This window comes from Plectropomus leopardus, chromosome 3 (assembly GCF_008729295.1).
Source record: "Plectropomus leopardus isolate mb chromosome 3, YSFRI_Pleo_2.0, whole genome shotgun sequence".
NCBI lineage: Eukaryota > Metazoa > Chordata > Actinopteri > Perciformes > Serranidae > Plectropomus > Plectropomus leopardus.
Window position 1 is genome coordinate 24,899,373 of NC_056465.1, and position 72,089 is coordinate 24,971,461.

At 39.0% G+C, this 72,089-nt stretch overlaps 2 protein-coding genes and 1 long non-coding RNA gene across 5 annotated transcripts in view; all 3 read right to left on the reverse strand.

Annotated features, from left to right (window-relative positions):
- Nucleotides 1–13,663: 13,663 nt before the first annotated feature.
- Nucleotides 13,664–39,393, reverse strand: plpp2b (phospholipid phosphatase 2b). The gene is made up of 6 exons (XM_042481412.1): nt 38,978–39,393; nt 22,903–23,054; nt 22,128–22,390; nt 21,539–21,596; nt 20,110–20,286; nt 13,664–17,426 (listed from the first exon to the last, which is right to left on the reverse strand). Exons 1-6 carry the CDS (start codon nt 39,033–39,035, stop codon nt 17,268–17,270), a joined length of 867 nt encoding a protein of 288 aa, XP_042337346.1. The 5' UTR covers nt 39,036–39,393; the 3' UTR covers nt 13,664–17,267.
- An 11,058-nt stretch (nt 39,394–50,451) lies between these two features.
- mier2 (mesoderm induction early response 1, family member 2) lies at nt 50,452–65,164 on the reverse strand. 3 transcript variants are annotated; one of them, XM_042512206.1, is made up of 13 exons: nt 65,112–65,164; nt 63,278–63,440; nt 60,751–60,864; nt 60,503–60,614; nt 59,499–59,578; nt 58,710–58,779; nt 57,639–57,790; nt 57,374–57,455; nt 55,388–55,482; nt 55,144–55,274; nt 54,125–54,267; nt 53,084–53,179; nt 50,452–51,963 (listed from the first exon to the last, which is right to left on the reverse strand). In XM_042512206.1, the coding sequence occupies exons 2-13, from the start codon at nt 63,302–63,304 to the stop codon at nt 51,512–51,514; spliced, it is 1,554 nt and encodes a 517-aa protein (XP_042368140.1). In that variant the 5' UTR covers nt 63,305–63,440; nt 65,112–65,164; the 3' UTR covers nt 50,452–51,511. The 3 variants fall into 3 exon arrangements, with proteins under 3 accessions (XP_042368140.1, XP_042368148.1, XP_042368131.1); XM_042512214.1 differs by having other exon boundaries at nt 55,388–55,479; nt 64,617–65,151; XM_042512197.1 differs by having other exon boundaries at nt 64,617–65,149.
- Nucleotides 65,165–71,300: 6,136 nt separating this feature from the next.
- Nucleotides 71,301–72,089, reverse strand: part of LOC121941247 — a 25,206-nt gene continuing 24,417 nt past the window's right edge. Inside the window, exon 3 of the long non-coding RNA XR_006105732.1 lies at nt 71,301–71,363. This is a non-coding gene — a long non-coding RNA (uncharacterized LOC121941247). The remainder of the gene's footprint in view (nt 71,364–72,089) is intronic.

Here is a 72,089-nt window from a genome sequence, read left to right on the forward strand (position 1 = left end):
CACTATATCAGGTTGGATAGTGGGCTGATATTTTATTAGTAATTTCTGGGCGTAATACTTCAATTTAATGAATATGTCATTGATAATCACTGGGCTTATAACTCTATTAGATTTCTTATAAAATGACGAGCTGACTTCAAATGCATTTTCAACAGGAAGTTATCTTACCTGCTTACTTTGCAAAACGTTTCTCAAAACAGGAAATCCTCCGGTGAACAAACATCATACAAATACAGACCAACAGCTCTTCACTTGTGCCTTGACATCATATTTTGTAATTATTTACTACTCGTTTTCGTCTTTGTCAGACGCTTAAAACTTTCTACAGTTGGAGGAAAGCAGTGAGGTAGGGGCTAAGTGCTAAACTGTACAAAGACGCCATTTTTCTGCAGCAGCCTGCAATTATAACTTTACTCCACACGGTGTCGCCATTACACTGTTAACAAAGAGCTGTATTCTGTTTGTGTGTGTTTGTGTGTGTGTGTGTGTGTGTGTGTGTGTGCGTGCGTGTGTAGTAATTTGCATGTATGCTTAGTCAGCACACAGTTTTTTTTTTTCACATGACAGTACTTTCCACAGAGACCTATTCTAACTCACAAGCAATTAAAATGTGGGAATACGATTTCAGCACATCCGCTTTCACAAAAAAGAAGTCCACTGAGGACCGTGGGGGAGATTTGCTAAAATAATCATAATTCTGCAGTTATGGCAGTCAAAACAGATTTAAGTCTTGACTTGCACCATCACTGGTGCTCTTAACCCATATGGTGGTCAGAGTTAAATGTCCTGAATGAATTTTTTTCACCTATAGCATACCACCCAGTCACACACTAATATTTTCCACACATTCACACAAATATTTATAAAGTAATAAAGGCTTACAACTTTGATAAAAAAAAATAATAAAAAAATCAGTGTGTATCAAAGCTGCTCTTTGTGAACTTATAATACAACATGGAAGTTTCCTGTTGATGTTTAGGCTTGGATTTGGTGAATAATCAGGTCCAAAGTGTCTTAATGTCAAAGGTTAGACCAGTCACAGCATCAACCGGGAACAGTCTTCCTCTAACTTTTCCACTGAAACATGGAACTGAATTCAGCAATTATCCCTGAGTTAATTGTTAAATTACAATTGCTTCATGCTTCAGTGAGCTCATTCTTCAGTCTATAGTCAAACCTGTCTTTGTCAGGGCTCAAAACTTAATTATGAATTTCTAGCAAAGTCACTGTTACTGCTGCAAACATTCAATGCAAAGCCATTTTAACTCTTTAGCTTAATCTATGAGTGCATCACTTTTCATTTATCGGATGATCGTAAGTTTGTATCTGAAAGTAGCATCAAACTGAAGTCCAATTTGATATGTTCAGTACTTGAGTAAATATACTTATTTTGCATCAAGGGAAATTATCTAGTCTGGGTCCCAAAATCTCTAAATGAATCTAAAGCATATATATATAAAACTGTTTTTAACTTCCTAAGTGCTCTATCATAGGGTCCCGGACCTTTCAAAGTTGCAGTCCAGTACCTTTAAAGCTGTAATAGTTACCTCATGGCAGTCCAAAAAGCAAAACTATAAATATTTCATGATTCATGAAAACCATCTTTTTATAATGTGATCAGAACCTCAAACTTTCCCTAAGCTTTTGTTTGTCTTTCCTGAACCACTTTACCTTGTTATTACTGAAGTAAATGCAACTTCTGTTGCCCTTTTAATCCTCTACTTTGTTCTTCTTTTCTAGCACTTTCCCCTTCTTCAGAAGATTGTTGAATACGAACCATCTTCTCCTTCTTGGCCGGCAGCTCGCACACTAACATTTTCCCTGCTTTCATTCACTATTCCCTCTCGCTCTGCAGATTTCTGGCACGGGACAGCATCTTGTATTTTCCAGGGGAGACCAGCTGGCTGTTGAGCAGACCCAGGCCTCCCACTTCCCCTTGTGGTCCTTCTCTCTCTGCTGCTGCTGCTGCTGCTACATGGACAACAGCAAAAGAAGAGAAGCCAATTTAATCCCATTGTGGTTTAGATTAAAGCTCAATTACTGGCTGTCTAAAGAGGGGAAAATAAGGTTCAACATGATTTTTAGCAGGAATGCGATCAGTTTCAAGAGTCAGATGTCAGCTTGATTCTGCGTCTTTCTATTTTGCCAAAAGATATAACTTTTAGTCCAAGTAGCATGTAGAAAAAAAGGTTAGCGGCCTGAAACGATTTCCAGCACAGCTAAGGGATTTATCATCGGCAGGAAAACAAGTTATCACAAAGACAGACCACATTTGGAGTAGCTACTGTAAACAGGAGTGTTAAGAGACAAGCTCACACTGATATACAACAGCCTCGTAAACCACTGGGGGGTAAGCGACTGTGTATTCATACAGCTGATTTAGTAACCAGTCAGACGGTTCAGTTTGGTTCCACAAAAATGTCGTTTAAGTGTCATTTAGGGAAAATATGTTTGCCATCTCTAAAGTGTGAAAATGCTGAGTTAGAGGGTTTGAATCGTGTGTGTTGAGCTCGCTGATTGGTTAAATAAACACTCACTTGTATGCAAGGCCGGTATCTCCTCTCAGGCCCCATAAGATAATACATAACTCTGTGCAATCTAAATCTGGAAACCTTAACATAACATAACAGCATTATAAAAACGTCTTGGGTTATATGCTGAAACGTGGCTGTGTGAGAGACACATATCATCCTCACTTGATGAGATGGGTGGTCCCATGCATGAGTGCTTTACAGTTTGTCACTGTATATGTCATTTTCTTGTGTAAACATACGACAGAAACAAATATTCCCTGATCATCGTTTTTGTGCATTAATGACTGCAGCCTGTATTCATCCGCATGCCCTCAACTACACGGTGCTGTTCCTTTTGCAATGACATCATTCCGGCCTGAAACAGGACCTCGGGCTGTTTCCCAACAGAGGCCCTGTCACACACGGCCTCTAGCGACGTGCCCAAGGTTTGTTTACCTCTCCGTGTCGCTACTATTCCACTGTGGCACACGTTTTCCCCTCGACCATAAATCTATAAAGTCTTGCATGACTTGCAGGGTCGAGGCAGAATGACATGAAGCCCCAAGCCGAGGCGAGAGGAATGGCGTGTGTAAATATATAAATATATAAATCCCTGGTCGGGGTCACTGGTGGTAGTGGTGAGGATGGCTCGCAGCCAGATAAGCTGCTTCTGCTCTCCCTCCGGCTCTCCTTCCCTTGGCTGCCCTGAAAGAAATGTGCCATTATCCAGTGAGGCCCCTACAGCCGGGCCCCCGAGCACAGAACTGCTGTCCAAGACAACTTGCAAAGGCCAAGAGACTGGAGACTGGATGCTGGAGACAAGAGAGCTTCACGTACCTCCTCAGACTGTTTACGGCCACCTCGACTACGGCCAAAAGCTGCTGCTGCCCCACTACCTTTCCCTCACTACCTTTTTCTTTCCAGTAGGTCATTGCCAGTGAGAGTAAAACGTCTGCAAAACACACCAGCTGTGTAGGCATTCCCGACTTCAAACTGGATTGATCTCTAGAAAATTAAACAAGTTTCGAGAGTGCACGGCTTCATCATTCCAGCCAGGCATCACCTCCTGCAGTTCAAACTGCAGCTGAATTCAAACTTTGCTCTGAGCTACTAAATTGCAAGAGACATGAATACCATGACGCCTGGCATGACAGAGAAAAATGACACCGAATGGTGAAAAATCTTTGCACCTTTGTCCTGCCTCACTGTTCCTCAGACAATGAACAAGCACTTGAGATATTTCAGATATGAAGATGAAAGCCAAATGCCAATCTACTGTCTGATTTAGATAGTAAATCACACAAAGCCTGACATTTGCAAAATTAATTTATTCAGTAATTTTACTGGTTAAAATCATCTGGTCTGTGGGTTTTGGAGAGGAAGAGACCTTTGCAGATAATTTGGCTTTCATTAAAAATCTGCTGAACAGCTAACAGCCAGTTGACTGCAATCTGCGGTCTGCTGCTGTCCGATGCCAATATCGCTATCATGTTGTTGTACTTAATTGTACTGTAATGATATTTGTTTTGGTTAAATATGTTTGTATATTGTACATAGTGTTCTTTGGATATTTTATTTGTTATTTCTGTTCTCGGATAACCTTTTATCTTTTATCTTATTATTTTCTTATATTCTTGTATTTATATTTTTCGCTGTTCATACTCATTTCATTGTTACGCAACATTCAGAGTAAAAGGCAAAGGAGGAATATTATTGTGCAAAAAAACAAAACAATGCCTTGACATGACTTGACAGGATCTGTTCTGGACCCATTAATGGAACCAAGGTATCGTGCCTGCTGACTAGCGCTTGGAGGCCTCAAGGAGCTGGTCACAGCTCAGCATTAACAATTACCTTATTGGCTCAACACATGCAATGCAAACATAATATTTGACCTGAGAAAGAACTACGCCAGTTGCCACTAAGTCAGCAATAAAAAATATGACTATAAGGTAATTGCATGAAATCAGTATGTTGCTTGCTGAATATCTCCCTCAGTAATGTGCAGGGAAACTGCACTGAGCTGCATACTGGAAGATTTAAAGATTAGATTGTAGCTAATCTCTTGTCGTATCATCACTTTCACTTTATCAGCAGCCGAGGCTGTACTGGATGACAACACCACCATCCGAGAGCTTGGAGCCCTTGGAACAAGCTACTTTTGACCTCTGATTAGCTCTTATCAGGATGAGACCAACATTTGCAACTATAATAAGAAACCGGTTATTGTAAGAAGATTTTAGATAAAACTCCTTCATAATAAGATCTCAGTAGAGTCCACATATCAGCCAGTGGAGATCTTCAAGGTGCATTGGGGTTGCTTCAGTAATGCTGGGGAATTGAAAACAAACTACTTAGTGTTTTTTCTACAATGTCTGCCCTTCAATCTGCGAGGCCCATGTTGCCTGATGGTTCCCGCTGTGGGATCAACACTGCAGCAGCTCGCACAGGGCTATCTCAAGGTAAAAAACTCACAATGTGCCCAGGAGGTGGGCTCCAGCCTACAACATCTGTGCGTTCCAGCTCACTCCATACTACTAAAATATATAATATGCCTGAAAAAGATTTAGTATGTCCAAATACAAAGTACGTCAGATGCAGTATGCCAAAAGTACCAGGATGTTCTACTACATCGGTGCGGATTTTGCAGTATGCAAGCCAGCACAATCCTGGAGGATACATTACATCGACTGAGCCTCAACCTGATAACAGCTGATTGACAGCTGACAAAAGCCACAATGATAGATAACAGCACGTTCAAGTGACTGATTAGAAATGCTGATTATAAGGATATTAACTGATTAAGTGAACAAAACAATCAGAGATCACCAAGAACAAAAAAATGAAAATAACAATGATAGAGAAATGCATATTTAAGCTAATTTTGCTGTCATGAATGTAAAAAACGTTAGAATGCAAAGTAACAACAGTGAAGGTCGATCTCTGTTTATGATGAGCTCCATGAGTGGCATTTTGTTTTATCTCCATGGAAACAGACATATGAGCAAGGGGGTCAAAGTTCAGGGGGCAGTGTTATGCATACTGCACACAACAGTACTTTGTAAGGGAAGCTGCAGTCCCTACTAAAATTAAAAAGAAAAACTTGTGATTTGGAACGTCAGTATCCTAATCATTGTTGTTGTCATCATGCTCGCCAAAGCCAAACGGCCAAATGCCCCCCCCGTCTCAATCTCCCACAGCAGAGTGGTGTAATTATAGCTGCAGTAAACCAACCACTGCTACTAAAGAGGGATATTCTAAAATTAATCAGATTTAGGGTCACTCTGGTCTGTCATCATTGATTATAGGTGCAAAAAAAAAAAAAGTAACAACAATTTGGATAAATGAATGGATCCGCTCCAAAGGCAAACAGCTGCAGGTTAGTGAGCTGGAAAAATTTAAGTAAAAATAAATGCTGTCAGTGAGTTAATTGAAAATGAAAAGGAAAATAGGATGCCGTCCAATAGGAACAAACTTTCTAGTTCATTTCAATGTAAACAGTCTACATAACAACACTGTCATTGTACAAAAATGGTATTTTGAAAGATGCTGGTCCCTCACCATAAACATGTGTACTTTCATAAATAACTGTTGCGGTGATGGTTTCCTGTTAGTGTTAATTCAGGCACAAATTTTTGTGAAAATATCAGAAAGCAGGTATTTTGGTTCAAATCATTGTTAAAATCTGTTGCTTGTAGCAGCTTTATTGAAATGCAACCTATGTCTAAACACACTGAGCCTCAGTAGAGTTTCACAGCACAAATGCTAAAACTGATCGTGAAATAATTCCCTCAGCACATAATAGTTAGAGCAGACAATTCATCAGATTTGAGTCTTATGGGCTTAATTATAAAATAACATATTCATACTGTTATTTCAAATTACACAAGGCCACGACACCGGCTGACGAAGCTGCATTAATAATGTTGGTATGTGTGAGTGTGCCTGAATGTCTGTGTGTGAGAATAGAAAAGGGGTTAATTAGTTTGCCTCTTTGCAGAAGCAATACTTTTGGCTACGGAGTAGGAAGACTAGCTACTGTCTATAATAGTAAGGGAAAAACAACAGAGGCGAGCTGCTCATTTCTGGAGGCATTTTAATTGCTAGAATACAGCGCCAAGCTAAAAATGTCTCCACTGGCCTCCAGCATGAGAAAGGAACAGAAGCTGCTCTCTGTAACACCTCCGAATCAATGCTGCAGAATATTTTTAATCATCGCAGTACTCTGAAATATTACACACTTACAGGGTGTTCACTTAAAGGTCCAGTGTGTAGGATTGAGGGCGATATAGTGGCACAAGTGGTATATAATATAAGCATGTTTATCTTAAGTATATAATCACCTCAAAATACGAATCATTGTGTTTTTGGTACGTTAGAATGAGCCGTTTATATCAACATAGGGAGCCATTTCTTGTCCACAGAGTCCGGCATGTTACAGCACCACTACAGTAGCCCAAAATGGACAAATCTAACATTGGTTCTAGATAGGGCCATTAACGTTTTCACATTGGTACAGACAGGCGGCATCGGAAAAATACAGATATAAAACTGTTTCATTCAATGTTTCTAGTGGTTTAAATCACTTGGCCTGTTTATTTTGGAGAGGAATAGACTTCTGCTTCTGATAACTCGGCTCCAAATAAAAAGCCTCCTAACCGTCTGGATCTTAAGTTATCAGAGAAAAAAGTGTGCACACATTAGCAGATGTTGGGTTGATGGCCCGTCTGCGGTGACCCAAATAGCATCTGAAAAACACTGATATTTTAACATAAAACTGCTGTATTCTGTGTTTTTACCATCATCAGGTGTGTTTGTTTGGAGAGGAATAGATCACTGAGGATAATTTGGCTCAAGGTAAAAACCTCCTGAACGTCTGAATCAGAAATAAGGTTTAACACACATTAGCAGGTGCTGGGCTAGTGGCCTGTCTGCAACGAGCTAAACAGCGTTTGAAAAACACCAATTTGTAGCATTAAACGGCTTTAACAGTTTTACCCATGTCAATCAACTGGTCCGTCCATTATGGAGAGGAAGAGACCTCTGCAGATAACTTGCTGCACGGTAAAAACCTGAACAATGAACACTGCAGGAATTCTAACCAGGAGTTTCAACTGGTTGCAATCTGCAGTCCTCACTGCTAGATGCCTCTAAGCCTCCCCAGTATCTCACATACTGCTCCTCTAATAACAGTGCTGACTTTCTTCCTCTGTCATAAAAGCTACTGTTGTCTGATACTGTGCACATCTAAGTCTAATCTACGAATTCTTCTCGGCCAATTCATCAGACAGAAGAAATAACCACACTGTGGGTTTCAGACTGCTCAGCTCAGCCATGTAAAATCACTACACTGCAATCCCACCGACATTCGCCTGCCCCCTTTTTTTTACGTTTTTCTGAGTCGATGAAAGTATGTCCAGTGAGGGTCAGAAGCACCGGTGGCTCCTGCGGCTGCAACATTGACTGTCTGTGTCACTGCGGGTGTGTGACTGCACAGCACTAAGTGACTTTCTCCGAGGCAGTTTCCCCCTTCGAGCGCTGAAAACAGGATGTAAACAGTTCCAGCTCAATGGAGGCCACAAAATAATAAAGTTAAATCCGACACAGGCTGAAGAACAAGACCGTGCCTGTGCTCCCCATTTATCCACTCCTAATCATGTAAACCAGCTCTCCTCCGTGTCTGTTTCAGTTTTACACCCCCTCCCGCTGAATCCTTTTGCTTCTGATGTCTCTCTTCTTCCGTGTGTTTCTACAGGGACCCCAAGAGGACCCTGTCCTCAGTCTGAGTCTCATTACTAAGTGGCTCCCTCCCTGATTCATCTGACTGTTACACCCACTAATTTCCATCCATCTGATGGTCCAATTTTACCCCAACTAAAATTTAATCTCATTAAACTATTGAACAATTTCCTACCTGATACACACTGTTTAACAGTTACAGTGACATGGCAGAGAGACATGTTTGGGAACAAAATGTTGGAACATGACAAATATGACAGTGTCATTTTATGATATTAGAAGGATTGCTACTGTAGGACCACTTCTGTCTCAAGCTGACACAAAAAAATGAATGCACACCTTTATAATCTCTACTGTAAAGCTGTTGGCTGCCGACAGTTTGCTAATAATGCAGCCAACCGAGTAGTGACAAAGACCAGAGAGAGAGATCATATTTAACTTCTATTTTAAAGGCCGAAGGTGAAGAATTCAGTGGCATCTAGTGGTGAAGTTAGAGACTGCAACCACATTAAACTTTACTTGTGTGCCAAGCAAGTAAGAGAACTACAATGGCCACTGTGAAAATGTGGAATTGGAAAACACGTGAATGAGCCTATGTTGAGTCAGTGTTTGTTTTGTCCATTCTGGGCTACTGTAGAAACAACGTGGCGGACTCTGTGTGAGAGGACCTGGTCCATTATGTAGACATAAGTGACTAATTTTAAAGAAACAAAAACACAACAATTCTTATTTTCAGATGCTTATCCACAAATGAAAACATAGTTTAAAAAATGATTTATCATCCATACACAAAGGACCTTTACTTTAAAATGCTGATGCAGCTGATTTTAAGATTTTCTCAGCAGTTTTTAAATCACAAGTGGCATCTGGCCTATTTCCCCTTAGTTTTAAGTCTTATCCTTGGTCTTTCTATTTTTCTGTTCATTTATTTTATTGATTATTTTATTTAATTTTTTAGTTGTATTCATTTAATTAATAATTTTTAGTCTTGCAAAATTCTGTTTATTGTTGTCTTTTATTTATTGTTTTTTACTTTGTTGCCTGTTCTCATCCTGCTCTGTGAAGCACTTTGGGCTGCATATTTTATGAATAAACATACATAAAATAAAGCTGTTGAGAAAAATCTTTATTTTTAGGATTCAGCTTTCAAAGAGTTGAGATTTCAAGTATACCAGATTTTTCTAGCTGTACCCCTGTCCCACTTTCATTCCTCTCTCCTGTTCCTGGCCCTGAAATTCCTGCTTAAAACCATATGGCCGTCGCCCACAGGGAGACTGACCAAAGTGGGCTGAACGGTCTGGTATATAACATTCAGCATTGTCTACCGCAGCATCAAAACACTGGCAGCTGAGTCTTTTCTGTCATGGCCTACTGCTTCCAATGCTGAGGTTTTCCCAAAACCGCTCATCTCAAGAGCCACTTCTCACCACGCTCTGGGTCATTCACAGAATTCCTTCCCTGTGGACTGAACCATTCATGATTTGTGAGGGTTTCTAAGGAATAACCTATTTTCTGTGTTTGTGTTGACACTTTAACCATCAGATCGGACATTATTTTGGGATAAACCTTTTTGCATGTTGTCTCAAAACAAGGCCTTGTGTCATTTTAAACTATATTTGATGATAGGATATGCTATTATTCCAAATTACCAAAGTCATTCACGTAGCCACATGAATGTATCTATCCACTCCAGGTAGAGTTTCTTTTTTATCTGCCTCTTTAACCCCTCAGGCAGATAGATGTAATGTATGTGTGAGATAATACCTTTCAGATAGGTAGTTTCTTACTTTTTACAATCACAGGCAGATGTGCTGTGTAGCAAGCTCAGAAATGCCCTGGTTACCATAGAGATCATCTCTCATAGTGTAACAAGGTCAATTTACTATTAGGCCTTAAGGATAATATATTCAGCAGGGGTATATTTTGCATCTATGCAGAAATTAATGAGAAAGCTATGAACTCACACATTGTAAATCAACCTGAAAAAGCCGAAGCTAAATGAGTAAATAGTCATGTAAATAAAATACCTCAATGATTTCCATTCCCAGTTGTTTTGACGCCACAGTTAAAAACATAGCTCCTCATATGCACAGCTTTCACAGCGTGCATGTGAATAATATTGTTCTAAATGAGGGATGACAGTGGTTTTCAAGGCCGCTGCCAGCGAAACTCCCACAAATGTCCCCACGGGTCCGGTGTTTATTTCGTTATAAATATATGTGTTTATTTTTGTGGAGCTCTCCATTCTGCAGCCTGGACGCGCTGAGGCAGCAGTGAGCCCTGATTAACCCCTCCTGAATCCTCAGCACTTGGTTTTAATTATTCTTGTTGCAAAAAATGTCAAATGCGCAAGACAGTCAAGTCATGAATCAGTCACTTGACAGCATGTCTCCAGAGGCAAAACTGCAGTGTGCAAGAGCTGACTTTTGTGACTTTTGTCGGAACCTTTAATCCCCGATTCTTTATTGCAAACATTTCTGTGATGGAGCTCGGTTTCCATACAATATTGTCCCCTCTAATTCAGAAGAGATTATCCTAAAATCTATTAAGTGAGGGTTTTTAATTGCAATGGTGCATCATGTATTGCCTTAACCATCGAGTTGCTTCTGAACAGAAAATTTGTCTTCCCTTTATAAAGAAAATACTAGTGCATCTTCCCCCCGAGCAACATAAAATACTGCCTGCTGGAGTGATAGATTGACCATAGAAAAGACATTCTCAAATTTATGATGTTAAAGGGTCAGTACACTCAAATTACAGGAAAAAAAACATGTTCTGTGAATTAACCAGAGTAAAGACCAAACCAAAGAATCGCAATAAATTACCAGCCTTTTACAATGTTACAAAGAAAAGTTGTTCTGAACTGGCCGGCCTCAGCCTGTAAAGTGACTGGCGACTGGTTTTAGAACATAAGGTATATCACCTGTTTCCACAGCCAACTGGCATGTAGCGAGGTCTGCTGGCGAAGTCACTTTCGAACTGTCTGATGATAGTGTCTTTGCCTTTGCTGCATTCTCTGACGACAGCTGTCCGTCTCTGCCGAACCTGGGCAACAAAATTCGCCAAAAAAGCTGGAAATTAGAATAACGGAAGTACAGCGTTGTTGTCATGGAGACGATACACCATCTCCTCTAGTGAAAACTGGCAGGTTTTCAGAACGTTTCACAGCGGCACATTGCAAATACTTGCACGTTTGAGTTCATCTTATTACTACGGGTGTAAATCACTGGTTTCATCATGATAAGATATTTGTATATTACTTTTTTATATCACAAAGTCTACCACGAAACTATTTTGATTCGATTCGATTTAGGGGCTGATATTATCTGCTAATTTAACACAATTGGTTACAGGAGAAGCTGCCACCCCTGTCTTTGCTTTTGGCCAGAAAAGATAAAAACAACTTATACATAATTGGAAATAATTAAAACTGGGTAATTCTGTTTGAAAACTCTTTCTGGAAAAATTTTTTTCATTTTAACTGAAACCATGATCTTTTCTGCTAAAACTTCAGGGCTGTCTGACTTGAACAGAAACTTCTTCCAACATCCCCAAAACATGGATTAACAACAAGATCACTAAATGTAAACTCAACACTAACTGTCCAGGATAATAAATAAAACGACCGTCTTTTGTATGGTATTTTCCCCCACGCATATACAACGTGCTAATGATATTAGCATAAGCCTATGACATTTTACATTGCCGAAATCAGCTTAGCGGCTAGCGGACTTTCCCTCTACCTATAACTTAACCAGTTAACTATTATTTATGCTTTGACTTACTCACCGTTGGTTTAAGTCCCTGCACTTATGGGTAATTTACAGTCTTACATGCACGTTTTTTGAGTCAACATTGCTGAAACAGAGCAGCTAACTTAATGTTAGCAAGAAGTCGGTGAAGTGGCCCGGCAGGTACTTCCTGTTTCCTCACTACGCCTTTTGTTTACATATGACGTGAGCCGTCTGTTGGCTTGCAGTTTCTGTTTCAAAAGGAAAATGTTTCCACACCTTACCGCACTAATGATTCATTTCATGGATGTATTATAAGGAAGTTGTTATCCTCGGCACCTTTCTCTGGGCTGCTCGCCATCAACTGCCGGACGCTGTGTGACGGTGACACAGACTTTCAAAATAAGAGCGCGCCTGAAAGAGGACGATATGCATCTCTGTTTACACTTTGCATTTATGTTATTTGATCGTTGCTCATTTAATTGATATATCTATGTAGATCGATGGATCGTTACACCCCTACTTATCACGAATCTTTTAAAACCTCAGCAGATAAAACAACAACAAAAACGTTGCATATTTTGCAGCATATTTTGAGCACACTGCCCTTTTATCAGGTTTTGGAGAGCAGATACACTTCATAATGGTGGATTCAGTATGAAAAAAAAAATAGTTTTAAGACAAGGGACACTAAGTTAAAACACTAGTTCCCGCAACACTGTCCAACCAAGTGCAAACCTAAGGGGCTGAAAAATGAAGTCAATGCAAAAGTGGCAAAAACTGCAGTTCCTCCAGAGGCCAGTCCATCCCAACAGACAACCATGTAAAAATGCCCAAATTTACGACTGAAATAACCACATTTACAGCCTGATACAATAATCTGCTTTGGTGTTGATAGCTAATTTTAGTGTTCATGACAACTGAACAGGGGTGAATTTAACATAACTCCCCCATTTACATTTTATAAAGGCGAAATTTACACAAATTTAAGGGCGGAGCCTCTTGAGTGACAGCCTGTCTGTGAGGCATCACCACAGTCTATGAGTCAGATCCACTCCTTGCTCTTTCACAGCTCCAGCCTCTCTTCTTAATTTGGTTCCTTCTGACTCCAAGATTAACCTTCTTGGAGTCAGAAGGAACCAAATTAATAATTTGTGATATGCAAACTGACAAACTTGGGGCTTTAATATGAGAGTCCACAAACCAGTGTGTTACCATTAGCTACATCCATTATTTTTACAGTTTATGGGCAAATTGAGTCTTAATCAGGTTTTAGAGAGCAGATGCTACACTTCATCCTGGTGGATTCAAAATGCAATAAATCATTTTCAGATAACAAACTCTAAATGAAAGTAGTGGTGCCCGCCATGTCTTGTTACAACACCCACGTCAAGTGCGCTGACCTTTTAGCTTGTGGGATGAAGAATTTCTGTTTGCATCATTCCAATGAAAAATTTCTTGCAATCAAGATAACATCGAACTCGCCAAGAACATCATGAAATGAAAAGTTTATCATATTTCATTTCTTAAAAAATACAAAGGTTCATCACTATCCATCTACCAAATAATGCCGAGATGAAATCAGTATGCTTCAAATATTTGTATCAACAATTTAAAAAGTGAAATTCCATCATCACATCAGTGACATTAAATGTATACATCCAAACAAAACAACATAACTGAATTTGGATTATATCTTTATTTAAATTTCTCTGGTTTAGAGCCTATAGATATAATCTTTATACAAAAACTAAACATGAATCATACCTACAAGTAGACATATAAACAGGAGATTGGCCGACCAGCACCTACTTTAAGGCACTAATTCAATAAAGCATAATGGTGCATGGAGCCACATGACCAGCTGAGAACTTTTTGGTTTCCATGAAGCTGGAGGGGCATCAAACACCATGACGTTTCTACATCCTCATCCTCATTTGGTCTATTAGTCAGGCTGCAGTAATACACAGATGATTTAGATGTAGGGGAGCAAGGGAGGGGGCTCGCACACCACTTTACCGCAACCACTTCCAGCTGTTTCTTGTTGTAAATCAGTGTTTTAAATGTGTAGCAGTCCCCGGGGACCAAGGTTCACCATGGGATACCCTACACCCCACCCCCTAATATAGTACCCAGCCTCTCTCTAGTCGCAGCTTCGGGGCCTCACAATCACTACCAGGTGAGATTCTCTGTCTTCCTGTCTCCTTCCCCCCTATCAGGTTTGTGGTCTGTCTGATCTGTTGTCAGTCCTCCAGGGGTCTGCATGCTGTATGAGAACTGTACAGGAGACCTTATTCACAAATTAACCTCATCTATCAACACAGGAAGGGTAAAAGGAACACAGATGAATCTTTGAAGTGGGAACGGGGCAGTGTTACTAGCTTCAAAAACACAGTTGGGTATGTAACCCTTTATCATTACAACGGCCCTTTAAAAGCCCTGCCAAGGCATCTGGCTTATGTTTGGACCTGGAATTGGATCCGTTTGTGTGGCAACTCCACCAGCCACCAGCCGGAGAAGGTACGGGCCAAAGCACACTGTGCAGGTGAAATTAAAAATGCATCTACATGTGAAATAAAAACATACAAGCATATATATATACACATCCTTCACGCAACATGAAACATGTCTCATAGCACTAGTATATACAGTATTTGTGGCTCATAGTGGCAAGCGGGGGTGATTGCACAAAAACCTTGACAGCGCTGGCGCTTCCAACCTTGTAGGAGTAAATATCAAACTTCTTGTGTTTCAAATAAATTAAACACCATTTTCAAAATGGTTGTCTCATCCTTCTTTGATTAAAGGTATTTAAGAAGTTAAAAAAACACAATAAAATAAAAAAGAGAAGACAAAAATAGAGGCCAAATTTCTTAACATTTGATTGGCAATATAGTAGTGGTATGATGCGTAAAGTCCGAGAAAAATTAAAGCCATCTGCATCAATGGTTTTTACCTCTGCAGTCCATTTCACACAGGGGAAACATAAATCATTCACAAACTCCACGATTAAATTTATACATTTTTTAAAAGGCATTTGACCCAGTTTGGACATAAGATCTGCCCTTAAAGTTTAAGACTTAGTATATGTCCTGCCATTAAAGGAGCAGTGTGTAGGATTTAGTGGCATATAATGGTGAGGACTGCAGCTTGCAACCTGATGAAACTTCTTCCATGTACCTACCGAGCCTGAACTCCTGGTTACGATTCCTTAAGTGTATATTGTTCAGGAGGTTATTAGTGGGAGCCGAATTATCCACAGAGGTCTTACTCTTCGAAACAAACAGACCCAGTGATTAAAAACAGCAAAATAATAATAAAGTAGTTTCATGTTACAAATCAGTATTTCTCTAACGCTGTTTGGCTCGTTACTGATGGGCAACTAGCCCACCACGCGCTAATGCGAATGAATAATGCAATTTCACATTAAAAATCTGTGTTTTTCCACTGCTATTCAGCTCATCGTGAGTGGCTGCTGGTTGCAGTGGCTGACACAGAAACAAACACAAATGGCCCTATCTAGAGCCGATGTTTGTCCATTCTGGGCTACTGTAGATATGTGGCAGTGCAGCATGGTGATCTTTACAGACCAGGCTCATTCTAAGGTTATGAAAACACAACGCTTTCTATTTTCAAGTTCAATAATGAAAACATCCTTATAATATCCCCCTGAATTCTACACACTGGACCTTTACTACAGATTCAGAATAATTGGCACTGACAAGATGATGCAGCAAGTCAGACACACTTAAGCAGTGATACAACATGATACTAGGAATAATTGCTGGAAGTAGAAATCCACTCACACCCGTGAATCAGAGTTCATCAGTGTAGTGTGAGTTATCGGGCACAACAAGCCTGTATAGTCACTTTTAAAAACATTATATTGTTTGTCAGAGTAGATACCCAGACCTGTTTGGGCAGTTAGCAGAGCTGGCAGAAAGATATCGTAAGCTAATTTTACATCAGAGGATTACCTCTGAACCATGATGATGTTTAAGTCGGTATACGTCTCCTCTCAAAGCAGCTTTGGGGCCTGCACCTGACATTTTTGAGTCTTTTTGCCAACAGGATGACATGATATATGGAGATAATTAGCTCATCTACTGTAAACTGGTTGCCACTCCAATAAATTGTTATAATTTGCAACGCTTTTCTAGAGTGTAGCCTGTTTAAGGTGCACTAAAATCAAGCTAATCAACAAACTGTGCCTTTACCTAAATGTATAAACATTCTTGTCTTTGCTCCTCTAGTTCTTTATATTTCTTTCATCGATGCCAACATATTTGGTTATCTACATACAAAATATAAAAACATACAAAATATGTTAAAGCTACATTAAGCGACACATCTGATTTTGACTTAAAATCAGAGAACTGCGAAGTAAAAAAGTTGCTAGTACTACAAATCCAACTGAGAATCAACACCCAAATCTTCCTATTCCACATCTCTGAAGTTTTCAGGCTGTTTTTGTTCGTCAGTCCGTACAGGTGAAACCCAACCCCTCTCAGTGACCTATTAAATAAAATAGTGGGCAGTTATTTCCTGCAAACACACCGAGAAACAGATTGCACACTCACTGCGAAACGTCGTGCCTAGTAAACAAGTGTATCAAACCAAAGAGAACACATTTTTTCTCAGGAGGTGGAGGCATAAAGGTGAGTAAATATCAGACTTACATTTGTCTGTTTCGCAGGAAAGGACTCTCTTTGGAAAGCCCATGTCCCTTTGTTTCTGCTGCTGTAAATTTGGAGTCTTTCGCTTAATGCGGCTTTAAGCACATACACTTTAACATCAACAATGATGTCTTTAACACAATATGCTCCTCTCTCTCTTACAGGAGAAAAGGAGGTCATTATGATGTCTTTAAAAAAGGGGGCTCGGGCACCTGGGAATGGGATGCAGCCCCCTCAGTCAGTCCAGTGGTTGGGGAGTAGCCGGGGTGTGAGTGGTTGACACAGAAGGAGGAAGCTGGGGGCTCGGAGGCTGCAAGCTACAGACCTGATCCCTAGCTTTACTCCTTTCAAACAGATATACAAAAGGGCTGGTTGCAGGATTCATATAGACACTCGAAAATTTAACATCTCACACTCATGGGACTTCTCACATAGAATCAGGGGTCTGCAGCGGGCAGCCAGCTGAGTCAGGGCTGTGAGTGACCCAGGTTTTTCCCTGAATACATGCTGCTGACTGCACAATAAAGGTTGAAGCCCCAGAGGTTGACCCTATCACACAGGTTTGGGGTCTGCAGGCTGCAGCCTCTGTTCCCTACCATCAGCCCCTATCACACAGGGCCTGGATTGTGGTGATAGTTGTAATGGTTGGTGTGCTCGGAGTCTGCAATCTGCAAGCTGGGTTTCCTCTCTGGCTCTTCGCTATCAGCTGTGTCAGTCCTCATGCAACGTGGAGGACGCTTCTTGAAGAAGTCTGACACATAGCGCACCTGCAGAGGAGAGGAGAGGAGAGGAGAGGAGAGGAGAGGCATGTTAGGCAGGGATACCGAACTTGCTTTGTTTGGGGGCCACCTTTGCAAAACGAAGCCATGGGCCAGTCACAGAAGCCCCATTTATGTGTTTAAGATGTTTCTAGGATTTTAGGTCATTTGAAGTATTTTAGCAAGTTTCTATGATTTTAGGATGTTTGTAGGATTTTTTTGACATTTCAAGAATTTTAGGACATTTCTACTATTTCAGGACGTTTTGAGGAGTTCAGGATATTTCTAGGACTTTAATAAACAAGCCCCTTTTGGATGCTGTTGTATGCAATCTAGAATCTTATGTATACTAAAAAATACAAAAACAATTCCCAGAAGGAATAAATGTATTTTTATCGTGAATTAGAAAATGGTTGGGGGGCCATGCAGCACCCTATCAGGGGCCAGATTTGGCCTGTGGGCTATAAGTTTAGTATCACTGATGTAAGGGATACAGAGGAGGTAAGGGCTGGGCTGGAAACTGTGATTGCATGTGTCTGGACAGGTCTGTGCACAGCTGTTAGGTGAGACACTCACACACATACACACATGTGAGAGGAACACACAGAGAGCAGGCACAACCCCTGAAGGCCATAAAACAGTATGCCCAGGAGGGTCTCTAATTGCGCACAACACTCTGAAGGCCAAAAGCACGGGCTCACTTCCCAATTCATCATACATGGACACACACACTTGCACCAACACACACTCTACCACTCCAGAATTTCCACAAGGCCGTGCTGACAGTGGCTCACTCAAAACAGGGAAGTGGCCAAACAATAAAGAAGCCCAGCTGGATGAGGTGAGCAGAATGAACTTATTGCCTGAGAACCTGCCGGTGCGAGTGTGTGGGTTTCTATCGAGTCACACTTTGCTGCCGTCACACTTCACTCCCCTCATGTTTCCTGTCTATATGGATTTTTACTGCCAGGCTGAAATATGGATTCTTCGGGGGCTGTTTCACTTTGACGGGAGTATCACTAACAGAGAGAATTTTCCATTAAATGTCATTTTTATGGTCTGGACGCACCCATGTTTGCTTTTCCTAAAGGCAGAAACCACATGAGTAAGATTCAAAGTTAAGATGTCATCAGGTCTGAGGCTGGAGCTACTTCACTGGAAATTAAATGTCAAAAATCGTGAGCATGATCTTAATAACAAGTATTATTTTGCTAGCTTACAGCTGATGACATACTTTTTTTCACTATAAAATTTCAAATTTGGCTTCCAATCACAATATAACGACCTTAGCATTGTGATACCAAACTATATTAGAAGCTGTGACTGTCTGATATCATGGAAATATCATGTAGGAATTCTTAAAAGTTCCCCTCGATTAAAAATAATGTGTTTTTCTTCTGTTTATGTCGCCTAAAATGTCTGACTGTGACTATACTGACTTGTATCTGTGCAAAAATTGTCACTAGAGAGTTGTTTTCACATTGCTGAAGCGGGCAATATCTAAACACTTCACTAAAATCTGAGATTTACACGTAACTCTGGCAAGCTAGATTAGGTATGTCACTAATACGACGCCAATCGCTGTCTAATATGGGAAATATTATTCTGTTGGGAAACAGACTTTTAATACAACACTGGCAAGAAAACCTCAAGCTTCCAGTGCAGAGAGGACTTGTCAGTACTGAGAGCAGAGTTTGCATAGTCAAGTGCATCAGCAGGTGAAAGTTTTGATAGCAAACATGGTGGAGTGGACCAATATAAACACTGTGTAACATCATAGAACAAGAATATTCAAATTGCTTTGCGTGGGGGTCACTTTCGCAAAATGACAGGAGGCCAGGAACCAGTAAATATACAAGCATTAATAATATTTAAGAGTATATTAAGTAAATGAATTGCCCGTTTTCACTCTTTTGCTTACTGTCTTTGCTCATCTTTGCCAAAATGCAAATCCAGTCGCAGCAGCCCCACACAGGCCAGATGTGTGCAGGGGCACATTTTATGCACTCTGGCACCTTATTTAGATTCAAAGTACGAAAGCAAAAAATAAAAAATATCTCTGTGTGAATCAATTTGGTTGGGCCACGAAGCACCCTATCACGTGCCAGATTTGGCACATGTGGTAGAAGATATTATTAAATGTTTCACAGCAACTCATGAGTGTCAGCCACTGCCAGTTACAAGCTAACAAGCTTCTGGACAAGAAAAACAATGCTCACTACACTTTCCACTGTGACAAATCTGCTAGTCACCAATTTCGGTGCACAACAAACTCCTCATCTGAATCTGAGTCTGACTGAGGCTCAGACATGTATGGGTGATTCTCTCTTATGCAGGCCATCTTGATGCGAACTGCTCTTTCACGTGTCAATCTAGCACTAGTCACACATAGCCATACCTCTCTCCACACTTTGTTTTAGCGCTGTGCCAGCACTGGAGAAAAGCGGAAAGCGAAACCTACCGCGAGCAGTGGGAATGGGGCGCGAGGCCAGACCCAGAGTTTCTCAATGAGTGAGAAAAAGTAGATCTGCCTCCCGGAGTTTTTAAAAAAAGTTTTTATGAGGGAAAACCACGTTAAACAAAATATTAATCAGAGCAGATTATTTTTACATATTTCATAATGTGTCTAGAGGGGGGAATTTAAATGTTGCAATGTTTGCCCTTGAGAGAAGTCGTTGTCGTGGAGACTCACGTTGAGTACAGCAACAAGTGCTCCCTGCAGCAGCCCCACCAGCACGTCGCTCCAGTGGTGCTTGTAATCAGAGACTCGGGTGTAACCCACATACACCGCAAAGGCCACCAGGAAGAACTGGATGGTGGGCCGGAGAAGTCTGGCCCACTTAGCTACCAGTCTCGCCTGCACGTAGAGCTGGAGGAAGGGGAAGAAGAGTAGAGGGTGGAAGATCATGAGGGAGGTTGAGGGGAGATGAGACAAAAAAGAGAGATCAGGAAAAACTGTCAACTTGCTATATCAATGAAAAAAGATGTCACACATGGTTTTGGTCTCCTTAAAAGGTTATCACACCATAAAAAAAGGTTAGGATAATGCAATGGTGTTTACATCTACATCTTTTTGCACTGACGTGTTATATGTCAGCTCATAAAGCAGTGAAGTAATGAAGCAGTCACATTTCTGTTTTGCAAATTGTGTTCTGTATTTGCTTAAATAGATAGCCTGTTGCACTATAAAGTTCCAGGGTAGATGGTTTCTGACTCCAAACATCATAAAACAAAAAAGTGCTTTTATTTGGAGTTTGTGTCCCTCTAATGCAAAAACAGTGGCTGGTGTGCCTTAAATTGGATTTAACTATAAAAAGGTGCTGAGTTTTCTCTCTAATTTATGTCCACTATGGACTGAAACCCCCCTTTTTTCTTTTCTTTTTTTTTTAAAACTGGAAAACAGCCGACGCCAAAAAATTATGAACCTGGCAACAGTACAGACTTCTCCAGGCTTCTGCTGGGCTGCTGTTGAAGGTGCAAAAATTGGCATCACACTACAGTCCCCCCTCTGTCACACAGCCACACTGAAAACTGTAGGACGCTGGATATCACAGCTCAGCTCGATTAATTTGCAGCATTTGCCCGGCAAAACAGAGAGCCACTGACAGGACTGGATGCTAGCTTGAGATATTTGGTTTTTTCTTTCAAATTTTCTTTGAACTAAGCAATGTTGTTTTGCTTGGCCTCTCACTGTCCAGCACTGGTGCCTGGCTTTTAACACAAAGAGATGAGGGTAATGAACTGGATAGGCCTGGAAGACAGAACACAGCACATGATTTGCCTTCATCATTGCTGGGAAAAAGGCAGCAGAGGCCTCCAGATCACTTCTCTGAGTATCCACATTCTTCCTCTGAACTCTTGCCTTGTCCTTTTATGTGCAAAAGCACAAACCGCCTCTATGAGTCTTTTCTCCTTCTCAACAATTAGCCCTCGAGTACGGATCCAAAGGCTTAAACCTCTTTTCAGATGAGCCCGTCTGGGGATTGCTATGTCTGATTCAAACAGAGATATCTGCATAGAGATCACATGGAGATATTTCCATGTTTACAGTACATAGAGATGTTTATGTACAGTGTTTTAAGACTTTTAGTCGCAGACTGAGGCTAATGTGACGTACTTACCGCTAGGAATAGCATGCAGTACATTCCAAAAGAGGAGTGACCAGAGTAGAAGGACAATCTGGAGAAGAGAAAGAATTAAATCAATGCACCACACAGGATGTTTAAACTGCAGATTCTTGCTGGCATCATTATCATGTGAAATGTGCATCATGATACAAGCAATACCAGTTTTGGGAAGGTCGCATAAAAGTAACATAATTTTAAAAGAATACAAATAAATAATAATTTAAATATGAGGAAGAGGACAAGGGTAGGATGAAACAAGAAATGAGAGGAAGGTGGAATATTTAAATAAATACATGATGGACATGATCTGTTTGGGTTTGATTTAATCACCTTTCTAACAAATGTTTAAAACTGGGCAACAAAGCTGAAAAATATTGTTTAATGCTACATATTAACTTTTTACAAAAAATAATATACAAAGAAGTAAACCCTTGTAACCACCAACATTTTGATTAGTAAATGTAACTTAATTGCAATTTTTTTCACAGTAAGTGTAAATGATTACATTTACATTTATTCTGCATTTCTATTACATATAAACAGCTACTCCCCAACACTCAGTAACACTGAGATCTCCTCCTACCTGGACTCTGTGACGTCCTCAGGCCTGCCAGTGCAGTTGATCACCTGCATGTATCCTGTGCAGACTTTAGGGAGACATACGGCCATGAAGTTGGGCCTCGGGCGGCCGATGGTGAACTTGGCGAGGTCGGTGAGCGACTGGCTAACAGAAGCCCCAAACAAGAAGGTGCCCACTACTTTGTAGAGTGCAGCTACATACTGGTTGAAATCAGAGTTAGAGTAAATCCTCTTGCTGTAGACCAGATAAGCTTCTCCAGAGGAGATCTGAGGGTAGATGGTGAACAGTGAAAAGATTTTAGTTGAGGCTTTGTTTCAGTTTTTTTTCAAGATTCATAACTTTATTGTCATTATGCATAACGAGATTGCAACTGTATCATCATATGGTGCATATTATTAAAAAATAATATCACAGAAATCATACATATACATATAGAAAACACACGAATGTAAGCAATAATAAACATTCAGCACTAAAATCTCACCAAAATAGGACAAAATATAAGATATATATATATATATAAGAAATATATATAAATATATATATATAACAGTACAAGAAGTGTGCAAACACCAGCAGCAGCATCATTACAATTAAATTACTTTTCCTTGTCATAAATCAACACTCTGCCTAGTTCTACATGTAATAATTGAGCAAACAATGCAGAATGCTGCTAAATGAGTGAAGTGTAATTTTTCCATGATTCTGGCTTTACTGAGGCCAGACGTAATAAAGCTCCCTGTGAAAAGAAAGGAGAGCTTGATGAAGTAAAACTTACAATGATGACCGTGCAGGAGATGGTGACAGCCGCCAGCATGCCATGGGTGATGGTGTCTGATCTCACGGGGTACATGATGCTCTCGTCGTCACAGTAAACCCCTCTTACATATGGCTTGAACACAATGGTCATAATGATGAAGGGCAGTGCCGCTGCAGCCAAAACAAAGCAGAACAGTCTGATGAAACGGGTTGGAATATTCACTATATTTGGAGAAGTTGTGCTTTTGGTGAAACGAGATGAATGCATCGGCCACTGCCAAGATTATAACTGGGCACACAGACCAGAAAGGTTGATCCAACTAAATGGAAATCACCATTTGAGAAAACATGTTTTGGAATAACATATTTGCTCCATTTTAGGCAGATTTTCAGACATGACATCATTTCTGAAAAGCGGTAAGTGAAAATGTTTCTATAAGGATAGCTAAATTGTTTTCTCTCTCCCTCTGGACCTCAAGGTCTAAAATCATAATGATGAAAACAACAAGGAGAAAAAAAGCCAGCAAGAAATTGCAAAAATATACAAAATAGTATATACACAGGCAAGTGGACATATGTAAAATCAGACATCACCAACACACCAAATAGACACAAGAGTGCGCACACACACACACGCACACACACACACACACACACACACACACACACACACACACACACACAGGAGTGTACACAAACTACTGCAAACACAACACACACAAGTGCAGCTCATTTGAATGATGTGGCTGTGTGCAAAAACAAGACCAAATATAGAAGCTCAAGACTCCTGAGACACGAGGCTCCACACGAATAATGTCCCTGAGATGTTCAGAAACATCCAACCCAGAGGTACTCACTCACCCTCTTCCTCTCTCACGCACATACACACACTCACTTTACTGCACTTTGTAGATGCCTGTGTATAACAGGTTAAAGACATATGTTACAAAGTTGTACTGGTAAACACATGCTAATGAATACATTATGCTGATGCACTTTTATTTCTTCTCTTTAAAAGTCAAAGTCTTAATTTGGCAGAGACTGCGGGCAGATTTTGGGCAAAGCATGACTGTTTGGAACATGCTGAGGATATAGATGTGCAACAGACGTGGACTTTAGTGCAAGTAGTTTGAGAGGATCTCTTTGATGTTATGAAGCCTTTTTTCCAACAGTATAATTGGAATCCTTTGTGACTGACCATAACCTCTAACATTTACTAGGGATGTTCCTTACGACTAATTTCCCAGACATTTAAACAGAAGTTTATACTTAAACTAGTCCAGCGGTTCTCAACCAGAGGTCTGCTGACCCCAGGGGGGCCTTGAGGGAGTTCCAGTGGTCCACAGAAAAAGGGGGAATATATTATTTTCATTATATAATTTGCTATAGAAGTAAGCCTAATGTCCGGCAGTCATTATTCTGGTCACAGCCTTCACCTCCTCCATGGTTATCTGCTAAACTGTTGCTGACGAGCATATAATTCTGGTCTCAATCATATTTTACAAACAAAATCTTTTCAGATGGAAGTCCCTGATGTGAAATCTTCAAATGAGGTTCTGTTGTTTGTGCGTCTGGGTTTCAAGTGAGGGTCCTCAATTGAAACACAGAAACAAAGAAAACAAAAAGAAAAGAAAACATAAAAAAAACCTGTGAAAATTGGGCATAATTTGATCTAAGGTTAAACATTATTTGAAAAATTTTGGGGAAATTATAAGAGCCCTTTTAAAGTTTTAATCACACTTTTTAATAAGCAAATCTTATTAGAAATGTTGCTGAAATGTGTGGCACTTTGTGTCATGTGCTATGGACATTGCTAATTCAAAAGTGAGGGTATAATAAGCTTAAGCTTCAGCCTACACATTTTCAGTCTACAAATTTTGTTTTCCAATTGTTTTTCCTTTTAATTTAATACCTTGATGTTATTTATTCTTTATTATTTGGAAAATTGTTAACAAAGAACAAAAGAAATTACCACACACTAAAAAAAAATATATATATATATGTTTAACTGACTAGGTTCTGGTGCAGACTAGCAACTTTTAATCGACTAGTTAAAAACCACACACATCCGTGACTTTTTGCTACTATATCTAAGTCTATAATGATAAGCGTTTATTCTAAAAAGAATTTGGGTGGAGTGAACTTAAGTAGAAACAGTATGTCTGAGAAAGACCTTACTTGATTGAAATGTCTAATTAATCATTTTAGTCAAAGTATAATTGAAAAAGTGAAAAGAAAGTCATTCTAAAACACTGACTCTGGTAGTTTGTCTCCCTGATATTTGTCATTGTCTTTGACACTTCACATAAAGTGTAAATGATTCACTGATAGATGAAAAGAAACATAAGTTGCAGCCCTTCTGAGGAATGTTCTCTCCACCCTGATATCCACAAACACTGTCCATAACAGACAGACAGACAGACAGACAGACAGACAGACAAACAGGCTTGGGGCCACTGTGGAAATGCCATACGGCCACATACTAAACGCAAGAAAAACAGCCACAAAAAAAACACTGCACACACTTGAAAAGTGCTCTCACCAATAGTATTGCATTTCTGTGCAAATGAGCAGAGCACCCCTCCCATTCTTTCGAAGAAATGTCTGCAGCTGACATAATTCCAGGAGGACTTCCAGCGAGACTGACTGATGAGAGACCAACAGTCCACATGCTGAAGACTGAGACTAAAGAAAAATATACAACTGGATGGTGGATCAGGATTCAGCTGAGGTGAACACTCTGTAACACCGAGTTTAACTCCACCCTGAAACGAGTACAGAACGTCAGCCTACTGTAAATGTACACACAAAAAAAAGACAAAACTTTCGGCACATTTTTCTCAAATATTAGAGCTGTGGGTAGCTCAAAAAGATGTAAAAAGGGAAGTTTAATATGTGGACGTGACTCTAAAACAGTAGCTCATATGCAGAGATTGTTTTCATTGTGTGAAGAAAAATATAGGTGCATTATTATGACTAAAACTGTCTGTAACAAACCACTAATCAACTAATGAGGCAAAGAAATCCCCTAATATCTCCCATAATTCACAATAAACAACAATACACAGTGACACCTCTACAATAAAACACAGTGTTTCAAACTCGTGTCTGACATCGCATATATATCCACGGTGACATGAGATGAGTACGGACATTGTTTAGTGACACGCCAATTGCACACATGTTCCTTACAGACACTCCGGAGACAAAGAGTCTTATTGGCTCAGTAACGAAGGACAGCAGCAAAATAGGAGCTTTGTGTTGAGAGAATAAACAATAGCGCTCTATAGAATAAACTCATTGCACATGGGCTTCTGGTAATCCGACCTCAGAGGAGCTGGGTTTAGACTAGACAAACGGGGAAGAAAAATAAAACACAAATAAAAGTACCAGTTGACTTTAGTGTGGTATTTATATCCCAAAAAAAGCACCAATCTTATTTTGACATTTAAAAAAGGAGGAATCTCAACTCCCAACTGTAATATTTCAACACAAGATGTTGCAAAATGCACTTTTGTTATCAGCGAGAGTTTAACTCACCAAACAGATATTTTGTTGGCAGGTTTATTATGGGTGAAATGCAAAATAAAATCTGTCTCTGTTACTCTCTGACGGACCCAAGGTAGCTTTTCCACCCTGTTCCAAAACTTTATGCCAGGCTAGGCTAACTGGCTGCTAGCTGTGGCTTCATATGAGTGGTATCAATTTTCTCATCTGACTCTCCAAAAAGTAAATAAGTATATTTAGCCAAAAAAAAAACTACTGCTTTAACCAATCATAGACTTTTGATACTTTTTTTCACATTCCAGGAAGGAGGCACGGTAGCCAAAAGGCAGGAGTTTAGTTACACAACCCGACAATAGTATCCTACGTTAAATTGACGTTAGATTTTGTCCTGATATTGAATTTGGACCACCCAACGTCACAACATAAATTCAGCCAAAAGTCAATGTCTTACAACGTTGGGGCCCATCTGGGTGCCAATAACTACACATCTTTAGTTCCTATAGGTAATTTTCCACCTGTCCAATGCATCTATTCCACCCTCCCCCTCTTGTTTGCACCCTCGTCCTGTGTGAGCAGCAGCTGGAGGACACCTGTCCCTGCATGGCAACTTCCCACTGGCCACCAACTACCAGATGCATGCACGATCCCTGTTATTATCACATCTACCAGCCATGTCAGTAGGTGGTAAACCCGGTGTATTAAGTCTTATTCCACATATTTTTCCTCTCAGCACCAGCAAAATCCTGTTTGTGACAACCGCAGCTCAATGTATGTTCTCTTGTACTCGACCAACATCCTGTCTCAGGCGCCTCAGGGGAGCACCCCGATATGGATTTACTGATGTGGCTTTTGGGTGGCTGCTTCTGCATCTGTATCCTGCATCCTGCTTCCAGCTGGCAAGAAACAGAGCAGAGAGTCAAGAAACAAATGGTTGCCTCTGGTTTACCTTTCCATCTCATCATGCCTGACCTAAAATCCAGCAGAGCCTACTAGATAGAGTTTCATTACACAAGCTATCATTGAGACTCCAAGTTTCTGATATATTCTATAAAAACAGAGAATGCTAGGAAACTTTCTTTTAGTGCCCACCCTGAGCTATGTATCTCCAAAATATTATCTTAAGACCAAACCAGACTCCTCATATATCCAATGTTGAAATTTACACAGCATGTCAAATACCCTAAAACCTTTGAAAACATAATATTATCAGGGTGTTTGCATGACATGAAAACAAATATTTTTCCTTCTTCAGGGTTGGGGGGTTCATTGTGACATTAAATCTGTTTCACACATGTTACGTCAGCCAATATGAACTTTTTACGCAGTCTGTACATTCAGCACAGAGTTAAAAGAAAACTGGAACTGCAAACAAAAGGAGAGACTTGTTTGACTGGATTCTAACACATATAATAGCAAAACAAGTTTGAAGGTTTGTGTAAGACTATGGCTTGACAAAGTCATTAGGAATGTTTATTTTCTCAATACAGCATGGTTAATGTCACTTTAAAATGGCAGAAGGACATAATTATTTCTATATTGCAGTCACATGGTATAGTAACTTCAAACTGTTTTATGAAGCTTTTAACACTTGCCAGAGCAGGGCCATTAATCACAGCCGAGTGGGAGAAAAATTAAGTGAAAAGCTTCAAAGAGAAGTGCCAGCAGCTAATGAAATACACTGACTTCTTCAACCTGACAAGGTCACAAAAGGCTAAATAGCTTTTGCATGTACATTGACATTACATTTATGAATATCGTTTTTATTTATCTTTTTAGCCATACGCCAGTCTTTTTGTGCTTACTAATTCTCCTAAAGTCCAGGTAAAGCAAAATCAGTGATTTCTTTCTTAAATACGTTGCAAATATTAGGAAATACTTGTCGAAAAGATGTGAAAACACTGGAAACTATAAAGTAATGCATCGTGGAGTTAGACTGTTACACAGTTTTTCACTATTTTTGTGTCCAGGATTTTTGGGCAGGCCTTAACGCATGCTTGATGACCCACTGGAGCCATCCTTAACATCATTTATATATATAAATATAAATGAAGAACAAGTGACTTGGAAGCATCAGACTCTTGTTAGCAGCTAACTCAGTAGCACACATATAAATCCTGAGCCGAGGAACGAGAGAGCAGCTACACGGCGTCAGACTCTCATTTAGCAGCTAATAGCAGCTAATGTTAGCACAAAGCTCACGCCCAAAGCATGGAGCAGCGTCTGCTGGCGCGCTAAACTGCTGAAAAGTACATTAGCGATGGATAGTCTGCTTGTTTTATTTTATGTGGCATTTAACAGACTAGTGCATTCAAAGATTTATAAGACTGAAAGAGCTAAGAGGGCTTGTAGAAGGAGGTGAAGGTATCAAGATCCAGGCACTCAAACATTAACGGTGACATAGGCAAAGCTGGCAGCTTTGTTTGTATAACACATTTCATACAAAAGGGCAATTCAAAGTGCTTTATAAAAAAAAGCCAGAATTACAATAAAAGAGTAAAGAGAAATGATCTAAAAAAGTAAAATGAATCACCAAATGATTTACAATTTCAAAAATTAATTACTTAATTGATAGTATAGATATATATATAGATTATATATATATATTATTTTTTTTTTTTAATCACCACTACAAAAGCAAAAGTGCAGACAGGTTTAATTAGTTTCAGCTCATTCAGCAGACACGCCCCCAGCGTCTCAGAGTAGGGAAAACTGCTCAGTTATTTTATAAACTTGGCATTTGATAACTCATATTTGGCTGGGTGGTTAATACATTTTTCTGCTGTGTGACAGACTCATTACACATATTTACTTTTGCTTTGCTCGGACTTTAAACAAACTCGGATTTTGCCACTTTGCCATATATTTCATTGACTGAGTGAAGTCAGGGCACCTGGCCTTATATAACCCTCCCTTGGCTTGTAAAAAAAAGGATGAATTTTTCATTTCGGTTTTAATAAATGAGGCACTAATCCTGCTGACACGACTTTAACTCGTTAGTCATGAATTACAAGTCTGGATGCAAATCAAAGCGCTCAAATAAAATGATGTAAAGAGTTTGGACTGCTGTCATCTGTGGAGCGAATGGAGCATCCTGAGGTGTATGAATGTGTCTGCCTCTGTGGATAATATCTGCAGAAACAAACCAGCCACTCTTGAAATGCAGACACACAAACACAGCTCACAGGCAAAAATAGACCCCTCTGCAGACAAAATAGGTCTCCGGGACACCACAAAACAACCCCACAACCCAAACTGACACTGCTCCAGAGCTGCCTTCACTTAAAAACCAAGCCTCTGACTTGAGCTAAACTCTGATACCTATGGCGGATTTTTCTGTTGAGAAAACACAACAGAACATATACATGGAGGGGAGGAAGAGGAAGGTGGATATTCAGGATACGGGGGAACCTTCTCTCTAGACACCTGCGTCTACGGATGGAGGCTGCCAGTTTGAAATGTAGCCAGGAAGCTAATCTCCAGCTGCCAGTCAGAAATCTCCTGCCCGAGCCCCTAATGGGAGCCCGTTTGAAGTTGCAGGATGCAGGGCTCAGGCTTTCCTGTCTCAGATTACTGAATGCCCATTTTAGAGGCTTTGGTTCCATTTTGGGAAGTTTAACACTTCTCATTTATCTGGCCACAAATTAGTATTCATCCGCAGTGGCACCTCGGTGTCTCACCCTGCTGAGATTGGCATTAGCCCAACAGAGAGATGAGTAATTGATGGGGACCATAAACAGTCGGAAGAGCAACATGGAAAATTTGAATTGATACCACAGACAAACAAAGATGTCAGTGTGAGAGTCTTTCCGTCATTCCTTCCACCACTGCTGATTCACATCCTCCATTCTGCTTTTTTTCTCTCTCTCTCTTTTATTCAAAGTCATTCATTCTTCTCTCTGGAGCTCCGGCTTTCTGCCTGTCATTCTCTTGATCGCAGCATCCTCCCACACACTTCTCCCTCTGTTGTAAATATAGAGGCCTCAATGGGATGGTGCTTTATTTAGCTGGCAGATGTGCAATTACGGAGGACCATTTGGACCACAATCGCACTCTGGGGCTGAGATTCGAGGCTCGTCATGTCCTCTCTCTGCCTGTCAGTTTTTCTCTCTTTGTCCTCGTTCACATTTCCTACTAAAGTCGACGCCTGCACTCAAACTGCCACGATCATCTGGAAGTCGCTCCAGTGGTTTGAGAGTCCCTCACACCTACTTGCCCTGGTTTCTCTGACATAACCTGCTGCACCTGCAAAACCATGTGCACGGACAATTACTCTCCTCAATTTGAAAAACATACAGTCTGGGTTTTCATTATGCTTATTTTCAAGGCATGTAAAATGTGTGTGCGTGTGTGCGTGTGTGTGTGTGTTTGAGGGGTGTTCTCATGCCCCTGGGCTGCCCTGTTTGGTCTGAAACTTTCCTTCAAGGTCACAGCTGGAAAATTTGCTCCTCCTTCTAATTTATTCCACTCGCATTTCTCGTCTTTCCAGCTTGAAGGTCACTCAGTGAGTTTCTTCTTTCTGTATTTCTTTCCTCCGTTTCCAGTCCATCCCTTCCTCCTGTTGATAGCTCTTGTTTCCTGTCACATTAACACCAGTCGTTCTTTATTTTTCACGCCCGTGTCACTCTGTAGTCATTTACTCCATCTGACTGTGTCTCCAACTGTCATCCTCTCCCACTGTGGACAAGGACAGAGGCACTGTAAAACCTGACAAGTTGATCTTACTTAAAATAATACTGGAAACCAACTGCTTTGAAAAGGGAAAGTAAACATCTTAATTCATCTTTACTTTATACCTAATTGCTACTCAAAACTTAGCTGTATTTACTTAATTTTGTGAAGTTATTACAACTTAAAAATTACATCTGAAATTACCTTGTTCAGCTTAAGTGTTAACAACTTTAAAACAAACAAACACGACAGTCAGGCTTAACTTGATCAAGACAAAGATGATTATGCCAATGATGAAGTTAGCAGACTTGTAAGTTCTTTTTGTGAACATGTTTAAGAAAATACAAATATCATTGACTAGGTTGCAACCAGCAGAATACAAATATATAGCACAGTAGACTTGGTTTATTGAAGTTGCTGAAACTTGGATAGATTGATCTAATTAACTAATTTTTAAGTTGCATCAACTTCCAAAACATTAAGTAAATATACCTTAATTTTAAGTAAAGTTAACAATTAGAAATAAAAGCAACATCAATCAATCATCAAAGCAATCGGTTTCCTAGACTTCAAGTAGAATCAACTTGTCAGATTTTACAGTGGGAAGGTTTTTTTCTTTTAGCTGCAGTCAGTGTTTCCACATTTTTTCTTCCCTGCTCTCTTTTGTTTCCTCCCTCCAATTCAAACATGTTGTTAAAATGACAGTAAGAAACCTACAGCACCAAAGCTCTCTCAATAGGTGATGTTACAGTCCTTTACAAGATGGCTTGTGGTAACAAAACAACTCAACGCTCCCTCTTCTGACTGTCTCACCCCAAGCTGGACTGACTAATGTGGAAGGTATGTGCTGAGCCTACAACCTCTGCCGGCGTTGGCCTCTGGAATTCTAATTCACATGAGGAACGCCCAACTTCACCAGTCACACCAAATCCTGCTGCTGCTGCTGCCCATTCTTTATTTTTAATCCTGCTGTTTCGCTCCGTCCATCATTCACGCATGCTTAGGCCCAAGCAGTGCAGAAGGAGACAGGGTGGCAGGCGAGGTTGTAGCAGTGGCGGGAGGGGAGCTAAATCTGGCAATCAAAGAGTCTGGGTTTGGAGGGGATCAAAAAGATGTAGGCCACACAGGTTTAAACTTAAACCATGAAGGTCTGCAGGTCTGCAGGAGGAATTAATGGGTAGGATTATCATGAATGGTGCTGAGCATCTCCAAGGTCACTAAAATTGCTACCATGTTGTCTGTATATCATTGCTAAATATATAGTGATACTTCTGTATATAATTACTGTTTGCAAATACCAGAGGTGCAGACTTGAGTCACAAATCTGATGACTTTAAGGCCCAGACACACCAAACCGATATCCACCATCCGATCTCATGTTGCCGTATCTCGACCAAAAGTTGCACATAACACACCAATCTGACTGCCAATAAGCATGTATGCTCGGTGCCTGCATTACAGGAAATATCCTTCCATACCAGCAGAGAAATGCCGTCTTTAATAGTCGTTCAAAACAGGAAACCTTAAGACCGCCATGATGCTAGTTAGCACATTTACAACACAACCAAATACTGAAAGAACTAAGCTTATTTACAGTGTGCCAGTGAACAACACAACCAATCAGGAAACGTTTCTGTTTAGAGCTCAATGGCTAAAGAAAAACAATCTTTCCTCATATAATAAGTTTCTTTGGACCTCACTCTCTCGCTCTGATTCAACATTCTGAATCAGCAGAAAAAAAGTTGATGAAGGCCAAGGGCGCGGGGCCCACCACAGTGACGATAGTCACAGATGCTCACTGTCGGCCCAATATTGACCGTCGGCAGACAGTCGCCTTGGTTTGTCAAGGCCTTTAGACTTGACTTGACAAAAAAAATGTTTAAAATGTGATACCTTCCCCCAAGCCCAAAGATTATAGCCTATGATATTTAAAAAGTGTACCACAAATCACATAATTTCCTTTCATTATCTGAATCAACTAACATTGAAATTATTTATTCTAAGCATAACTCACCTGATTCACTGAACCACTCCAAAAACCACCTGTAAAATTGCTTATTCAAAAAGAAACAACAAAAAACTGAGCATGCAGTATGCAAAACCTAAAGGTTGAAAATTAAAGGTAGAGACACAACAACTTCCAGCTTCATTCGACATTTGAAGATGCACAAAGAACTATGGTCAAGACGATATTAAGATAGTTAGTGAGCTAATGTTAAGCTACCGTTAGCTTTCAAAGCAATTAAAACCTCTGACAGACGCTCTGTTTAGCTTTTGTCTGATGCCAGTGATATCGTTAGCACTTCTCCAAATTGGGACCACATTTTCCAAAATTCAGGTCACTCACAAAGTGGGCTAAACTCCGCTCAATCTGGCTTCCTTCTATACGAATACGTCTTCTCTCAAACTGTCTGTCTTTATTAGCCTATTTCTTTAAAACAGTAACTATTATAACAAAGGTACATTCACAAATTAAATCGCCCTAAAATTCTAAAATTTTCTACAAGCTCAAAATCAACTTTCTGAACTCGTCTGTGTATTTGACTTTAGTTCTGGGGAATTCGGCCTAAAAGTCTCAAAAGTAATCTGGTTCTGATTTCTTTCAAAAACAACCACCACAAAGGATCTTTATCCCCTTTAAAGTATGACTGATAACCAGATTTGCCAGAAATCCTTGTGCAAATAAGTTAATGAGAAAAACAACAATAAGAAGAAGAAAAGAAGCTCGGCTCATATATCTCAAAGGGACACGTCTGTTTGTTAAAAGGGCTTCAGTTTCCATGACAGAGCTCTCCTGAGGAAAACAATTCCCATCAACCCTCTTTACTGCCTTTCACTGAGAACTGGGAGCGATCCGTCTTCCCAACGCAACCGCATGAGAGGCCGAGCTCCCTGGAGACGCTGCAGCACGGTTTCACCAACAAACAGGCATCCAGCAAGGTCAAAGAACAGAGCATTGGGATATTTACGTGGAACTGCCATCTCATAACATGTGCAAGGAAATGCGTAGCAACTCTGATAGTTTTACAGCTCTTTGGCTTTGGGGGTAAACTCTATTGTATCATGAGATAAATCAGTCAACAACAAGATGCTAATGCAAACTTACATAACTCCACTCTGAGTGCAGACTCCACGCTAACTGTGAGCTCAAATCCACAGGAGCAAAACAAATGAATGAAATACCATAACCTGGTGTCATCTTTCTAGCACTGTTGTGTAAATAAAAAGAGAATCACATGACAGGAAAATTAAACTTTAGCTGCACCCTCTGCAAACAGAAGACATGTGTGTGTGTGTGTGTGTGTGTGTGTGTGAGAGAGAGAGAGAGAGAGAGAGAGAGAGTGTGTGTGAGTGTGTCTGTGTGTGTGTGTAATCGGATGCATAATAGATTTTATAAAAGAACTGTTTTTTCACAACCTACTTCACAGCACGACACGTGGAAAAAACGAAATTATGCTCAAGTGTGTTTTCCACCAATGCCTTGCCCCGAGGACATTTAGTCACACACTACTTACTTGGACTATCAAGCACATTACTCATCATAACACATAGCTCGTTGTCATTTACAATGCCTTCAGCAAGCGCCCGAGTCATGCAGCAATGTGAAATTTGCTCCTCCTCCTCCGCCTGCTGAACAACACACCTGCTGAACTGCTGCAACTACGACTATGAGCTGCAGGCAGAGAGAGGTCAAAGCCCGGCCTTTCCTCTCTTGTGCTCGCAGCCAACACCCACCGTCTATTTGTGCTGAGTGTAGACTTACACAGACAGAGGAGAACAGAGGAAGGGAGGGCTTAAAATGAACAACAAAGTCAAGAGCTGGCAGATATTTTGAAAAGCAAAAACAACTAAATGTTCCTCATGATGCGTCTGACAGATTTCTTAGCTTTAAACTATACATAATACAACAAACTTTGCGTCTAAGGAATCAGAAAACCACTCCTTAGCTCCAAGCAGCCATTCTGGATCAAATATATATATACATTTAGTGATCGTGTTTGACACCATATGAACGTAGAGGGTGGCACGCCATTCACAACAACAGCTGTTAGTTTGACCTGGGCAGGGCAGGGTGTGAAGAACACAGAGCGTGCCAAAAAAATCGCTCTGTGATTGTATCTGCTGCTTTTGCCTTTGAATTTCATAAGAATTGATGATTGGTGAGACACATTGTACACTGTACAAGTAGAGAACAAGAAAATGAATATTTTGAGTCAGATTTGAATACTTAAGAGGAGGGACCAAATACTTGTTTTGCAAGTCACAAGTAAGTACAAAGTCAAGACAGGCAATTTCTGATTCAAGAGTGACGAGTCCCAATTCCTAAACTTTTCTTTTCTTTTCTTTTTAAACAATTAAGTTGCCATTATCATCTCACATGTTTTGCACACTGCAATTTGTTTTTTGTTGACCACCAGCAGTTTCTGTAAGTAAACGATGTTATCTTTGGTATTATTTTCACTAACTGGTAATCAGTCAACAGGTTTTCCACAGTCATGAAAATCCTGGAAAAATTATGAAATTTAAAAAACAGTTATCCAGGCCTGGAAATGGTTTGAAATAGAATGTTTTGGAAATTTGAATATACATTGTTTTGGCTATTGTTAAAATGATATTCATAAAATTCTCAAAACGTGCCTAAAATTATTTGAAATATGTTACGTATAATACGTAAAAAATCTAGTGCTAAAGTAAACATGGCCTTGACGTTTTCAGAAGTACGTGTATGTAATGGTGTTGTCTATTGTTATATGCAGCTAGCTGGCGGCAGGAATGTCTAACTTTCGAGTTAAGATATCAAGAGATAACAGTGTAACTGGACGCCGGCAGATTGGTTCAAAGTGGATCTGTGAAGTTAAGTGTTGATTTGATAGGAATTAATCGTCTTTATGTTAGATGATTCCTAAAATGAATTGATTTGTGGCACACCTTTTCAAAAAAAAATGTTTTATTCTTTGGGCTTAGGGGAGGATAAATCAAGTAAAGTCACAAGTCATTTAAGTCCAAGTCGAGTTGAAAGTCCTTTTTGATTTCGTCAAGTTGAGTCAAGGTAAGTCATCAGATTTGTGACTAGAGTCTGACTCAAGTCAAAGTCATATGACTTGAGTCAACAGCTCTGAAGAGCAGCGAGTAGAAAAGCTAAGGAAGATAATAACAGTTGTTAATCAGAAAGGATAATATTCTGGTAGATTTGCTTGATTTTTTTTTACAATAAGAAATGTAAATAGTCCCCAAATGCAGAGAAAACCCAACTCAAAACTCTGTTTCCATATAGGCTAATGGTTAGTATAATTACAAGCTCTGCCATGTTGTTATTACATGGCTGGGACAACCTCACATAAGCTTGGGGTTGACTTGACGATTATTTGGGTGGCTGACGTGGGTGGCAAAGGGGAAGGGAGAGGCATTAAGGGTGGGATGGAGCTATCCAGACCTGACCAACCAACCAACCCAAGCCAGACGTTAATCCCAGACTTGTGACAGTGAAATGGCGAGGCTTATCAAGTTCAGCAGTCTGTGGATGTTCCCACAGATGGAAAAATACCCCTAAGCTCTGTGAAAAGCCAGAGGGGGAGCTGAAACTGCACAGCAGAGCAGATCTGCACATGCATGAGGCATCATCCTTTTCTGCTCTTCCTTTCAAACTTCCACCACCATCACTGGTGCAGACACAACAGGTCATGACCACGCCGCCAAACACCAGACTATTACGCAAAGCACGTCTGTCAATGGCTTGTGGCATTAATACAGAAAACCAAAGTCCCACCACAGTGGTACATTTCACATACACACACAATCTCTGAGGCTGAAATATGCTTTTTCTGAGGGTTCTGGTGGTGACTTCTCACTTTGGTTGGTTTTTGTGATGTAACTGTTATTATCAGCAGTTTATCCATATTATTAAGGAGGACCAAATGTGTCATGTAAGTGGTTATAAAGCATTCTGATTTTGAAATTCATTTATATATAAATCTTTTTTTAATGATGCATTTATTGATTGTTTCATAATGTTTTCTATAAATACTTTTTTAATTTTACATACTAATTGATGGATTATTATATTTATTTGGAATTTATTTGAATAGTCCCTTTTATTGCATATTCAAATTAATGAAATTATTAATAATTAATGTCTTTATTTATTAATTCATTAAAGAAGTATTTCACTACTGGAAATACGGTCCTTTCACAAAACTGGGCTGTCTATGCAGTAGAAAGACACAAATACATATAAAAATGATGCTACATGACCAGAGAAAACAGAGGAAAATGGCTGTGGTGTTTGGTTTTGCTCACAAGGTATAAAACCTACAACTACCAGAATGCACTGCCATGCACAAGACCAATACATGCTTCAGTTGGTGGGTGATGTAATTTGAGCTTGAACATTTTTGCAAAAAAAAAAAAAAAAGCACCAAAGTAGCAGAATTTTGGTTTGTATTTTATCAGCACTGATTTGTTTTACTGTATGATCTCAGTTTTTCGGCCTCCGTTCTTACAATATTGAAAACTGTACGTTGTGCAAATTCTGTTCACAAATTCTCATATTACAGCCAAACTGTGCACTAAAATATATTCCTGAAGATGTTCAGGGCAAGAAATAGGCAATTCAGAATCATGATCTTGGTTTAAATTTGAGCAGCACTGCATCGTTTTACAGTCTGATCACAGTTTGAGAGCAAGAGTAAGGGGTGTGTTTGTCTATCAATCTGTTTCTTTACTCTTTGTGTCCATGGTGGCGGGCATAGGATAATGCAGATGTACAATCTGTAAGCCAGCAAAAATCTCCTGGATGACATGTTGATTTGAGCTGAGAGATAAGCAGGGAGATATTGTCACTGGTTAGATGAAGGAAAGTTAACCACAATTCATTTACACACACTAGCCACACTGTAATGATATAAAGCTGGTTGAAAATCAGCAGAGTATCTCATTAATTCATTTGTAAAATCTTTTTTTTAATCCCTGTTTTATTGTCTTATTAGATTTAATTCCAATGAATGCTTTACAAGAATTAACATGACACCCTTGGCCCTCTGTGTCTAACACATTCATTTCCATTCATTAAATATTGAATGCAAAAAAAAACTATGTTGACAACTATAACCACATTTCATTATTTGTTCACTATACAGAGGGTGAAGGAATAAAACACATGTACAGTAATGATATGATCCACTGCGGCTATGAAAAACAACAAACTAACCCTAACCTTGAGAAAAACCAAAGTTAAATGCAAAACAATGGCCTGTGGAGCGATGTGGAAGTAACATTTTGAACACAGTATATGTGGGAAATGGGGGAATTCTTGAGAGGATTCCTGGCAGACAAAATATTGAAGAAAATGAGGAATAAACTGGGCACACACGCATATCAAATTTCCATAAACAAACATTGAGCTTCCTGAGGCACTGTAGAGTCCTGCAAGGTTTTTGGGTGCAGTAGTGTGGAGCATGCAGCAGGCCTGTGAGCAGAATGAGATTTCCTCTTGTGTGTCACCATAGTGCTATTTAATGTCACATTTCAGCCTGGATAGTATTGCGGTTGGGATCTGTATAAACAAACCAGATGACAGGCTGTTCTTTTATAGTATTGCACTCGGGCAGTTGCTTCATTTGCCTTTTAAAGAGAGAGTGACATAAAATAGCTTGTGTTGATCACTAAAAACATGTCTTCGTGTCATTTAAACGAAAAAACAAACAAACAAGCACAAACAATGCAAAGTTCCTACTATTGGACGAATTCCCGAGTTGCTGTCATGAGCGCAAAACACAAACACACCGACAAGAAACTGCTGCCGCCTCAAAGATACGATCTTCATGCTATCAGAAATCCTGCTGACAACACTGAAGTGCAATTGCTTAATAAAAGGTGGATTATGCTGACGTATAGTTTTGTACTTAGTGTCCATAACTTACCAACCACAACGCACAGCACGTCCATCACCACGTACAACTTCTTCCTCAGCTCCGTCATCTTCTTTCCGTGAATTTACGCTAAACGCAATAACTACTTTTTAAATGAAGCAAACAAGTCCATCGGGCGCTCGCTCGCTTTGGAATAAAAGTACAGGCTATGCAAACAACCTGGTAACCTGCACTACGAGTTCTTCCGGGATCCTCTTTCCTACCTGTGCTGTCATTGACAGCAAAGGTGTGTTAACTTTCTTAAAACGACAGCGTGCGAAAAACTGAACAGATCCGAGGCGGCTCTGGAGTCTCGCGTCCCTTTGCGCGCATTACTGCTTTGGGTACAAAAGCAGAACTGGAGAGATCATCCGACTTCACAGCGCTGGAGGAGTACGGAGGATCCAGTTTAAACTTTTTCTTCACATATACACACGCACACACACGCGCGCACACACACACACACCACGCCACTGCACTGGTCCCTCCTCCTGACTTCCTCTTCTGGCTCCTCTCTGGCTATCTGATCATCGCCGGGCTCGAAGTTTTTACGCACAGGCGTGGAAAGAGCAAGATATAAAATCTCTCAGCGGTTTGTTTGACTTTTCAGTCCCAGCTTTGCAAATCGACTTTTTTATATCTTGTGAGCGGAGAGAACTCACACACTGTGAGGATCAGGGCAAGAGGAGGTGCCTGACATCAGTATAACTTGCTCTGTCAAGTCAGAAATACTCCCTAGGAATAAATAAAACGAGGGAATAAAGTATTATCCAGACACAAAATGACTGTTGGTACACCTGACCTCATTATCTATCTGTATTTAATCAAGAATAAACATACAGGGGATTTAAAAGCTCTACAATAAGGCTGTGGCTTTAATTGAGGACTAGATCTGTCCCCATTTCTGAAATCCTCCAACAGATGAGAACTACAGGAAAAAAATCCTATCATGATGTAAGATTTTAAAATTCAGGATTTAAGATTTATTTGCACAAAACAACAGAAATACAACAAAAGAAGACAAGGTTGTGCACATGAGATTAAGAAACCCCCAGGGGGTAGAGTAATATTTTACTTTTTTTTTTTTAATTAATAAATGCTTTATGAAATTTGCATTTACCTGCTAAAACCAAGCAGCAACCTCCAAGACTAAAAAAATGAAACCTGCGCATTTGTGCCAAAAGCTGCAATGGATCGACTGGCCACTTGAGGCTGGCTCAAAAACAGAGCAAGTCCCCATGGAAACATGTTTACAGCCTGGAATAACATGGTATTGGTCTCTATAGCTAATTTAAACATTAATCTCACCTTGAACGTTCAACAGGGTTGAATTGTTATATAACTTGCCTGTTTACATTCATTAAGGCCCAAGTTACACATCTTAAGGGCAGGGTAGCCTGAGTGACAGGCTGTGTGAGTCATCACTACAGTCTGTGAGTCAGATCTAACCCCTGATCCTTCACAGCTCCACCCTCTCATTCATATATGGTCACTTATGGCTCCAAAAAAACCAAAGGTGAGGATGGGCGAAATGCTAATCTCGAGGCTTCAAATGTAGTACGAGTTGCAAGTCTTTTTTTGATTTTGTGAAGTCAAGTCTAGTCATCATATTAGTGACTCAAGTCTGACTCGAGCCCACATCTCTGCAAATACTTGAACTGCTCAGTTTAGCTGAGAACTTACCATTTTCCCTGCGATGCACTCTTCTTTCATATACAAGAGATTTATATTGAAGCTGACTAAAAAGCAAACAGGCTCTAAATAAGGTGCAAACATATTAGTCAACACCTCCATGTCACTGGGAGGTGAACTCCCACTGAGCACACTGGGTGGTTGATTAAAAAAATATAGAGGACAAAACTTCCAGCCTAACAAAAGCAGGGAGACTTTAATAAGTCCTGCTGGGACTGTAGCAGAATTTGCATGACTTAACACCAGCATGACTCCAAGCGACGCTGGTTTTTTTTTTGTTGTTGTTTTTTTGCTTCAGGCAGTCAGAATGTTTCCCCACCAGCAGTCAATACCAGCCCACCACTTGCTGGCAACATCCAGCCATGTGTTGAGCGCTTTACAGTCATTTGTGTGTATTAACAGTTAACTCTGTTTGCATGACAAACACCACGTTTACCCCCAAGTCTATTAGTTCAGCTCCCTTGAGTTAAGTAGATAATCTTACATACACCAACTCTGGATTGCAGTTTTATTTGACTTTCTGCAGAACTGCAAATGGTAGAGTTAAATGCACTAAAATAGCATTCTGTTTGGCGCTGTGCAGCTGCCAGGTACAACCTGATAGTGGGCAAATGAAACATCAATAACTTGCAGAAGAATATCTGAGGGAGAAAAGGAGCAGCGTGGAGAGTTTGGAGTAAAAATACAAGGCATACACTTAAAACTGAGATTTCTCTGCCCTCTTCTGGTTGTTTCTAACAGTGACAAGTTCATTTTAGCAGGCACTAACTCTACAGACTGACCTTCTGAAAAATTAACTCTTTGCCTTTCCCCCAAAATTCATCAAATATTCTGCAGGTAAGAGCTTCACAAATATGGTCTCGGTCTGTAAGAGAGTGCCTCTACATTTCATATTTGTTATTTTAGTCTTGAATTTATTAGTTATACTAATGTTTTGTTCCCTCTCTACCTTCAGCAAGACTATATTAGAGTCTTAAAATTATCCTGTTGAAGGTCCAGAGGGACTGAAACATTAGTGTGATCAATAAATTGCAGGATGCAAATAAAATAAAATGCAGGATCTTCTTTTCAAGACTCAGGTGATACTTTCCAACACACCTGCATCTGAGATAGTTTGAAGTGCAAATATCTCCCCTTAAACATATTTGTTATTTTAGCCACCATATTTGGCTTTATGAAATAACATAAAACAATCTTTCAGTAGATGGCTTGTGGAGTAGTCAGTTCAGTGTGTGTATGTGTGTTCAGTGAGTGCACACTAATGTTTAATCCTGAATTTGCTAATGGACAAGACGAGAATGGTCTGTGGTTCATACATTTGAAAATGCTACATCAGTGCTGGTTAATATGTGAATGGGTGCTGACTATTGTAGTTCTAAATGTATTTAGAAAAGAACATCACTTTTGATTCTGCACTTACGACATTTTCATAAACTAATACCAATTTTCCAATTGATATGCATCAATTCTTAATGTATTTAAAGTTCCAGTGTGAAGGATTCAGCGGCATTTAGTGGTGAGGCTGCAGAGCTGAAACTTCTCCCGTGTGCCAAGTGTGCAGAGAGCTACAGTGGCTGATGCAAAAATGGTTCTATCGAGAACCAACGTTTGATTTGTCTCTTCTGAGCTACTGTAGAACAACGTGCTGGGCTCAGTGGAAGAGGAGCCGCTCTGTATGTAGACATAAACGGCTCATTCTGAGATAACGAAAACACAATTCTTATTTTCAGGTGATTATAAACTAATAAAAATATGAATATTATATACTATTTCTGACAATAAATGCTCATTAATCCTACACACTGGATCTTAAATTTGAACATATTTTCCAAAAAATTAGAGCGAATTGGTGTGTCAACCAGAATTTCATTGGTAGCTCTTTCAGCAGCATGATTCATTTCACCTTTTCAATGTCAGGAAAACATCTATAATGTATTACTGTATTACTAAAAAAGAGCAATTAATTTCATTTCAAAAAGCAAATCAGTAATAAAAAACATCATGTTTTCCTTTCAGGATTTACCTATTTCTGTTGTCATGGCCAGAAAACATAAAAGGAACTATCCTGTCACAGAAAATACTGGGTTGCAGAAGCGTTATTACTATGAAATTGCCTGAATTTTCGAAAACTGTCAAGAAATTGTTGCTCTGTGACAACTACATAGAAATTCAAATTACACTGGAGGTATTACTTATGTTTGTGGGTAAATTGTGGACAAAGCGTTCTGCATTTTAAGATACAATGAAAACAACAAATGGTTCACAAAGATTCCCTGCATTCTCTTCTCCAACTATTCATGCTCATCTGTACATTTGTGTTTAATCCATACATTTTAACAAAGGAAAAACACTGAGTTTCAACAGCCGTCTATAACAACGTTCATTAGTTAGTTTAGATGTCGATGATCGTGTCAGACAGAGATCCAGGCGGTCAGACTGCAGAGTGCTGGGTCAGGAACTGGAAGCCCAGTTCAAAAATAATAATAATAATAATAATCTGGGTCAGAATGATCTGGATTTGGAAATGCTCTCCATGATCAGCTAATCCATCTTACTTAACACCAGTTCTTCAAAACAACGATGGATCACACTGATCCAAATACAAACGTTTCAAGATTACCACATTCAAATGACCGGTGCTCTAAATGAGACTAAATATCACAACGCAGGCTAAACAACAGCCACTGTGAGGTCCCTGTGTGTGTTTATTTGAAGAGACTGAAAAACACTTATGCAACTGTTGGAAATGACTTTTGACTGTGTTACTGTAATTTTTATAAAGTGATTAATAAAAGTTAACATTGAATAACTTTTGTTTGTTATTGATAGCTATTTGGGGGATAATTTTATGGGAACAAAATCCTTTTTTTTTTTTACTTTATTGAATTGAAAGGCTTAATAAGTAACTCCCTGTCTATTTCATCTACTTTATCACTAACACAGTTAAATAAATCAAGTGCAAAATATAAATACATGTGTATATATTTTACAAAAGTTTTGTTAAATTTTGTTCCTGAAATCCACCCTTTTGCTGTGATCAGGATAATCCCGTTTTTGGATGAAAGGTGTCTCAATCCTACTTAGAAGTTTCTAACAACATATACTGGAGGTTTGATCCAGATCAAACCCAAAACTTTGAACAACCCATTTTCAAGATTTGATCCGATCAGATTATTCCAGATTACTTATAAACAACTGGACCTAGATTTTCGGCTTCATCCTAGAAAACAAGAGAGAGGGCGGTATGGATATTTTTAATTTTGATCGGCAGGTCAATTATTGCATTGTGACAAAAAAAAGTTTCCACACTTCTTATTGCTAATCTGTGGAACAAATGACCCTCACACTGATAAACTGGAGCCTGTTAGATATTTTCAGTGCAAATGACTTGATTCAGCATTTAAAAACAACAGCGTTATTAATGTTCCCGAGTGATAGTTACTAGTCGCACTTACAGCCCTGTGTTGTTTTATAGGTAACTAAAATGCAAATAAAGAACATTTCTCCTGATGAGAGACGATACAGATTTACATTCTCAGTCCAGCATTCACTGGGGAGAAAACACAGCTTCTATTTTCTGCTCATAATTTGCACTTTTATTAAAATGAAAAGGAAAAAATATCATCCTTGTCATGTAGTACTTCTGCCTTGTACGAAATGCATACTATCTGTTTTCTTCTAACAGATTGCACAATAGTAAAAACACATTAACTTTATTTAGCTGTTCTCCCAGAGGCGTCTCACGTGGCCACTTTGCACTTTTTTATTCTCCTAAAACAAATAGCTGGCGTAATTAGCAGTGTAGCTTCTACTCAGACAGTGAAACGTGTCCTGGAGAGCAGGAGGCCAGATGAGATAGAGAGACAGTTGCAATCACATGACATGAGCGCTTTTTAGTGCACTCCACATGCACTCATTATTCTCTTATATTACCTTTAGATATCAAAAACACTAAATGAACCTGAAAATGCTATTCAGACAAAACTAGCCTCTCTCATTGTCTGCTGTCTCTCTGTTTGGTTCCATGAACCAGCTGGGAACACTTTTTATATACCATTATTGCTAATATGGAATTAAACAGGTGGATTATCTCACCTTTGCAGCAATGCTGATGAGCAAAACAAGGATCAGCAACAAACACGACAGATGAGTTTATGAACATAAATGAGGCACGTTCATCACGTCACTGAAAAAAATCACTTTCTACTCAAAGAGTCCATATGAGCTAAACTGTTGGTTCTTACCTACAGTAACCTGCACAGGTAGACTCACCATGTGAGCGGTTGTGTAGATCTGATAGACTCCAGGTGATCGATAGTGCAGCTTCCCGCCAAACATTGCATGCACTTCACCTGCACCAAAACACAGTGCATTACAAAAAAATCTCAGAGTTTTCTTATCTGGTGTGTACTGTAATTTGTTAGAAAAAAATAGCAAAGATTAGGGTTGCAAATCATAGATACTTTCCTTAAATGATAATTGGTTGAATTAACTCAATTAATCATCCTCATCACTATCAATTAAACTAAGTTAAACTTTAATAACTTTAAATAAAACTTTGCTTATGTAAAACAATGTGTAAAAACAATAACAAATGTGCTTTTCCCTCAATCAAAAATCACAGCAACATATTTTCATATACTTTGACAGCACTGTATCAATTAATCGATTGAATATAACATGTTCGACTGAAATCTTAATGACCGAATATTCGTTGATTAATCGCTAAAATCCCCAACAAAGACACAAAGGCAATATATTATATATTATTTTCATGTGTAATTGAAACATGACAAATATTTTCACGTCACTCTAAATAAATTTAATAAATATTTTTGTGCATTTTGTGTTGCTGAGTATTATTTTCTGTGGGCTGTGTACTCTGTGTGAGGCACATCATACGGTGCAGTGTAACTATCTGCCTTTGTGTTGCGCTTTATTCACCTGTTGAATTGTTCTCCATCTAACAGTAGAGGGCATATTTGGTGATGAAGCTGTGCTGCTCCTCAAAAAGTGGAGCATCCCACATGAGGGTTGCACGGTTGCTCAGTTCCTTCACTTGCAGGCTGGGACCAGCAGAGGGCACCAGAGAGCCGGGCAGAGGAGAGGGGGAGACGGGTGATGAGCTGACAGGAGCTGAGAGAAAAGAGTGAAAAATGATCTCTGAAACTGTTATACACTTTTTTTTTGGCATTGTTCTCACACCAAGAAATTCTAAAATGACATTTGCATATTCATCATGGATCATATCTTTAAAGACTTTACATTATTTGGGGAAAATGTGATGTATGGATTTCTCAATTACCCAAGAAAAGACAAAAGAATTTTTTAGAATAAAATATTAATTTGGTAATGATTTTAGCAAAGTTCTTCATACATAAATGTAACTTTAGCAATTAAAAAAACGAATATTTGACTAACAAAAGTAAATGGAGACACTTGATATTTGTATTTCTTACAATATTTAACTTTAATGTTATATACCCCTGGCTTTTTGTTATTGTTTTGTTTGTATATGTTAAATTGTATACTGGATTTCTGTTACACTCTGTTGTGTAAATGACGAATGAGAAAAGGATGTGCTGCAACACATGAAGTAACCAGAGTCAGATAGCTTCATTGTTATATGAACCACTGACTCAAACTTAATACCAAAAAATGTCAGTACACTGGACACACAGGACACACCTCTTCATATTGGGTTTTAGTGTCTATTCTTTTTATTTATTTATTTATTTATTTTTTAACACACGTATCCTGAATGACTCACAGTAACCTTTGAGAAAGTTTGGAGAATGGTGGGAAATGGACTCCTTCCCGTAGACACATTGTTGAGTACACAACAGTATTTTTGGCAGCACTTCAAACCAATATTAAATTGAATTGCTGGGTGACTGATTTGTTTATTTGGGTCAAAAGAATGAAATACTGGATACTATACTTGGGCATGCAGCAGCTCCACTGTTGTTTTCAGGGAGAAACTTGTAAACAACCGATTCTCAGAGTTTGGGAATCCTGCGGGGAAACTTCGGGAAGTGAGCACTGAAGACTTTCATCTCAGCTTTTAGTGCACTGCCCTTGGGCAAGTCTCCAGAATGCTGTTATTGCCAATAGTGGAAGAGTTGTGGAGAGAAACATCAATGTGATGTCAGGAGGTCAAAAAAAAACTGAGCACATGATCATCTCTGCAGGTAGTTTTTGCTAAATATACATTAGCTCACTGCACATGCAGTCATTTTAAAAAGAGATGCTGACGATAAATATCTTTACAACTTATGAATGTTTTAATATTCATTTAGCAGTAATGATTCACTGAGTGCAGCCACATAAGTGTGAAGATGTTTATTTCACTGTTGAATGCGTCTCGGGTATAATTAGACCTAACAGTTACCAAAAACCTTTTTCATCCATACACAGTCGTCATATTTCACATTTTGGTGAGGTAAAAAAGAAGTGACAGTAAGTCATCTGTTTTGATCAACTGTTTAAAGGCTTTAATTTCAAACAAACTTAAAAGAATTGTGCGCCACCAGAAAAATATCTCCCGAAGAATCCTGTTGTTAAATTTCAATGTCTGAGATGGCTGCAGAATCAGACTCTACCTTTCAATACGCACATTACTCACATATATACATACACTGTATATATATCACATATATACTCACATTTACTTTCAGTTTGTCAAACAAAAGGACAAGGACAGAACATGTCATATGCAGTCCATGTATAGGGAAGTCAAGAAAAAACTCTACAGCAAGAAATATGCAAGATAATAACATTTTAAAAATGTCAACCTACCTCATAACTAAGCAGATTTTGGCCCTTTGTCTGCCATCCCCGTGTTTATTTAAAAAAAGCCCTAGGCTATTTTACTGGTCTCTATAATCATACAATTGTGGTTGGTTTGGTTAGCTGGTTAACTCCAAGCAATTTATTCTAAGAAAAACTTATATTAAGTTAAACTGTGATAGTTGAGCAAATTGGCTTGATTTCTTAAAAAAATAAAACACAGGAAGATACAAGTTACTCCTTACAAGACAATAACTTGTCTTGTAGTAGTAAAAAAAATTAAAGAAAATAATGTTGTTGTTTTTTAAGTTTGTGTGGATATAAAACAAGACCCCCCAAAAACCTACAAAATAATAAATAAATATATAGATCAAGTTGTTTATAATAATTATAATGATAATAATTACAGATACAGTTTTCTGAACACTTTTCCCTTTTTCAAAATCTCCTAATAATTTCTCTTTCTCTCTTTGTCTTTTAAAACTAACTTTCAGTTCATCTTCCTTTCCTAATTTCTTGTAATTTGTAGGACATGTTACCACATTACCCACTGCCTTTAAGCCATATTTTCATAAGAACCCAAACCAATTTGCTCAGGTTTCAAATGTTTAAATGCACGTGAAAGGCGTCTGAATGCATTATTAAAAAAAACGGATGTAATTGCCAAGTTTCAAAGGGTTAAATGCGTTGTATTTTTTAGGCCTCTGTTATTTTTATCTACAGATCCATTCAAATTACAGCACACTACTTTTAATCATCACACATGTAGGCTACAAAGTTGTACTTTCTTAAATCTTTCTATCATTAAGAGTTTTTCTTAAAAATAAAATGCATTCAAACGGTAGCTGAAGTTGTTAAAACTGTGCAGGGTAAATGACACAACCCTCAGCCAAAATTTAAGAATTTGGCAAAACTAATCGTAGAGGTTGTGACATTTTTACCTTGAAATACTGCTGGAAGTTTCTTTCGGTGGTCCGCGTGCACTCCCGCCAGGTGCAATGGGTGACAAACCGCCAAAGTGTCTAAACTTTCACAGAAATTTCTCAAACTAATTCACTTGAATTACTTCTCTGTCGTCCATCAATGTTCAGTCGTCGTTTGAACAAGAGGTTGCTTCCGTGAGAGGCTCCGCCGTGACAGCGCCGCCTACAGGGGTTTGTTCAAAATGACGGATGCTGCAGAACTTAGCGGATGGAGTCCCAGAAGTGCCAAAAACCACTCAAAGTATCTCTGAATACAAAAAAGCATGAAAATAATTCATACTTTCAGTGTAATTTTTTTTTTAATTGTTTCTTATTTCTTATTTTATGTTGTTTTAATGTGTCTTGTAAAGCCTTGGAGCATTATCATTAGAGATTAAAAAATCTCCATTAGTCATTTCTCATTTTCAAAACTCAATTTTCCTTTGACCAAAATTTCTTGCTGCTTACAAAAAGATATGTGTCTACGCGTATGTCGAAGGTGAGTATTGGTCCAGGATAAGTGTTTAACATCAAGGGGAACACAGACCAGCTTAATTACAGGAGTGTGTCGCCACATAAGACCTATATTAATTTTAATAATGGTCCACAAACATGGTATTCACAGGTTGGACAATGAGAACATCAAAACAAATTTTAAAAAAACAAACAATTGATTTAAATAGATTTGCAAGCATTTTGGTATTACTGCTGGGAAAGATCAATTTATGCATGGGCAACTGAGGCACAGACATGTTTTCTTAATCTCACTTCCCCAAATTTAGCAATTAAATTAAATGTCAAGATTCCAAAATTTCTATTTGTAAACAATAGTTTCCCCTTTTTTATGACACTGCTAATCTCACAAACAAGTGCAGGTGTTGTATCAGTTTTCACAGTACTTAATAAAAAGGTAAGGGATTTTTATATTTAACTCATGCTTTTTTCTTTTTTTTTTACAAAATATAATAATTATAAAAAAATAACAGAAGCAATGTGTAAAACTGCTGAAAAATATAAGGAAAAAATTAATAAAAGGCCATATTTAGTGTCTTTTTCTCTTCCTGACTTTGAAAGAAGAATGTGGGATTTCCCTTGACCTGCTTTGGGTGTGACCAAAACATAATGACACGCGAAGAAATATGTACGTAAAGTAGGTGCACAAATCAACATGATTTTGTGAAATTACTAAAAATGAATGAAATTGCTCCAAATAAGAGGCATCTTACTGATCATCAATATATTCTGGCGTTACATCATTTTAAATTATCAATTCACTGCAATTTTGTGACTATATGCTTTGTCTATATAATATGTACACCGTGTCATGGTTAAGTCTTCATGATTCTAGCTTCTTTTTTACAGACTACATGAACCAAATCTCTGGAAGATTCTTCAAAGATATGAAACTGTAAGTTTAGACAATATAATCATAACTGTACTGAATTATTTGAGTACTGTTCGATGACAGAAATGCATTGAGAATGTAAAATATTGTCATCCTCAAAATGTGCAAGACTGTTTGACAACTCTAACCGATGGGGCCATGAGAAGTTTAGGACACTGGTGAGAAAAAGTAACATTTAAATATAATTATTATTTTCTTTATTGTTGTAATAAGAGAGATTTTTTTATGAGATGTGCATTTTAAATATATATTATTATTAGAAATGCATCTACATCTGGGATATTTGTCAGTATATTTCATGATGTTTGGCAGAGGTCAGTGAAGGAAACATTTCAGAGGAAAAAGAACCATTTTCTTGTGTTTGTTAAACGTGATGAAAACGCAGCAACTCTTAGTTCAAGTGATAATACTCTAAAGGAAACATAATTTTAAATATTTTAATCAATTTCTGCCAGTATATCCTCCTAAATAGACCTTTAATCCAATAAACCTCTAAAAAGATATTTGCTTTTCTGTCTGATCAGTTTTTATGACACCGGTCCAGACTGACTCTCACTGATTAATGGTTTTGTGGACCACCAAAGCTGCAGAACCTGAGAAAGTGTGATTGCATTTAGTAACTTTTGTTTGCATGTACATTTTACATTTACAAATTTTATTTGATACCTATTTTGCATGTCAAACAGGCTCTTAATGGCAATAAATATTCAACATGATAGAAACGGTGATCAGAAATGATGACAAAGCACTGCACCTTTATAAATCTCTATGTAAATCTTCAAATAAAGAAAAAAAGGATGAAAACTTGCACAAAAGCAAAAAAAAAAAAAAAAAAAGAATGCAAAAAGAATGAACTCCTTTTTCTTCAAACATGTTCAAATCTCAACCTCAGAAAACATTGTTAAGTTTTGGCTCTTTGTATTTAGGGAAAATTCTTGAGAAAGACTGACTCTTCCACCAAACCTTTTCAGACAGGTGGAGTGGAGGAGGCAGACACAAGTTACATTAAAATGCAGAGCCAATTACAGATTTAATTTAATATGTCTACTTGTTTAAATTAAGTATTCTATCTAAGTTGAAGGGACAGACTTCACTCTGTGCTCAGACCTACGGCGACCACGTCACCGTGGCTCTCAGAGACCGATCTCAAACGGCTGCAGCAGCTTAAGTGCTGAGCAATATGCAGAAAATACCTAAAAAACATGACTGGCTCTTGATGAAATCTGAGCTGCAGTTAAATTATTCCGTTTTGATAAATAGGAAAACAAAGGAACAGTGGTTACCATTGTCAATAATTGATCTATTTAAGAAAAAAAGGCAGCGAGCCCCTTACCTTGCCTCTGGTTTGTTTGCATGGTCATTGTAGCTCTCATCACCCGCACTGTGCTTTCATAAGTATGTATAAATCATAACCAGTCATAACCCTGGTGCAGGTTGTGGTAATAAACTGTTAATAAACACATGATCAACACATCTGAAAGTACTGATAAACAATTGTCTCTCCACAAAGGACATGTAGGGTTCAAGTGTCTTCATAAAAAAATGGGGTTCAGACAGACGAGTAACTGCCCAACACAGGTAGTAGGTCCATACTTTTTCACAAAGTTAGGTAAATGCACTTTTTGTCCTGGTTTCTTCAAAGATCTCGACGCAGGGCAAACAATGAGGAGTACCACTCAGTTTTTTCCTCATTTCCCCTCACTGTGTGAGAGAGCGGGGATGCTGGACGGGAGACGAGTGCAGCAGGCTGCCAAATGCTTGGAAGTGTGATGGGAGGACAGAAGATGAGGGAGGTGAGGCAGACGGCAGGCTGAATTCCACCTGCAACCCGTGGGCGGAGCCAGTCCCGCCGCCTGCTGTATCACAGTCAGGGCCCTCAGAAGCAAAAGGTCCACCACACATGTGGAGCTGGTAAAAACAGGAGCCCGGGAGGCGATGGTCGTCATGGCAGGACGGAGGGCTCCCGCCAGCCCACTGGGAGCTCTGGGGGGAGGGCTGGGACTGGAGCTGAACCAGAGCTGAGGGACAACAACTGCTTGAGCCGGGATCCCGCAGGTCGTCCATGGGCGGGAGAGAGAAGGGACAGCCAAACAACTGCTGAGGACATCCGTCACCACACAGGTCTGACAGCTCCATCACCAGCTCACCATCTGGACAGATGTGTTTCACAGGACAGAAAAACAAAAAAACTCTTTTGATCCTGCTTCATTTGTTCCAGAAATGTCCACATACTGTACTTTTTAAATTAAATTCCCATCATCCCAAACATTCTTTGTAAAACTTAAAACTTGTGTACACAAAAAGGTATTTCAAAAAGTATTTGTTCCACTTTTATGAAACTGGGATGAACAGACTATAATGGAGATTTCAAAGAAATGTTGCGTTATGAATGACTTCAACTGTAAATCATTGCATTGGTGGGTTTCTCACTAGCTCCGACAGAAGCATAAATCAAAGAGGCTCTTAAATCAACACATATTGTTTTGTTTGCATAAGGCCTTATGAGTTGCCCTCTCTTGCCAAATGCATGTGAACAATTAATCTGCTTAATCGTTCAGCACGAGAGGAATATTAATCATTTCTCCATTTTGTTTTGCTGACTTGCATTGTAAATTCCTTATGCGCTGTGCTGTGTTTGTGTTCAAGTTATCGTTTTGCACTGCAGCCAACTGTAACCTTATTCTTCGTGAGTTCAAGTGATTTTTAGATACACAAACATTTAGTTTGAATTTAATTTCCACTTTGAAGCAACAGAGTTGCTCTTTGAGCAGATGTGATGATAAATATCAAATGCAGTTAACTGTATTTCTAATACACAAAATGACTCAATATATCCGACACTATGCTGGATAATTGGTGGTATTTACTAAATGGCCCAAGGAGCCTTTATGACTGTGTATAGTGCAATAGGGATGGCAACATAGAAGTCAGCACCGCCTCGCTCCCTCCTCAAAAAGCCAAATGTATTTTCCTCTGGGATTTTGGATTATTGCAGAGAAACTCTGTTCCAAACAAACTAAATTTATGATACTTAATTTCAGACATCTAACCAGAAACCATTGACTCTGAGATGAGGGAACCAGGAGTTCTAAAATGCTTACTCCTTTCCAGGATTTAGGACTCATTACTGCATTGCATTATACAATAGCCCTGCACATTTAGGCTCTTATTAGAGTTTGAATATTTACCATATGCAAATTAATGATTTCTGTTCCTAATCACCACGCTATTAGTGTTCTCTCTCTAATTCTCTTTTGTCGCCTTCTTTACCTGCAGGCCCAGCCTGCTTTCTGTGGCCTGTCTGGACCGAGTTCATGGCCTTAAGAGAAAGCGGGGAGTTCGTCTGCGGCGGGGACGGCCCTCCTCCTCTGGAGCACCATGTCAACAGGTGTGCATGCACACACACACACACACACACACAGACACAGACGCAGACATGCATACATGCGCACACAAACACAACAACACAAGACACACAAGAAGCAAGACAATAGCGGGGAAAACAAAGGAGGTGAGACAAAAAAATGATTCAAAAAATAAGATAATGGATATGTGATGTCAACATAAAAGGCAAACCATGTAATCAAAATAAGACATTCAATAGACAAAAATGAAATCCATAGACCTGCATATGAAACATGATGGATAGCGGAAAATAATGGTATCGAGAACACGTGTTTGACATGGTGTGTATGGTTTATGTTTATGGTCTTTCTGTTTTCAGCATGATTGAAAATAACTAAATCATTCAGGCACATCTTATTATTGTTTTTCCCATATGTAACAGTCAATTATACACCAGTAATAAGTGTAACAGAGTAGAACGTCTGATTGTAATGTGAAATATTATAATTACACAAAATCTGTGTAAATAGATATATCCTGACATGTAATGCCTCCACAGTCAATATGTGGAACTTCTGAGACTTAGTTGCTTTACTTCTACGTTCCCATCCGAGGGTCTCCCCAATATATGTCTGTCCCGCCTTTACTTCTGGCCCTTAGCCGTTGTTCTCCATGGGAGAGGTAAGTGTCAGGTGACCTTTTCATCTAAACACTACGCTAAATACTACTGGTTACAAGTATTCTCTATTTGCCAAATGGTGGCCCTCAGCGCTCTGTGACCAGATGAAGCTGTGATTAAATGAGCGTTTTTGTCTGAGCTTTTACTCTACATGTATGAGCTTGGGAACACTTGCTGTAAACATGAGATCATGGAAATTGTTTCTCTTGGATATTATGGCTTTACCAATTGCATCTATTAGTTATGTTGTTCACATATAACAGAGATGACATCAGGTGCTTGTTTACCTGGTTTGTCCAGGTCCAGGCTCGACTGGGGAGGTAATGGGGACTCCAGCTGCCCAGTGCCCATGGAGCTGTGAGACAACAAGCCTGAATTGTTGTTGCTTGCCTCCATCTCTGCAACGTCACCGTCCTGGTCTCCTTCCTCCCTGCATCACACAATTAAACAACTGTTAGCATAGTAGGATGTGCATTTATAATAAAAGGTTATCAAGACACAAAATCAGATTACACGCAAAAGAACAAGAACAATACACCGTTAGGCTCAGACCCTCTCCCGCTCTTCAAATAACATGGAGGTGTTTTGGTGCTCAAAGAATTATAAAATAGCCTTAAAAAAATCAACGTTTGTTCCAAAACTGCAGCTCTTTTACTATGGATATCAAGATTCATACGCAGTATTTTTTGGGTATACAGTTGTTTCACACATTAATTTGTAATTTGTAATTTCGGTGCACTTACCACACAGATGTATGAATGGCATAACTTTAACAGGATAGTTTGCAAAAGCATTGACTAGTAATGCAATTATTGTTCATCTTAAAGCAATGCAATGGCAAAAATAAATAAAACCAACTACGGAGGAGATTTTCAATTATAGATACGCAATGGATTGCTGCTACAACTAATGGGAATTAATAAATAAACAGCTTCAAAAAAGGTCTGTTGTTACTGAAAGAGGTTGTCGGAATAGGACTGTGGTAGATTTAATGGGAAGTTCGGATGAGGACATGCAGGGATTCTTTACTACAGGGGCACAGAGAATATAAGCATAATCTGAGACTTAAAGCCAAAAATATAAAGTTTCAAATGACCCACAGCCTTAAAGTTGTTTTATTTTCTTTCTGTGATCTTATACTCAAGGTTTTCAGCAAATTGAAAGCGGGTAACAGAAAGCACTCACATGCCTGATGACAAATCGTGTATGTTTAGGTGTGATCTCTCGCTCTACATATAGATATTTATCTCACACATTTAGCATGATTGGACCATGGATCTTTCATTAGTGTTTCAGTAATACTCACATGCTCCCTGACTGCAGGCTGAACTTCTTGCGGCTGAGCCTGGTGGCCTGCTGGGTAAAGTACTCATGACGGTCAGACTTCTTCCACATGTAGTAATACTCCACACACTCTCCAACGGAGCGCGTTCGTACCTGAGGAGAAGAAAAACTTTGTTGTTTTTGGCTAACAAATAGATGTCCCAGCAGGTAAATAAAAAGTCAGAATCAGACATTAAACATCAGCAGAGATTCAGCAGAGCTCTTACCTTATTAGCCTGAATGAGGTGGAAGTTTTTCCCGTAAACCCGATAGCCGTGCTCAAAGCTCCTGCACTCCTCCTCGCTCCAGGCACAAAGCTCTTCTAAAGAAGGGGTGAAAAGCACCACAAGTATTTTAGCACTTTAGCACCTTTTTACCAGACTGTTCTAGCTGTTATATTAGGTCTTTACCCACTTAGTCATTTTATCCAGACTACTAATGATTACTGATTAAAAATCTCACTGTGAAAATATTTTTTAAAAGCACCAATAGCTGACCCTACAATATTGTTTGGTCAAAATTACATGATATTTGATTTTCTCCATATAACTCAATACTATTTGAAACAATATCAGTGGAGTAAGGATTGACTCACCTTCTGTTGCATGCGGCATATTTATTTGTTTATCTGTTTATTTATCTATTTAATTAAAAGGGACTGTGTACAGTTTAAAACATAAAAGTTATCATTTGAGGCACCGTACTACATTATACCTTAAAAATTCATATCTGCAGTCCCTCGGCAGGTCAGAGCAAAGACACAGCACAATAATATAATGATTTAAAGTTGAACAATAAAATGAAAAAAAACACAACAGCACAGGACATGAAGTGATACAAAGAGGAAGTGACAAGACAGATATAACATAAAACCACACAAAAAAGCACCTCACACACAAAACACACAATAAAAAGCCACACACATCCCAAGTGAATGCTTGTCAAATAAAAAGCGAGTTATAAAGTTCAGATTTCAAAGTCGGTGAGTACTGAGCTGAATAGATTTTAAAATACTGTTTTGAAAATACGGTTTTGAAAATACTGATAGAGGTTCAGCTCCTGACCTTGTTTCACTGGTTTGCAGCTTTTGTAGAAAAAGGTGATTGCCCAAATGCAATGTGACAAAATAGTATGTTACTCTGTCATACAGAGGATAATATTGAGGATCTAACAGAACTTACTGAGCGAGTTTACACAAAGTCACATAATGGAGGAAGGGCCAAACCATTCGTATTGCATGAACCAGACATAAATATAAAAATAATGTAAAATCCTACAGTGAAAATGCAAGGGCTTTTTACACTTAATGACATGGTAGGCTCCTTTTGTGGAATGGAGGAACATTGGTCCCAAACAATCACTTTTGTAAATTATTCAGGCCAAGTGGAAGGATGAAGTGAGTGACAGGGCTGTTAAAAATTGTGAGGGGCATTTTTTTCATTTGAAAAAATTAATTGATTTAGCCATGCAATGGCTGCAGAAAGACTGACTAATAACAGCATGAGGCTTCTGTCAAAATCAAAGAACATATTTATTTATCAGAGCACTCACAAGAATTTAGGAACGATGCTCTGTTGGATCAACCAGACTAAGTGACATGTCTAACTAAGCCTTTGTCTGCTGATTTAATCTGCTCCATTTCAGTACTGTGGACAGCGCCGCATCTTCACACGCACCCTGGCACCCACACTTAACAAACAGGGCTCTCCATGCTTCCAAAACAACAGCTGATAGACCATCACATGTATCTCAGTCAATAATTTTGGTGTTTTGACAAAAACCCCTAAAGACGCCTTGTGGCGTCAGGCAAGAAACAAAAGGGCTTGTGCTCTTGATGTCAAGTCTCCCAAGCATCTTAAATATTTGGGCTGCTGCTTATTTTTGAAACACACAGTGCATCATAAACTCTCCTCCATTGATCACAGAGGAGGCACATCTTCCCACTCTGAGAATCACTGAGTTACCGTTTATCGCTGCTCATGGAGTCAAGCAGGGATCGTTTAGTCTACAGCTGTGAGAAGTAACTCTAAATAATGTTGGGAAAAATACTGACACTAAAAACTTTGGAAAATTAAAAGTAATTACATACAACTTTTTATTTTTACTCTGAGAAATATTTCATCAATCAACATAATGCTCACGATTTTGAGTGAAAAATAAATTAGTTTAATAGCAAGTTAGAAAAAAGACCGTAACAACAGGGCGGTTCTTACCACTGAACACTTTCACATTGAAGCGTAATCGTCTCAGTGCCTCTTCTGCATTGAAGTTGCATTTCACTAATTCATACAGTGCCTGAGTATCAAGAGAAAAGGAAGCGGATGAGCCAAATGAATCAGATCATTAAGTGCATTGCTAAAGAGTACTTCTGTAGCGTAGGTGGGAAGTTCACATATGTGACTACAGTACACAGTATGACTGGAACGTACATAGCATAACTGGCAGTGTTTTCAGGAGTGCAATTTAAAGTTTCTATACCTGTTGGTTGTCTCGGACAGTGTGCCCGTGTGTTTGTGTGAATGGTGCCCCCTCCTGAGCATATGTTCTCTGTGCATTAAGCAGGAACTCCTCCACTTCCTGCACAGGCAGAACACCTGGCCTCCACAGCAACTGGTCCTCATTGCTGCAGGCTAGAGGAACAAAGAAAGGTAGAGAGAATGAGGGGAAATGCAGTGGAAGGGGAAGAAAAAAAGGATGAGAAGTTAGGGCAGGGAGGAAGAAGGGACAACTCACAAGAGACAGAAAAAGAGACCGTGAAGTACAACTGAGATGTGATTGGCAGCATCTTCTCTGATACCTCAAGTGGGAGTTGCCAAAGTCTGCATTTTTTTTCAAATTCTACATAGAGGTGCTTAAATCACCATTTCATACAACATATTTTAACTTTATCTCCCTAAATTGGCAGTTTAACTTGTTTCTAAGACCTGTGACCTGTGTCCACAAGGTGCTCATTTTTTCTGAGTGCCAGGACCTTTTTTTTAATTGTTCCCAATGAGAAGAGAGTGTATGCAGCTGCATGCGGCCACCTAGAGAAAAAGCACTGCACCTAGAGCTTTTTTTTACTCTGTACTACTCTGTACTCTGGCTTTTTTGTGCAGCCAATCTAAGCGCTTACAGTTGAAAATCTCTGAACTTTTCAGAAAGGCCCTAGTGTTGTCAAGGTCACTACTTTAGTTATTGTCTGACCAAACTGTCAGGCAGAAACTATCACAGCAAAGACAGAAAATTCCCACTTGTAGGAGCAGTTTAGCCAGACACTAAATGTTGCTGTTGAGTGTTGTGCTTTTATCCCCATTTGTGTTGCAACTGTGTATTCAGCTCTCTTTTAACATAATGTTACCGAGCTCACTTTAATGTCAAGATATTGTCATCAAAGAAACAAAACCCACACATAGTACATTATTTTTTTAAAGCGCTGGGAGCACTGGGAGCACTTCTTTATGAAGTGCTAGGATGAAGTGCTCCCCAGCGCCTCTTCTCTGCCAAAGAAAAACGCTATGTGGACACATGCATTAACCCTAGCAGGGCAAGATCTTTTCAGCTGCTCACCTCTCTCCTGGTAGGTGTGCGAGCAGAGTGGAGGGATTTTTGCCTGGTACTTTGAGCCAACCATGATCTCCTGAGAATGAAATCAAACACAGTCTGTCATAGCTCTGAAATGGATCATAAATGCTAATAAAGGCTGACATTTTATTAAAGTCTGTGCTGTGTGGCGAAAGCCAGCAAGTTACTGGCTAATGGTCCTGTTGTAATCAGGTCACATGTTCTAGGGGTTAGTTGGTTTCAGTTGGTCAAGCAGAGTGGTCTGACGGATTAAACATCAGACATTCATACAGTACATGATTTATACTCAAGAACAAAGGACAGTAATGTGAAGAAGAGATGTGATGTTTAGCGTAACGAAAAGGAAGGATGTGTACAGCTGTCACGACTGTCAAGATATCTTTTGCTTTTGCAATAATTCATATTCATATTTGGTTTATTTGCTCATTTCAGTGTGTCATTTCCAAAACAATTTAAAAAAAACAATGATACATTTTTTCTCATAATACTTCTACACATCCCATGAACAAACAGAGCAGGAAGAAGAAAAACTTGTAATACCTTACCTATCCTCTTTCTTACTAATAACAGAAGCTACTGTAGATACAGATACAAATGACCAACCTCTCTGAATGCACCTTTCCTTTTTTTTCCACGAATCAAATAATCATATACATAATTAAATGTAAAAGAGACACACTACTAGAGTGTAAGTGACACAAAAAACAGTATTTTGTCATTTTTTAATGTCAGGTGCTTTCTAAAGAGATCATGAGACGTGTATTTGTGCCCTACCTTGTGCTCTTCATTGGAGGGAATCGAGGCGTTGTCAGAGTCCTCATCTGATGAGCTGACTAATGTGTCTTTGTCTCCACCTGAGAGATCAAAAAACATAAGAGAGGATCAGGCGAATTCATGGGGAGGTTTTTCTCATTTTTAATTTTTTTGACTAATTTATCTGGCCTTTTTGATTTATTTAAATACTGATCTGTCATAAAGTCATATCCATCACTATAACATTTTTTCAAACAGCATTTATGAAAGTTCAGATTTGTTTTTTTCTATAGTTTATTATTCAAACAGCTTATACCATTGAGATAAAACATCTCAAGGCAAAACCCCCTATAAAAAATAAGAATGCAATTAATCTAATTTAGTATAAAATAAAAGGAAAAAGCAGTGAGCAGACAAAAAATCAAAGAGGAACAAGGCACCCTCTCTCTTTTACTTTTTAGAGAAACTGTGTGCTCAGTTAATCTCCAGTATACACAAGGGAGACAAAAGCAGTGTACCTGCCATATATTTGGTTTTCGTGATATTTTGTGGACTCAGCACCAATACTGTCACTACTGAGGGAAAGCTAAACATATTTATACTCCCTCAGTTCAGACTTGTTTGACATCATTCAGTCATACAAAGCCAGACACATAACGCAGTACATGCTGCCATACCAAGAAGCTCCCAAATCACATTATACGGAAATAAACACATCAAAAGCTTTCATGTAATTTTCTGACGTTACAAACTCTGGCATGTCATGCTCTTGAAATGCACTGACTGGATGCAAGTAACAAGCTGCAGTCTCAGCAAAGCACTGACTTAGATTCTAACAACAAGATAATATTTCACCAAAAACAAAGACTCAAGGAATGATCCTTTCTTTCAGTGCAACTACAGCTTTATCAGAAAAGGCCCTGAGTGTGCGTATGGCTCTAAAACTGTTCCATCTGAGTATAATTTATGAAGCTTAGCCTCCATTTACTTACTTTTCTATAAATGTACGTCTTTGTGTGTGTTACCTTGGAGGCGGCGGAGCAGATCTGAGGTGTTTGAGGTGACTGAGGGGGTGAGATCATCAGCTGACGATTCTTCTTCCTCCTCCCCAGGAAAGAGATCCTCAGTTATCTGATCCTGTACAATAAAGATAAGAACAATAGCACATTATAGCAAAGCACAGCAAAGAACACAGATTATACACAGATTATACACAGATTATATATAATATTATATTTCAGAAATTATCTGCGTTCTTAGCGTTGTATCTCACTTTGTCCAGTGTCATGCCTGGCAGGCTGGCAGCCATGTGACAGGTTTCCTTCTCTGGATCTGACATCGTGTAGCCGTACAGAGCCAGCAGCTCCTCCAAAGGAAGCTCACCGGCCTGCAAACAGAGAGTTACAGAAGGAGACAGCAACAGGTGGAAGGAGATTATTGGGTTACTTCCACATTTCTTCATTAAAACCTCCTCTAGACATCTTACAGTACTAGGCATTAATATTTTTCCTGAAAATTAAACATTTTTTGTTGCAGGAGCAGAAGCACACTTTACTGGGAATTTCGAGAAACTGACTTACATTTAAGGTAAAACTTCAGTTCAATCAATACGCACTGGTCATATTTCAAGCAACACTAAATGCAACAAGAAGAAATATGCATAAACCCATGGGTTCCCAGCCTGACAGCTTTGGTGTATTAATTGAAAGTAATAATAATTACAGCAAAATAACACCATTTATATTAATAAACTCTCAAATGAACATGGCATAAACTTCACCGGCAGCTTGTCTATAACTGTGAGAAATATAGAATGCAAAGTTCATTGCGTGTAATCTGCATACTGAGCCTCATGAAAGTGCTATTTGTCTATTTTTCTTTGTTAAATAAACCCTTTTTTAAAGCAACTAATTTAGCGTTTTCATTTCATTAAGGTGGAACAGAATCTATATTCTGCTCTTCATTGTTAAATTTTAATTTCTGAAGCGATAAGTATACTTTGTACCTACCAGACTATTTGGCGAACACCTAGAACTTAACTAGTTTATCCTATTTTCCAGTCTTTAATTTTCTCAGTGAATGGGAAATTGTTTGGACGTGTATTCACAGGAATCCTATTTTCTGGATATAAACCTTCATAAGTACAATGATCTTATTAACACTCTTGGCATTTTTTTCCTCCTTTGCCCAAATATCTCCATAGCTCTTACTAAGTTTGCGGAGTCATTGTCAAACGGAAAAACATTCAAAAATAAGAATACAAGAATGGACAAGGGACAAATTCTATCTGGTTATCTTCACAGACTAAAATCCAGAACAGCTCTTTTCATATCAGTTGTAAATCTACAGCTGTGTGTTTAATATAATTTCCTGAGCGTGGTTTCCAAAGGAAGTTTTCTTCTGATCCCTGAAACTTGGTAAGAGGACTAACAGTTTCATCTATCCTAAATATGCTATTTAGCCAAGTTTGCCAAAACAAAAAGGACACTTTTTGCCAGCATTGGCAATGAGTGCCTACTCTGCAAAGCAACCAAAAAAGGATGATAGACTTTTCAAGAAAATGACACAAAACAGATGTCAATATCAACAAAGTTGTTTTGGAGTAAATGTTGCTAATAATTTAGCTTCCTGCTAACTGGAGGTGAAGGGTCACAGCTGAGCTAAAGTTAGCTTGAGCCTTGAATCACAGCTTGTCCTCCGCCTCATCCCCGCCACTACAGACCACCTCATCAACAGGAGAGCAGGCTTCTTAGCCAGGCCCCGAGTCAGCAGCCGCAGCAACCCAAATCCAGCCCTCTCAAAATAACCCCAGCTCTGAGGAACAGGACAACCACGACTCCCCGCCATATCAGCAAACTTTCTGTTGCTGCCGTTACACGGATTAGACCCGGTGCTGCCGCTGGGCACCAGCTGGTCACCCTCTTTTACACCTGGCACTGAGGAGCTTGTGCTGGCCAAACTGTAGCCACTACAGCCGACGCCCAAAGGTCCGTCTCTGGAGCTGCTGCCTGCAGTCCAAAGCGGTGGGGAGCGAAGCAGGAGGAAAGAGGGGCCACTAGCTCTGTAATTCTTGTCACATTTGTTGTCTGATAGAAAGAGAGTTCGAGGGCGAAGCAAGGAGGGGCCCGGCAAATTGGCTGCAAGCAACTGTACAATAAAATAACATTAAATAAATCCGTGTATGGCGAAACGCTAGGTTACTGGTTGTCTGCTGGGAGGGGCTTAGGACTCAAACTTAGCCTTTTTTTTAATGCCTTTTCCAGATTTCTGCCCACCCCAGCTTTTACTGCTGCTAATTAAACATGTTTTGTTAGCACATTACTCCACCTAATCACTAAAAGACAGAAAGGAAAGATAGTGACACTTTGTAGAGGTTGGGGGTGTTTTTGTACAGCTCCTGTCAAAAAGTCTTACTGTGGGCTCTGACACAGAGATTTAACTTTTAAGGACAAGATGCACTGTGAGGTGGTTATGGAATATAAACAGTGAATGGCAAGAGTTTTCTCTCTGTATCTGTTTAGAGAGCTATATCTGTTCGCACCCAAATAAGGTTTTTCACATTCACTTATATTAGGTAATGAATGTTATGCTTTTCTATCTTGAAAACCTAATTTTAGATACATTTTAAAGAAACTTTAGAGACACCATGGTCAGTTATTGGGTTTACACATTAATTTTCCAATATTAATAATAAGAATAAAGTGACTATGGGTGTGTGGGTGAAACTTTCTTTTGAAGACTGTGGTTTTCATACAGCAACTATCTTTAATGTACGCGGACATGGCTGAACTTGACCGTACAGTGTGGGACTGCGCTGCCATCTTCATGGGGCGAAACTTCTCCTCCAACTCCTCTATGGCCCGTTAAGACTGCGTCTCCTGCTGAGGGCCTTCATCACTGAACCTCATCCGCTCTCTACTAGGCCACAACCTCCATACTTGTCTTCAGAGGCTTTTCGCCCACCTGCAGACACAAACAAACACAATGTCATTTGCACCAACAATCAGCGTCATGTAAAACAGCATGGGGATGCATTAGTACATGGCAGCACATTCCTCTGTGCGTCCATGACACACGTGCACACAGAAACAACATGAGGGATCACATAGTGGCTGATCCTGGCTCATCCCATTACAGATCAGCTGACTCCTGCCTTTTAAACCACACTGTAAAATCTGACAAATTGATCTTACTTAAAATAATCTTTAAATTACCCGACTGTCTTGAAAAAGGAAAGTCAAATCAAGTTTATTTAAAATTAAGCTGTATTTACTTAATTTCGTGAAGTTGTTTCAACTTAAAAATTACATTTTAATGCATCTTGTTATTTCTAAGTGTTAGCAACTTCAGTAAAACAAGTTAGTCTGACTTAACTTGAAAATCACAAAGACAATGTTGCCAAATGTTAGGAGATCTTCAAGTTTTGAAACAAAATGCAAATATGATTCACTAGTTTGCAATAAGCAGAGGACACATATGTAGCACAATAAACTTGGTTAACTGAAGATGCTACAACTTGGAAAGACTGATTTAACTTAACATGTCATCGTTAAGTTGCAACAACTTCACAAATGTAAGTAAATATGACTACATTTTAAGTAAACGTAACAATTTGATATATTGTAAACATAAATTAAGAATACTAGTTATATCTACTTACTTTTTACAAGGCAGTTGGTTTCCTAGATTTGTCAGAGTAAAATCAACTTGTCAGATTTTACAGTGCACCCTTTTTAAACTTATGCTGTAGATTTTTGTATCATTCAAAGAATCATACTCTGCAGTAAATCTCCTACAGAATAATCAAACAACTCTCAGCAGATTTGGTTTTGCTTATAACAAAATAGCCAATGGTTTTTCATATGGGGTGAAAACACATTTTCCTACTGTGTCGACATGTTTTCTAATATAGGCTTTGGGCTAAAAAGTCAATGTGGGACATGTGTCTTTGATGAAGACATGCAAGTTGAGGCCACATGAGAGTTACAGAAGTGAAAAACTTCGGGTAGTAGGCTACAGAACAAGGCTGTGGGAAGATGTAAACAATCCCACTCTGTTTATTGGATTATATTATACTTCTAAAGACTAAAAAACTGTCTAAATAAGTTGTAAAAGTCCGGTGTGGCTCTCCCAACCCACCGGGTGCTGTCTGTCTGACCAGGGGCGCTTTCCTGTGACTGGTGCTGAACGTCTCTTCCTCTCCCCGGCTTACTGAGCAGCACAAGAAGGAAATAAACTAGTTGTGAATATTTCCGAAAGAGTTCACCGCCGCTAAGTCATGACATCTCTCCCAACTTTTTCACCAAGTCCACTTTCTTTCCGGGGCGCACCTGATCAGCACCACGGCGTTAGACCCCGCCGGGCTCCCTATTGTTTTCTACGGATTTACTATCAAGGCGGAGGGAATGGCTCTTTAAAGCTAAGAACGCGGAGAGAGGCGATACGCTGAAGAGGTTCTCCATTTCTTCCTCCGCTCCCCGGTTAAAATGCCCCCGTAGCTCCCTTTAAGCCGGCGTCCACCGGCCGGCGGAACCGTCGACACCCGTGTGTGCCGTACGGAGCGACACAAGTCTCAAATTCAGTCCATTTTTTCTATAATTTGAGTCATTACATTCCTCGTTTTCGCTCACTTACCTCCGCCATTCCGTTTCTGCGCAAGCTGACTATTGCCCGGATGTTGTAGGTCTGCTCCTCTGTACAGCTCCACTGTTTATTGCCGCAACGATTCAGCAGCAGCGACTACATGCTGCTGCTTACTTTGACTTTTATTGACTATTTCCAGGTAATTCGGCTGTTTTTGTGTCGCTCGACAGCTGGCATTTAAGAATTTCCATATTTAGTTTATGGAAATTGCCCTCCTGCTTTCGGTATCAGTTCTTAAATTGTGCTCTCGTGCGCAGTGTTTTTAAAACAAGTTTCAAAATAAGGTAAAACTAAAAGGCATTTTTAATACAATATTGTGCAAAAGTCATAGGCCACCCAAAAGCTTTGTTATTTTAGCAAGTTTTTAATGACCATATAGAATTATTTCTCTGTCTTTTTACTAAAATGCAACAAGAACACACAGGAAATTTGTATACGGTATTAAAAACAGAATATTCCAGAAAAAAAACCTCTTCAACAGGCTAAAGTTGCAAGTAGTGTATTTAGTGTGACCTCCTTTTCCACTTAGCATGTCTTGAGCTCTCTTGGGCAGACAATGTGAGATTTTTAATACTAATCCTATTTAGGAAAACTTCAAGATGGTCTGCTGGAGAGCTCAAGAGGTGCTACGTATAAAAGGAGGTCACACTAAATATTGACCTCTGTCTGAAAGAAGCCAATTCAACTTTTTTTTTGTTTTACGTTTTTCTTGACTTTTCTTTGCGTTTTAATGCATAGTAGCCAAAATTTTCTATAAAGTACAGAGAAATAAATGTGTGTGCATGCTTGTGTGTTTGTGTTTCTGTGTATGTGTGTGTCTGTATATGTCTGACACTAATACTAATGCCGCCAATTTATTTTTATTTTGGTAACTTAGTGATTATTGAAGCATTTAGTACTTTTATTATTTTTATCATGTGTGTCTATAGTCTGTGTTCTTTGTAGAAATATATGTCGATACAATAGCCTGCTCTATTGCAAACAAAATCTACTTACAGGTAGCCTACAAATAAAGTAACTTGAACCTGAATGTAATTTCTCAGCCAAAAACATGTCAGTGGTCTAAAGTCATATGGTGACAATAGGCTTGTGCTGTGTATGTGAATGAGGGAGGGGACGGACATGGTTAAAGCAGATAAAGATATACGGCTCTGTCCTCGACCAATGAATGCATACAGCTCTGGAGAGATAGGAGAGGCAGAGTTAATGTATATTTTGACCACACCTTATATTATTCAACCATAACAAACTAATGGATTGAGCCATATGGTGATGATTCACTTAATATGTCCAGTTAACAATATATAATGTAGGGTGAAACTAAGTTTTAAAAAGAATCACACTCTCTAGTAAAAAGCCAAATAAAAAAAATACAATGTGAAAAAAACACAAATAATACAAACAGGCTCTTGTTAACATGTTTGTTAAACAGACCAGTCTTTCACTGATGTAAATGATAGCATTTGTTAGAGGTGACCCACTGTTATTTGATTTTACCGTATGATCATGGGCTGATTATGAAACATCAGGCCTCTGGGCACAGATGTGCAAAAAGTCCCTCCACCTCTTCTACACAGGGGCAACGCACAGTGGTTTTACTTTTTTGTGTTTGTTTTTACTCTATTTGTAGTTGTTATGTGTGTTTTTAAGATTATTTTGTGTCATTTTTGGTTATTTGGCTCTCTTTGTGGTTGTTTTACCTGTTTTTGTAGTTATTTTGGAGTCTTTTTTCAATTCCTTTGCATCTTTTTGTTCCTCTTTGTGATCATTTTGAGTCTCTTACTGGTCAACATTAGTTAATTAGAGTGATATTTTGCAGGGGATGACCAGGGGGGCGATAATTTGTAGCTCAGTAATCAAGCCATGTGTATAATAAACTGCAGATAATAAGGATCTTCATTTCTGGGGTTTCTTCTTCCTTGCTACACCTTGACAAAGTCGATTCATATCTGTATAAAGTTCACTGATTCACATATAAATCATATATATAAATTAAAGAAAGACAGACAAGCAAAGAAAAGGCATCACTACATCTGGATACACTAGTTTTTATCCCCATATGGATCACAGCTACAGGCCTGAGCACTCCTGTTTCCCAAATGTAAAAAGTTTTGAAATATTCATGCAGCTGTACTTCTGCTTCAACTTGATGTTAGTGAATTTAAAGTGTCTGGACACTGAAGTAAAGTAACAGTGGCTCACTAAAAACTTCAATCCCATAAACTAAACAAGGTTTTTGTTCACTTTACAAATGAACTTTTAACATCCATGTCTTATTAAGAGGATGTTTGCTCATTGTTGTGTCTGAGGTGTTTATTACACCCTATAAAACAGTTCAAAAACAGGTTTAGTTGCTCATGTTTTCTACAATCAGACCAGTTATAACTCCACACTTTCCAGCTGTCGACATCACCTCTGTCATTATGTGTAAAAAGGTATTGCAGAGAAAAGAACTGGGTTTGTGTTCAACAAAAGATTGAACCACACAGAGAAAACAGAACAAAGCACATTTGTTTTCAGGGAGAGTGTGACTACAAGCTCTGGGTTTTCTAACTGTGTCAGGTTTGGTCTGTTTTTGGAATTTGCTGGTTTTGACGTTTTGTATGAATTATTGTAATCAGAAAGTTTGTACTGCCTAACAAATTTTTAATTAATTAATTTTTTAAAAATGTAATTTCCTGTATTTCCTGTAATTAATTGTTGTTGTTGTTGTTTGCACTATTTGTATAATTTACAACTTGCAGAACAGGTAACTTTGATATAGACTTTTTATTTTTACCTTATTATTTACTGTTGGTCAATGGTGCTTTATATATATATATTTATATAATATTTACTAACACCTATTTTTTCACCCATTTTTGTACATAATAGTCTAAATTATTCTTTACCTTTATTTGTCCTGCTTTACTGTCCTTGTTCCCAGCTGTTCTGTCTATTTATGTGTAAGTAAGTAGGTTGAGAGCAATGAAAAAAAAAAAAAATCTTGTATGTGTTCACAAACGTGGCCATGAAGGTGATTATGATGTGTGTTAAAAAATCCTGTTTATCTTAGGATAAACAGGATCTACTGCAGAGAACAATAGACGTAACCCTACTGGAAATCAATTCAGAGTCACACAATTGTCACAGCGTGTAGCCAACAGGATAACAAAAAGTTGCTGACCTGTATACATCGTGTAGGCAACGCATGGCGAGAAAAGCACGTACTTTTTAAACAAAAACTGTTAGTCGTGTGGCAGACGATTCACATACAGCACATGTTAAATATATACAAACACATGTAGCACATATCTGTTTTTTTAATCTGCACATCTGTTGCAGTATTTGTGTTTGTGTATACTGCTGTTTCAAACAATTTGTCTTTTTTTAAAAATATATTTTGGTTCATATCAAAGAAAAACACGAGAGGTTTAGGACAATCTGGCTGAATCAACAGGCAGCTCCTCCCTCAGTGAGAGACCTCCCCTCTCTTTAAATGACCTCAGTGAAAGGGTTTTATTGGACTCATACAAGAAAAGATGCTACATCGTGCTCTCTGTTTCTTTAGGGTCTTTAACTCTGTGTGTGTGTTTATGTGAAAAAGAAAAGCTGTTCACAAAAAGATCAGTTGGAGGTTTTTGTAAGGCTTTGTTGGTGGCATGTGCTGTGTGTTTTGAGTTTTACTTTACAGCCAAGAAATGTAGTGTCATTTAGTTTACATGTGGAATACTATTGAAATGGCTGTCAGTGTCACTAACTTTGCCTTTCCATTCACATTACATGCTGAAATAAATTACACAAATTATTCTTTACTGTTTTGGCACCAAATTAACAGTAGCAGGATAAAGTAAAATCTTTTTAAAAAAAAAACAAAACATGGGGAAAAGTGGGGTAGCATTATTAGCATTTTGAGAATATATATATATATAGTGTGTGTGTTGATTTATACTATACAAAGTATAGTATAAAAATCCTTCAGCCATGTCTTATGTTTTTTTATCACTGGATTGAGTTTGCTCAGTTGTCATGAAAACAGCACTTCAGCTCTTTATGACTTTTTGTCCATATTGGTTTAAACATAAGCCTAAAAGTCATTATTATCCTTGGAGATAAAAGTTTCAGAAAATAACACCAAGCGAAGGTCCACCAACCGGAGCCTTCTAGAATTTCAGATGCTATAGATGAAATAATCACAGCTGAGATTTTTTTTTTTTTTTTAATCAGCATGCAAATCAAACAAACCCATCCACCGATGACTATTGCGTGCTGTGATTGAGAGCTCTACTGAAAGCAAGTAAGCGAACGTTGAGTTGGGATTGTTTTGTTAAAGCATTGTTCATTGGACATTAAGCATTGGTCAAGAATGAACTAAAATTCATGAATTTCTGTAACACTTTATCCTCTTAAGGGGCTGGAGCTGATCCCAGCTGGCATTGGGTGAGAGGCGAGGTACACCCTGGACCGGACTATCACAGGACAGACATTTACAGCTATGGCCGTTTTAAAGGCACCAACTAATCTAACCCACATCTTTTTGGACTGTGGGAGGAAGCCGGAAAACGTGTAGAAAACCCATGCTGACACAGGGAGAACATGCAAATTTTGCACAGAAGGGCCCTCGCTGGCTGGCAGGTTCGAACCCTCTTGCTGTGCGAGGTGCTAACCACTGCACAAGCCCCCTGAACTTAAATGCTCAGCAAAAACAAACAAAAAATGATAATAAGTATTCTGTGTAAATATTAGGTTGTATTACATTGATATTAAGTAACACAGAGGTACATTAATGTCTGGAAAAAGGGGGTATTGAGGAATCTCTAAAAGGACCAAGGAACTGATGACGAATCGGGGGAATCTATATGCAAATTTCCCCAACACACATATTTACAGTATTTAGGCGTAAATACTTGTGTGTATGTGGAGGGGCTCTGTGTCATGTCCTGGCATCATATACTGCAGTGTCACATCCATTGGTTAGGCCTTAAGTTAGTCCTTTAAAACCTGGATCGACATCAGTTTTGTTGTGCTGCGCCTTTCACAAGCATTTAAACCTATGAAATGTTTGATTTCTTTTGAAAACATGGGAAAAAGGCAATAAGCAACGTGACAAGAAATACCTGGAATTTTTTTTTTTTTTTTAAAGGAAAAGGCAAAAGGTGAGCTGTGGGTGAGATTATGAGATATTATCCAAAAAAGGACGAAAAACATCCAGAAAATGATATTTATAATTCTTATTATTCTACATTTAAAATCATGGTACAGATTTGTTTTTTTCATTCTGTCTTCAGGTCATTTTATTGTCTCTTTTTTAAAATTTTTTTTATTTACAGGCAATTTTCTTGTAAATTGCTAATTGTCTTCTTCCCATAAAGAAATCAAGCCAATCTCCTCAGGTTTCAAAGGGTTAAGTAAGTAAGGAGAAGACGGATTCAATGGCAAACAGCAAAGGCTGCTCAGTAGTGCTTTGTTTAATATGTTGCGTAAAATCTTTCTCCAGAACAAATCTTGATTTTATGTGACTGTGCACTATGGACATGTTCTGGATGTGCTCATAATAAAGAAGAATTTGCAGTGCATCGAAGAGAACTGGGCACTGAACCGTGACCTATAACATCCTGCTGTGGAAGAGAACACTACCCGTGTTTCCAGTGATGAAAGGCAGATGTCAAGCAGTGATTACGCCCCTGGCTGATGGTAGTTTTATCTCTTCTCTCTCTTTCTTTATGGCATATTTACTGTGAAGTGTACTGTACGTTCTGTGGTATCGTCTGTTGCTGCACATTCCATCATGGTTGTCTTCATCATTCAGCTTGTGGTTTATGACTTCGACCCTGTGATAGTTACATTCCAGCATCTCATGGACTTTCTTTGCATAAGAGAGAGTCAGAGGAATGCAGATACACAGAGAACAATACAACTGAGTCCTGTAAACACTTTAAACTGGTCGTTAGAGTGTGCCGAGCTGTTTTTCTTACCCTTTAATGAGCATGTTTTTTATTTGCTTTCATCCCTCTTCATTCTTTGGTCTTTTCTTCGCCTGAAAAGAGGATGGAGACTTGAGGGCTCATCCAGGAGCAGGTCAAATTGTCCTGGGTACTTTACTAACCTGCCACAGCCAGATGCTGCAGGGTAACATTGAGCTGACAGGCCGTGGTCCACAGCAAGGTTTTTTCCAGAACAACCGCCTGCTGTGACATCTGAGTGTTAGTGTGGGATGATTGTGGTGATGCATCAGGCATTACGATATGAATGTAGATCCTCTTCCTGTATGCAAATAAGAAAAAAAAAATACTGTTTAAAATTTGCTTACATGATAACCAGTCACTATGTAGAGTTTCTAAGGAATCCATAACCCTCCTGCTCAGTTTAAACCAGCTGAATAAAACGGTGACCTTTTCCTGGATCCATTCACGACTGATTTCCAGAATGTATGTGTCACCACAGCAACCGCTGAGCAATCACAAGAGCCTGCCACAAAATGTCATCTATATGTCACGACAAAATGTCATCCCACAGGACACTGTACAAGCCAGCATGTGACACTTTACATTACTGTTTATTACTATTTTAAGACTGTGGTTGAAGAGCCACAAGAAATATTTAATGTAGTTATGAACTGTGTTATAAAGTAATTAAATGCTGTTTTGATTACTGTACTGTACTGTCATATGGTCTTGACAAACTTGGAACAATTACGCCATGTTTTTTTTGTTTTTTGTTTAAATCCTAAAACTAATGCATTTCCTTATTTGAGGAACCAAATGTAAAACAATGGAAGGAAGGAGTTATTTCCTCATTCCTCATGGTACTTTCTGGGAATGACTCAACATTTTCAGCACCTAATCAGTCAACACTACTTTCTCTTTCAGTTTACCACTGAGCACATGGTCATCAGCGGACATGGATTTACCACCGCAGCTCACTCATGATGACAAAATGACATAACAAACCAGATGAGAACATAACAATATTGCATGTGCACACTAAGCC

What these genes read in the sequence shown, in the direction of transcription:
- plpp2b (XM_042481412.1), bottom strand. Translation starts at nt 39,035, where the DNA reads ATGACGGAGCTGAGGAAGAAGTTGTACGTGGTGATGGACGTGCTGTGC. An exon ending in CGTGCTGTGCGTTGTGGTTG is followed by an intron (nt 23,055 to 38,977) that starts GTAAGTTATGGA and finishes TTTTGGCTGCAG; the next exon opens with CGGCACTGCCCTTCATCATT. An exon ending in GAGGACGTCACAGAGTCCAG is followed by an intron (nt 21,597 to 22,127) that starts GTAGGAGGAGAT and finishes TCTCTTCTCCAG; the next exon opens with ATTGTCCTTCTACTCTGGTC.
- mier2 (XM_042512206.1), bottom strand. Translation starts at nt 63,304, where the DNA reads ATGAAGATGGCAGCGCAGTCCCACACT. An exon ending in GCACACCTACCAGGAGAGAG is followed by an intron (nt 57,791 to 58,709) that starts GTGAGCAGCTGA and finishes TTGTTCCTCTAG; the next exon opens with CCTGCAGCAATGAGGACCAG. An exon ending in ACCTCATTCAGGCTAATAAG is followed by an intron (nt 55,275 to 55,387) that starts GTAAGAGCTCTG and finishes TCTTCTCCTCAG; the next exon opens with GTACGAACGCGCTCCGTTGG.